We start from the raw sequence: 70999 nt of genomic DNA, 5'->3' as shown, positions 1-70999 counted from the left end.
CAATAATTATACCAAAAAATATTATATTTATTTTATGTAGACTTTCCAATTCAATAATATTAGATTGTATTTCTTATTATTTTCCTTATCTATTTTCATTTTCCAATTTCACTACATACTCATTAAAGCATTTATATATATTTAATAAGAATTAAAAATATGATTAAGATCATGTGACATAAAAATGTATGATATATATGTTGAACACATATTGGTTAGGGAAAACAAAATAAATCCTCTTATGGTTTATGACATAAATCTAAGTCAATCCATTATATTTGTTAAAAAAAAAAAACTATAAATATTTAAATAATTAATCATGTGGTACAAAAAATACAAAAAAAAACATTAAAAAACAATTTTTTTTTTTTGAGAATAAAAACAAATGATTTCTTCATTTTTTTTGCACAGCTAAAATAGAAAAAAAATTAAAAAAAACAAACAAAATAGTTCATAGCATTTTCTTATTGATTAGACATTAATTTTTGAAACTCAAGTTTGATTAAGAAATGTATATTTAGTTAAGATTTATAGAGTGATTAAATCGTTGAAATGACTAAATTTTTTATTTTAAAGATAATTAAGAAATGTATATTTAGTTAAGATTTATAGAGTGATTAAATCTTTGAAATGACTAAATTTTTTTATTTTAAAGATAATAATTTGTTTGCAAATTATATGAGTGAGGTTATTTGAGGAAGTTTAGTGAGGTTTAGTGAGTAAATTTAGTATTTGAAAATTTGGTAAGAGGTGTAAAAAGCATAGAGGTCAAGTGAGTAAATTTGGAGGTTCCAATAGAAAAACTCATATTGAATACACCCAGACTTTTAGGGCCTGTCCGGTAACGTTTTTAAAAATGATTTTTCAAAAACCGATTTTGAAAATGAAAACGAGAAAACAAGATTGGATTTTTGAGATCCGAAAATGTGTCCGGTAGTTTATTCCGAAAACAATTTTCAAAAACAAGAACAGCAAAAACAATGAAAATACAAAAAACAATGAAAATGTATACATATATCTCCGTGTTTTCTAAAATATGAGAATGAAAAGGTGAAAACGTCTATTTGTCGTTTTCCTGTTTTATGAGTAAAATAAAAAATCATTTTCAATTTTTATTTTCTGTATTTTTGAAAACAGACCAACGAACGCATTTTCAAGCCATTTTCATTTTATAAAATGAAAAAGATGACTTGAAAACGTTACTGAACGCCACCTTAAATTCCATAGATTTCTTTAAAACTTCCACTAATTTCATATACAATACACCCCCCTAAGTTTATAAAACATGCAACGATAATCTATTAAGAGAAAAAAAAAACATGAAACGATAAGTTTTGTTTTTCCAAAGAATCCCTAGTACCAACTCAAAATAAAATTTTCAAAAAAAAAAAAAACATTAAACTCCCAAGTCCCAAATTGTTTTGTTCTCTCCCTCTCTCTTAATTTTCTTTAGTTTCCTATCTATTTCATTTTTAGATCTCCATTTCATAATCAGAGTCCTTAATTTGTCTTTTTTTTGAAATATTTATCTTGTTTAATTTTGCACTTTTGCTTGATCATTTTCTTCTTTTTTGAGTTTAGTTCTTTTTTCTTTTCAATTTTTTAAAAATAATTCAATCTCAATCTTGTTCATATTATTGTCTATGGGTTTGGTTTACATCCAGCCCATAGTTTGCAAAAGATATTTCCCCGACCAAAGAAATGAAATTGAACAAAGATAAAAAAAAGAGTGCGGCTATTGCTACCCTACCATTTTCTTAGTTCATCGTACGAACATTTGAATTATTGAAAGACTGTATTACCTAAGTGCAAAATGACTAATAAGTATTTGTATAAAAAAAAAAAAAGACTAATAAGTATATGTTCAAGTAAATCTCTTAGTTGTGTTTGGCCCAAACTCTAGGTTACTTAACCTAGTGGTAATAGGGTTACATTAGAAGGATCTAGATTCCTATTCAATGTATGATTACTTTCCTTGTATGATTCAGACTCTATGCCTTGTAATCCTCTATATAAAGAGGCCCCTATTATCAATGAGAATACACAACGATTTTCTCTCAATTTCTGATTCCCTAAAACACGTTATCAGCACGAGCCCTAACCCTAGCCCTAAACACCAAAACTCTTCTCACTTAATCTGCCGCAAGCCCTAGCCCCGCAACTCCTACGTGCCCCTGCGCTCGCTGCTCCCCGCGTACGCGCCCTGCATCTGCTGCCACCGCAGCCCTACGCTCGCTCGCTGCCCCTGCAGCGCCCACAAGCCCTGCTTGCCTTCTGCCCCCGCAAACGCTCGCGACCCTGTGACCCCCGCGACCTCGCGACCCCCGCGACCTCATGACCCCGCGACTCCGCGACCCCCGCGGAAAGTCTGCTTGCTTGCACTAGGACTGAAGCTCGTCTCCAATCCTACGACAAGGACCAAATACTTTCTGCAATCCTAAGAGGTATGTTTTACTAAAAGTTCCCGTTTTTGAAGTTTTTATTACTTTTCTCTTCTTTTTCTCGGGGACTTCCAACATCCCTTCTTTTACCCCCCTTTTCTTCTTCATAGGGGAGACCAAAAGCCGAACTGTGGGGGTTCGTGCTCACTCCAAGCTTGGAGTTTGTAGAGTCCTCCAAACTTAGAGTTTGTTGAGAAGAAAACGATCGACCACATACATCATTGTTTCGATCTAATCCAAAACCCCTCTTGGAATCAGATTTTCTTGGAAGCGACTACGCTCAGAAATTTTATAGTTTTTCGTGGTAGCTTTTTCACTCCGAAACTAACCCTAATCTTGTGTTGTTTTTCAGGATGAGTAACCTGAACAAGTTGAACTTTGTTCCACTGGAGACAACAGGCGCAGGATACCATAGGCGGGTCTGAGATGTGCGCCAACATCTTAAGGCTGATGGACTTCTGGAAACCATCCAAGAGCCTAGTCAGAACGTGCTCTCCATTGAGCAAGGTACTGCTTTTGAAGCAAATCAAGCTAGAGCCATAATTCTCATGACAAGGCACATGAATGACGCGCTCCAAAGTGAATACCTCAATGAGGAAGACCCCAGAAAACTATGGGTGGAACTTGAGCAGCGATTTGGCAACGTTCGTGACTCCCTGCTTCCTGATTTAGAAGTAAAATGGCATAGCCTCCGCTTTTGTGATTTCAAGTCTGTGCTTGATTATAACTCGGAAGCTCTTCGTATCAAGTCTTTGATGGAGTTTTGTGGCAAAACCATAACTGATACGATGTTGATCGAGAAGACTCTCTCTACCTTCCCCATCTCTGCACTGATGATTTCAAAGAATTATCGGATTGATGTGAATGCAGGACGTATCACGAGGTTTCATGAGCTCATTGGCGCCATGAACGTAGCTGAGAAGCATGACAATATCCTTGTGAAGAACTATAATGCTAGACCCGTGGGAACCAAGTCTATTCCGGAGTCTAACTATAGTCGCGCCCCCAAGGGAGGGCGCAAGGAGCGAAACCGTAAGAGTAGGGACAATCCTGGACGTCCTGGTCCATATTCTCGCCCTAAAGAGGAAGGAAATCGCCAAGAGAGGCGTGCACGGAACCGTGGAGGTCAACGTGTGAAGAGAGAGAGAGGCAGAGCCTCCGGCCATGGTGGTGACGCCACCAAGAACAATGGTCATCCAAAACGCGCACCAAAGGCGCCTCGATCAAGGGAGCCTGACCATAATGATGTTTGTCTTCGATGTGGATCAACTGGACATTGGGCAAAGGAGTGTAAAGCATCCCAGAACGTTGCAAACGCATACAAGATGTATCGTGATGCAAGGGAGGCAAATTACATGGAGTAAGAAGATCAAGATGGCGATCTCGATCTAAGGGTGGAAGACTACAAGGATCAAGACCCAGAAATTGGCGATTTTGATTAAGTCTTTTTCTTTTCCAAGAGATGTAGGCAATTGCCATATTATTTTTGTAGTAGATGCCAATGGTATTAGTCTTTCTTCAAAGTAGGCGTACTCAATGTAAGTGTGATGTCTAGGAAGATTTTGAGATAAATGGTACTTAAGCGAGCCTTGCTCTACCGACATCTCTTTACTGACCTGGTCACATTTGCATTGGAATTACCGAAAGGAGTTAGACGACTCCCATTGTTTTGGCATTAGCTAGTTTATTGGATTAGATTTGGTCAAAGAAACAATGATGTAATTCCGTTTGGCTTATTAATAAAAGTTGAGTTCTTTTCTTTATGACTCATTTTTAATTATGAGCTTTTCTTTTAGGAATAGATGAACTACAATGTCTTGCGGATAGTGCGGCTACGCACACCATTCTACGACATAGGCAATTATTCTTAGAGATGTTTCATACATATTCCTCTGTGACTAAGATGGCTGGGCCATCAGGTTTAGTTCAAGGACATGGAATGACCCAATTCCTATTGCCAAATGGCACCTTGATTAAAGTCACTGAAGCTCTCTACGCTCCTAAGGCAAATAGAACCTTATTGAGCTTTAAAGATATAAGAGCCAACGGATTCCATGCGGAAACGCATAATGAGAACGGAAAAGAGTTCATTTGCATTACCTTTAATGATTGCGGACGAAAGTGCATCTTAGAGAAGCTTATGTGTCAATCTAGTGGACTTTATGTCACTACAATTCGACCAATTGAATCCAACAATGTGATAAGAGAAGATCTCTTGGATTCTGACACATATTGGCTTTGGCATGACCGACTAGGACATCCTGGTCGTGATATGATGCTCCATATACTAAAGACTTCACACAGACATCCATTCTTCAGAGTGAGAAGAAGCAAGAATCGAAAAATTGATTCCTGGACTTAGCAAGACCGCAACAATTGCAGCATCTGGCGCTGTAGCTGTCTTGGGGTGCCATAGGGCTGCCCAAGTCCCATGTGATGACGCCATCAATGGCACCAACCATGAGCATGACGCCATGGTTGTTCCTCCCAATGGCCATGACGCCATACATACTAATTCCCATGGCTCCAACGCCATGTTGGGAGATGTAGTCACACATTTTGCTTCTAATAGCGCTACAAATACGCAGGCCCAACCAAAATCCTCATTGGTTGCTTCTACGGCCCCTCGTTCATTTTGCAAAGCCTGTTCCTTCAGGAAATTAGGACCGAGACCGTCCAACACAAAGGATCCCAAAATACTCATTCCGTTCTTACAGAGAATCCAAGGGGATATCTGTGGACCAATTCAACCATCATGCGGACCTTTTAAATACTTTATGGTATTGGTTGATGCGTCGACACGCTGGTCACATGTCGCGCTATTGTCCACTCGAAATGCTTCTTATGCTAAACTCCTTGCCCAAATTATCCGTCTACGGGCTCACTACCCTGACCACCCTATTAAGTCAATTCGACTTGATAATGTTAGGGAGTTTACATCGAAAACGTTCGATGACTATTGCATGTCACTGGGGATTGATGTAGAGCATCCAGTTCCCCATGTTCACACCCAAAATTGTCTTGCAGAAGCCGCTATCAAACGACTACAAATGATAGCACGAACATTGGCTATGCGCACCAATCTCCATGTTTCTGCTTGGGGATATGCAATATTGCATGCAGCGACGCTAATTTGTCTACGACCCACTGCAACCCAATCTTACTCTGCGTTACAGCTAGTGACTGGGTACGAGCATGATATCTCGCACTTACGCATTTTTGGGTGTGTCATTTATGTGCCTATTACGCCGCCACAGCGTACTAAGATGGGTCTACAACGACGAATGGGCATTTATGTTGGATATGAATCTCCAACCATCGTCCGCTATCTTGAACCCTTGATAGGCGATCTCTTTACCGCTAGATTTGCGGATTGTCACTTTGATGAGACAGTCTTCCCATCGTTAGGGGGAGATAAGAACACAGATGTTCAACAGGAACGACAGGAATTGTCATGGTCTGTCCCCACTATGTCTCATCTCGATCCCCGTACCCCACAGTCTGAACTTGAAGTGCGAAGAATAATCGAGCTCCAGAACGTAGCAAACACTCTGCCTGATGCGTTTTCTGATGTTGCCAAAGTGACGAGATCACACATACCTGCTGCAAACGTGCCTGCAAGGATTGATGTCCCGAATAGTGGGTATAACGCCACTCCTGTAACACCAGGAGATGGCGCCATTGCCCAGAATGGCAATGATGTGGCATCCATGGCCGCAGGTCCCGCAAGGAAGCGCGGTAGACCGATTGGTTCGAAGGATTCTCGCCCTAAAAAGAGAGCGAATGAGGCACAAACAAATCCTTTGATCATCGATATCAAAATCCGTCCCATGAAAATGTTCCGGATTATGGTTATGTCCAAGAGACATCATTGGGGGACGCCTCAATATTAGAACCTATCCGTGAGAACGTAGAGATCTCTGTAAATTACACTAGTGTACATGGGACGTGGGAAAAAAGCTCCATCATCATTGATGATGTATTCGCGTATTCAGTGGCGCGTGAGATTATTGAGACCAATGACATCGAACCACGCTCCGTTGATGAATGCCAACGTAGAGCTGATTGGCCAAAATGGAAAGATGCGATCCAGGCAGAATTTGATTCTCTAGCGAAAAGAAAGGTATTCGGCAAAGTTGTACCAATACTACCCAACACCAAACCAGTTGGTCACAAATGGGTATTCGTTAGAAAGCGTAATGAGAGAAACGAGATTGTAAGGTACAAAGCTAGCCTTGTGGCGTAAGGCTTCTCACAACGCCCTGGAATCGACTACGAGGAGACTTATTCTCCCGTAATGGACGTCATTACGTTCTGCTACCTTGTCAGTTTGGTAGTTTCCGAAAAACTGAACATGCAGCTTATGGATGTGGTTACTCCATATCTATATGGGGATCTAGATACAGAGATATACATGAAGGTTCCTGATGGACTTCAGTTACCCAAATCAAGTGGCTCTAAACCACGGAGTGCATTTGCTATAAGATTGAAACGCTCACTATATGGATTGAAACAATCCGGAAGGATGTGGTATAACCGTCTAAGTGACTACTTGATTGGGAAGGGATATGCCAACAATGAACTATGCCCATGTGTGTTCATAAAAAGGACAAGTTCCGGATTTGCAATAGTAGCTATTTAAGTCGATGACATGAACATAATTGGCACCCTTAAAGAGTTAAGGGAAACCGCTGAACACTTGAAATCCGAGTTTGAGATGAAAAATCTTGGGAAAACACGGTTTTGCCTCGGTTTAGAACTTGAGCACCGTAGAGATGGTATCCTGATTCATCAATCAGCTTATACCCAAAAGATGCTTAGGCGTTTCAACACTGACAAGATTAAGCCTTCAAGCACCCCAATGGTCTTCCGTAGTCTTGATCCAAAGAAGGATCCATTTCGTCCAAAAGATGACGAAGAAGAAGTGCTAGAGGCAGAAGTGCCCTACCTAAGTGCAATAGGCGCATTATTGTACTTAGCACAATGCACCAGACCGGATATCTCATTCGCTGTGAACTTGCTAGCTAGATATTGCTCTGCGCCAACACGACGCCATTGGACTGGTGTTAAAGATATCTTTCGATACCTAAGTGGTACGATTGATATGGGCTTGTTCTATCCCTACAGAGAGAAGATGGATTCGGACCCATCAAGTGCCAGGGACGCCACATATAGTGGATTGCGTTCTCTCTCCCCATCCCAAAACGATATAAGTGTTTTGGAAGGTTTTGCTGATGTTGGGTACCTCTCTGACCCACACAAAGGTCGCTCCCAAACTGGCTATGTATTCACCATGGGAAAAACCGCGATATCTTGGAGGTCTACAAAGCAGACCTTAGTCGCTACCTCTTCAAATCATGCAGAGATTATTGCTCTTCACGAAGCAGTTTGTGAATGTATATGGCTTCGATCCATAGTTACGCATGTTCGAAGCAATTGTGGTCTGAAGTCTACCACAGATGAGCCAACGAGCATTTATGAGGATAATGCTGCTTGCATTGAAAAAATGAAGCAAGGCTACATCAAAGGCGACAACACCAAGCATATATCGCCCAAATTCTTCTACAATCAGCAACAACAGAAGCTCCTCAAGATCAAAGTAAACCAGGTTCGATCTGAGGACAATGTGGCAGACTTGTTTACTAAGTCATTGCCCAAATCTACGTTCGAGAAACATGTAGCAAGAATTGGCTTGCGGAAATTATCTGAACTCCCATGATCGTAGTCATCAGGAGGAGGCGCAGACATCAGGGGGAGATGTCTACATGTTCGTCTCGAAAGCGTGAAGGGTGTGTTGTGCTCTTTTTCCCCTTCGACCGAGGTTATTTTTGTCCCACTGGGTTTTTGTTACTCGGCAAGGTTTTTAGCGAGGCAACGAGAGAAGCACTGCGTTTGGTCAACACAAGGGGGAGTGTTCAAGTAAATCTCTTAGTTGTTTTTGGCCCAAACTCTAGGTTACTTAACCTAGTGGTAATAGGGTTACATTAGAAGGATCTAGATTCCTATTCAATGTATGATTACTTTGCTTGTATGATTCAGACTCTATGCCTTGTAATCCTCTATATACAGAGGTCCCTATTATCAATGAGAATACACAACGATTTTCTCTCAATTTCTGATTCCCTAAAACAGTATACTAATTTTCTAAAATCCAAATCTATAAGGAAAACTAAAAACATAACCAATTAATTAAAGTAATTAAATAATGCTGCTTAATTTCTCATTGGATAGCATTAATCTTCATTTTCTCCACCCAAATATGAATTTATTACTTTTGGTTTTTTTGTCCCTCCTCATCGTTTATTGTTATTCAATTCAAAAAATAAAATGGTAGTTGTAAATATCAAACCGTTAGTATTAACTTCATCAAAATCTTTGCAATATCCTTGTGAACACCAAAATAAAAATTTAAAACACAAAAAAAAAAAATCACTCTCTTCTTCATTGCTCATAGTTTTTTTTTTTTTTGAGTGGAAGACGTCAATAGAACCAACACACACACCCATGCAGTGTATCCCAGCATAGCCAGACTAATCACTGCCGCAGACGCACGAACCATTGGGTGTTTTAACTAACCCAGGTCCCTCAAATCTGCTGGCCACGGGATGGAGCTGAGATTCGAACTCTAGACCTGGGGGTTCCAGACTAGGCAGCTCGACCAACACACAACACCACGTGGTTATTGCTCATAGTTGTTAACTTACTAATCTTTTGACATGATTGAAACTGAAAGAGAAAGAAAAGAAAAAAAAAAGGAAGTAAATCAGATTATGATTTTGTTAGGAAACTTTAATATATTTTAATTTTATTATTGGTATAAATTAAATGAGAGATTTTCATTAATTTTTTTTTTTAATTGAATATGTCATATAAGGATATTTGTGGAAAAAGAAATGGGTTAGGTAAGTAGATTTAATATTGAGATTAAAATGTAGGGTGTAAGAGAACTCCAACAGCTTCCTTATAATTTCTGTATTAGGGGAAGCAAAAGTCAAAGCTTTAGCCTCTTTTTCTTTTCCAACTCCAACAGATTCTCTATTTTACAACGATCTCTAAAATCTCCATATTCTTCCTTAAAATTTTAGAGTTTGCTGTAAATATAGGGAATTTGGTTTTCTCTTTCCTCACTTTCCCTAAAATAGGGATAGTTATAGAGAATCTGTTGGAGCAAAAGATGCTTATTTTTCCCTAAAGTAGAGAAAAATCAAAATATAGGGAATCTGTTGGAGTTGCTCTAATGAGCAAGTTCGGTTAACAAAGAAAATAATAGGGTGCCAATAGCCGCACCCTACAAAAAATAGGAATGGATTTCAGATTGGATGCTAGAGATATAGAAAGAGATAAAGAAAGATTTGATTGAACGAAGATTAAAAATGGAAATAGATTTCAGAATGGATGCTAGAGAAATAGAAAGAGCTAAAGAAAGATTTGAGAGAAAGGGAAGATAGGTGTGGAGAAGTTTGACCTAGATGAATGTAGAAAGAAAAAGACCACAACCCAGATTCTTAAAAAATGCAAAATTAATTAAGAAAAAAGAAATGCAAAATACATTAATCATCATCGAAGTCAAAGTGAAATATAGAAAGAAAGAAAATGTGAGCATTTTTTTTTTTTGAATCAACCCAAATCGGGTGCGAATATATTGCAACACAAGTCAGAATAAGCCATTACCTACCATTCTGCTGTAGACAAGAAGATAGTGGTAGTACCCACAATGGTACATAGATATAGATCCACTCATTAGACAATTAACTACGTAGACCCAGCGATAATCCTCCTTTGGTATTACTCCAGAGGCGCTAGAGGTACCTAGAGTGCACAGAAGTGCATAGCTTCCTAATACAAGGAAATTATTGAAATTAGATAAACTAAAAAACATAGCGTTGGGCCTAGGGCAAAACACCCCAGCCCAAATTAAAATCCCAAGAGGACAGCACTAAGAGAGAGAGAGAGAGTACCCAGCTCAAGGCCCACCAGACAAGGGTGACCCAAGCCTAAAACAACACCATCCAGCCCGCAAGCTGTACTCATAGCCGCCAACCACCACCATCAAGAAACCAGCCGCCGCGCCCTCCCCCAGGAAACCGCCCAGAAACCACCAAGCCACGCTGCCTCCACGATCCGCCCCGACGGTCCGTAGCCACGCTGCCACAACCATCCGCCCAGACCCTAACGCGGTTCCTCAACAAATGATCTGACCAGAATCGGCCATAGCCACCGTCGCCACTAGTCTTGGAAATCTCGGGACGAAGACGCCGCCGTAAGTCCCTGAAGCCTGTCATCCTTGTACAATCCGACTCCGAGTCAGAAGTGCCGCTCGGATTCCACCTGCACCCATTCCGGCAAAAACCTCGAACCAAACCACTCACTCATGAAACCACCCAGGCAATAACATTCAAGTTCCCGTTCGGCAGCAGCCCAAATCGGCATGGTAGCGCCAACGAGCGCCACCGGATGAGAGAAGAATCTTAGTAACCAAGACGCAGTCCGGGTCATTTGGAGCAAACCCTCATCATTTATTAGAAGGAGACATGGAAAAAATAGAATTAGTTATTCAATATAATAAATATCGAATTTAAAGTGGAAGTAGAATCCACATGTCATTTGTTGAGTGAGGAAGGTTGAAAGAAAAAGATAGAAGGGAAAGATAGCTAGCATTCCTCTAACATTATTATTCTCTAAATTAATGTTTTACATCTCCACCCCCTTAAGTTTCAAATCATGGTTCTGCTCTTGTTTCTCTATGTTTTTTTTTGTTGAAAAGTGTTATTTTGCAGGACAAAATGATCGTTTGCTTAAACATAAAGCAAATGTGCTATATTTGATAATTTCCCTATATCTTGTCTTTATGCACATTTCTCGATCATTATATAACACAAGTTTTACAAGCCAAACAACTACATTTATATCCAAACTTACGCACCAAGAAAAAGCACTAGTCTCTCTCTCTCTCTCTCTAAAATGGGAATGTTGGGTTTTTATCTTCGACTTGATTGTCTCTTCGTGTTATTATTCTTGGTGTGTTCTACTCCTCCAGAGGACCACATCAGGTGTTCATCATCAAACAACACAAACTGCACCATCGAAAACGCCTACGGCATTTTCCCCGATCGAACAGTCTGCAAAGCCAGAGGTGTAGCCTACCCTACTACTGAGGAAGAGCTCGTTTCAACAGTGGCCTATGGAACCAAGTACAACATCCCAATGAAGGCGGCAACTCGTTACGCCCACAGCATTCCCAAGCTGGCCTGTCCGCGCGGCGAAGAAGGGTTGATCATCAGCACCAAGAACCTCAACCGCGTGGTGGAGATCAACGTCGAAGAGCTGACGATGACGGTGGAGAGTGGCGCGACGCTTCGGCAGGTGATCAGTGAGGCGGCCAAGGTTGGCTTGGCCTTGCCGTACGCACCGTATTGGTGGGGGCTAACTATTGGTGGGTTGCTAGGAACTGGTGCGCATGGAAGCACATTATGGGGTAAGGGAAGCTCGGTTCATGATTATGTGGTGGGACTTAGGCTTGTGAGTCCAGGAGGGCCTGAAGATGGTCATGTCAAGGTGAGAAGTTTCGGTGAAGGTGATAAAGATATTAATGCAGCTAAGGTTTCACTTGGAGTCTTGGGAGTAATATCACAGGTAATTAAGTACTTTTTCTTTTTCATTTGTTTTGCTGTTTGGGCGCTAATGCATAATTAGAAAGAATAGTTTGTATATATATGCTCGAGGTACTCAATATATTGGCACACTTCACCGTAAGAAAATAATGTATGAGAGCGATCCATTTTCATTGCTACTTTTTTTTTTTTTTTTTAATTTTAAAATAGAGAATTAGGCGATATTAGTACCTCAATAACGGTCTTCATACGAGGCGCTTACCCTCCCCGTAAAGGGGAAGGGACCACTACACCCATAATGCATTTCCATTGCTACATTTTACGTGTGATAGCATTCTATAACTGTTTTTTAATATATATAATAGAGGATTAGGTGATATCAACTTCTCGTTAATTTTTTTTCTTTAACTTAAAAGTTTATCCGATCCATAGAAAATTACAACTAAAAATCTAATATTTTACCCATATGAATAATGAAAAGAAAATATTGTACCTATATGACTAGGCCGGGCATTGATTTCCAAGGTGAAATGCAGAAGTTTATCTTCTTCTTCTTTTTTTTGACGGATTAACGCAGACAACACTTTGGCAGGTTACTCTAAACCTACAACCCATGTTCAAGAGGTCCATCACGTATTTGAGCAAGAACGATTCTGACTTGGGAGATCAGGTGCTTAAGTTTGGCAAACAGCATGAGTTTGCGGACATACTATGGTATCCTAGCCAGCACAAGGCAGTTTATCGAGTAGATGATCGTGTCTCAAACACATCCGGAAATGGTTTATACGATTTCCTTCCTTTTCGAGCAACGACTTCACTTGCACTGGAGGTTATAAGAACGGCAGGTAATTTTTTAAGTTCAGTGATCAGTTGAAGCTAAAGCAACAACAATTAAGTTCAAATTTTAGGCTGCTGAAGATGTTCGTGTTGTCAAATAATCTATTGAGAAATGATCTCTTGGCAAATATAATTCAGCTCATACGTTGTGTGACTTGTGTCATCCGACAGTTTATGTTGCTGAAACTGTGATGATGGTTTCACGTATTAGCTAGTTAGTGGTTTTAGTTTTTAAATCATAATATAACAAGGTAACATATTAGACTAGTCGATCTCATGGATAGAAAATATTTGCGAATGATGCTGATATCTGCATCGTGCCATCATGACAAGTAACATTTTTCATAATCCCATGCCATCTTCTTTCTCTTTCAAATTCTGTTCTTATATTGTAACAGAGGAGAACCAAGAATCCAAAAGTGATGCTGATGGGAAATGCTCTGGTGCAAAGTTGGTCACATCTGGGCTCCTATCCAGTGCTTATGGTTTGACAAACAATGGTATGCGCATTCACATTTGATCTTCTTTCTAGCTAGTATAGCTATTTAAAGTGATTTTCTTTCATGTTCTTGCCAAATCATTTTGAACTTCAGTTCTAGTTTTTTTTTTTCCACCATATAATATATTACTGATTTTTGGGATCATTCAATTCGATTAACAGGTATGATCTTTACTGGATATCCTGTGATTGGATATCAGAACCGGCTTCAAGCATCTGGAACTTGCCTTGATAGTCTTCAAGATTCAAGAATCACGGCATGCGCATGGGACTTAAGGATCAAGGGCGAGTTTTTTCATCAAACAACCTTCAGCATCAGCTTGTCCGTGGCCCAAAGCTTCATTCAAGACGTGCAGAAGCTAGTTGAGATTGAACCCAAATCCCTCTGTGGAGTAGAAATCTACAATGGAATCCTAATGCGCTATGTCACCGCATCAACTGCTTACCTTGGCAAACAAGAAGATGCAATTGACTTCGACATCACTTATTACCGGAGCAAGGACCCCATGACGCCTAGGCTCCATGAAGGCATACTTGAAGAAATAGAGCAATTGGCACTGTTTAAGTACGGGGCACTGCCGCATTGGGGAAAGAATAGGAACATAGCCTTTGCTGGAGTGATGAAGAAGTACAAAAATGGTAAGGAGTTCTTGAGGGTTAAGGAAGTGTATGACCCAGTGGGGCTATTCTCTAGTGAATGGAGTGACCAGGTCCTTGGAATTAAGGGTGAGGTGAACTTAGTCATGGAGGGCTGTGCGCTAGAAGGGCTGTGCATTTGCTCAGAGGACATTCATTGTGCCCCAAGCCAGGCCTATTTCTGTAGACCTGGCAAAGTGTTTAGGGATGCAAGGGTTTGCACACCTTGATTAATTTGACTGATTATGTACCATGTACCATGTACAAGTACCGGTTTAGTGATACCAGTACTCAAATTAATTTTACTCAAATTCCTTGTGTTAGAGTTTTTCACTGTTTTGTTTGGACTATTGAGCCTGGGCTTTCTCTTGAATTTTTCATCTCTCTAGTGTGGACAGCTTGGTTAGTGTGGTGGTTAGATTATTTTGGTCTTTTATGGTTTTGGTCTATTGGGGCTTGTTGCTTGAAGGTGAATTATGTTTATCCACTTAGTTAAATACTATTTAAAAAATATATATAGTTATTTTATTGTATATAATTATTTTTAACTCGTTTTTTGTGATTCAATTCAGATGTACGGACAATTAAGCACAATTAATTAATTTCATAAGTGAACGAGACTGTCCCAAAAGTTATAGGTTTTAAATCAATCCCGTTTCAACATTTATACTATTTGTTTCATGTTTTTATGACGTGACGATCGTCAAACTTGAAATGATTTCGAAAATCTTTTCGTTGTTTTCCGGCGAAAGTTATTATATTGGCAATGTGCGTTAATTCCAATTTAAGAATATGACGTGGCACATTCTTATTGGGGAGAAGGAAACCGGCTCACAAGATTCACATGTAAGCGCACACAGAGGAGCAATACACAGGTTTCTTTCCCAATTAGGGGCATTCACGAAAAGTAAAACCCCCATTTGGGGTTCATTCGCCGGATAACAAAAAAATCACAACCTTGAAGCCTCCTCCTGTTCCAGAGTACGCGAAAACAGAGACACCCAAAAACCAAATCTCTCTGCTTCCAAAACTGGTACGCAAAAGTCTCACTCTTGTCCATTATTCTTTGCTCTGTTTACGCCTTACTTGCCTATCCCCAATATATTCCTGATTCGCTTCTGAGCATTTTCGTGACCCCAAATTATCTCAAACTGGGTATTGCGCTGTGGCCCTGTGCCAAATTGATCTGATTTCTCTCTTCTAATTGGTTCATGGGATTGATTGGTTTTTGGGTATTTTAGTCTGAGGTTGAGGCAAGTGGTTGGTGGTAAACTGTGTTAGGTTTTTGTATCTGGGAGTGGTTAATTTATGGTGTTCTTCTGTTTCATTGGAGTGAAATTTGCTCAACCCTTTTGAAGTTAACTAGGTGGTCAGCCAGAGGAGGGTTGGCCGCCCTAATTACTATTATCTAATGAGGTCAAAAGAAAATATTGTGTTTCATTGTAATCTAATTAGGTTAGATTGTAGGCGAAGCTAAATTCGAAACAGAAAATCAGGCTCGACTTGGTTTTAAGTTACTGTGACACTCATGGGTTAACAAAGATGGTACACTGATTTTGGGTTTGAACCCAGTCTGGTAGCTGGAGCCAGGAGATTTGATAAGGAATTTTGATGAATGGATTGATATATGGTCGGTACTCGGATTGGCAATTATATGGTCCCTAATGTTGTTTTTCAGCAACCATGGGACATCAAGAAACGATTGAAGTCTCCTTTGGCATTGATTTGGTTCTTGCTTTGAATTATTCGGTGTTTTCACTCTTGAAGTTTTCTGAGTGCTGAGGTGCTGAATTTTATTTCTTTTAGTTTTTCGCTGCTGTATGTGTATGCTTGTTATGTTAACTGTCATGGAGTCGGTGCAATCCATAGTTGTCCGATCCTGCAGCTTATTCAGTTGACAATTCGGTTAGTTATTGGGTCATAAAAAGTTGCTATGTGAACCAGACATGGCTGAAGGAGCGGAAGTTGATGAGCGGGTGGATCTAGATGAGGACAATTACATGGAAGAGATGGATGATGATGTGGAGGAACAAGCAGATGAAGATGGAGCTGATGGAGGCAGTGATGAAAATGTGGAGGAACATGCTGAAGAAGCAGAGGAAGATCCTACAACCGGGGCTAGCGAGAAAGAGCATTCTCCAGAACCATATGGAAGCGAAAACGGTGGTGAGTTGGTGGAAGATGAAGAGAAACCTTCTGCTTCTCTCAGTCAGGAGGAGAAAGAGAAGCATGCTCAACTGCTTGCCCTTCCTCCTTATGGGTCTGAAGTTTTCATTGGTGGCCTTCCTAAAGATGCCTCAGAAGAAGAGTTGAGGGAGCTATGCAGTGAAATAGGCGAAATTCTTGAGGTCAGAATTGTGACCTTTTGTTTGCTTTAGCCTTCTTTTTGGATTGACCTGGGTGCTGCTTGGAATGAGAATTTGATTTTTCAATCATTTTGCAGATAAGATTAATGCAAGACAGGGAAACTGGTGAGAGCAAAGGTTATGCATTCATAGGATTCAAGTCTAAAGAGGTTGCACAAACGGCTATTGAAGAATTACATAATAAAGCATTTAAGGTAATGATAGTGTTTCATATAAACAATTTCACCTCTTTTCCTCTTTTAAGATAGGTCCAGCTTGGTTGCCATTTATAATGTGTTTCATCTCTGCAGGGTAAGACTTTAAGATGTTCAATTTCCGAAACAAAACATAGACTGTTCATTGGTAATGTTCCAAAAATCTGGACCGAGGATGAGTTTCGAAAAGTTATTGAAGAGGTTGGTCCTGGAGTTGAGCACATTGAGCTGATAAAGGTTAGATTTTGAGTCCATCTATTTTACTTTTAAGTGGGTTAATAGTGGCAAGGTGTAACATATTTACCGAAATTTTCTTTTATTAATTGCAGGATCCTCAAAATCCAAGTAGAAATCGCGGTTTTGCTTTTGTTTTGTATTACAACAATGCCTGTGCTGATTATTCAAGACAAAAAATGTCAAATTCAAGTTTTAAGCTGGAGGGAAATACCCCAACTGTGACCTGGGCTGATCCAAAAAGTACATCTGATCACTCTGCTGCTGCTCAGGTATATTCAGCTGGAAATGATAGGTTATTCAGGCTTAATCAATTGCTTATGGATTCTTTTTTCTTTTTTTTAAAGAAAAAGAAGGGAATAAAGAAAAGGTTTTAAGGAAGCATATGAGATTATGAGATAGCATGTCTCAAACATTTAAGCTATTGGGAAGTTGCAAGGTGGCATTTAATATAGGAATCTTGTGCAACACATCCTTGCCTTCCGAATTTCTGAATCACTCATAGGATTCTCATTTAAGTTCAACACTTGGCTTTTATAGATCAATACCAGCACTCTTTCTCTATTAAACATGTGATAACTGTTGACTAAGTTTTGTTATATTGGTAACTAACAATGGGGACTTACTCTTTTTTGTGGGGAGAGTGGGGAGGACTGTAATAGTTTGTTCTTTCTTGTGAAATTTTTGTCTTCATGTAAATTATATTCACATTGTTTTTCACCTTTGAAGTACAGTGTGGACTTTTGTTTTAGAAATTAAAGGATAGAATGTCAAAATGGGCTGTTTCCTGTTTGCTTTATATATTAATGAATCTATGTATATGTTCTACTTACATTTTGTAGTTGTTGAATTCATTTGAACCTTTGTTTATTTCAATTCTCTTCTAAAGTTTATTGGTGTATGTAGTGTAAGGCTTGGTATCAACTTTACTGTTGATGCTACATTTATTTTTCTATTAAAACTTTCAGATCATGTTTTCGTTACAGAGCCTGCTTTGCTACTTGTGATTTGCTTACTTATAAGCTCATATACTATTCTCAGGTGAAGGCTCTTTATGTGAAAAACATTCCTGAGAACACTAGCACTGAAACGCTGAAGGAAATATTCCAGCGCCATGGTGAAGTGATAAAAGTAGTTATGCCACCTGGCAAAGGTGGTCAAGGCAAACGGGATTTTGGATTTGTACACTATGCTGAAAGGTCAAGTGCTCTGAAGGCTGTTAAAGATAGTGAGAAATATGAAATTGATGGTATGTTTTACACACCTCCACTTGGGCTTGTTGGGAATTTAAGATCATCAAGATACACATCTCGTTTACATGTTATTTCTAGTTTATATTGTGTAGAAATGACATATGCATATGCACATGCATACATATATGTAGCTGATGCTAAGTTGAGCACATACAATTGCCGGTTAATTCACTGAGCCAATTTTGGAAACCCTCGATTATGACTTGAAATATGCCTCAAAGTCAAGTAGATAAAAAGACAATTTTTTTGAAGATTCTTCTCTTTTGGCAAAATATAGGGGGTTGTAGCCTGTTTTCTGACAGCAATTATGTCGTACAACTAGTATATATCCAAATATGACCCAGAGCTATAATGTTCTTTCATTATGTAGGATGTGGTGCTATACTAATTATGTATGGACATCAAATAAGTATCCATTCTACTGTATTCTTTTCATCATTGTGGTCTACAAATATCAAATTTTGTAAATAATTAAGCGTGTTCTTACTATTGCATGTTTAGTTGATTTTTGTAGAAAATATGGGGAACTTGTTCAGTAGACACTGGTCTTGTGTTCTTTATTTCTTTGTTCAGTTCATAGCGTCTCCAATAACTATATCAAGGGGGATTTGTTTGCAGGCCATCCACTAGAGGTTGTTCTTGCGAAGCCTCAGACTGATAAAAAATCTGATGGGGCTTATCCCTACAATGCTGGGCCTCACACAAATCATGCTCCACACCCAGGGTATGGTGGGTTTGCTGGAAATCCATACGGCTCTGCAGGCGCTGGATTTGGTGTTACCCCAGCATTTCAGCAGGTATCACACTGAAATTTATATTGGTTCTCTCGTCCTCTTGTCTCTATTGGTCCTCAGTCGAGTTTCTTCTAACGCATTCCATACATGAACAGCCAATGATATATGGTAGAGGGCCAATGCCATCAGGAATGCAGATGGTGCCAATGGTTCTACCAGATGGTCGAATAGGCTATGTTCTGTAAGTTGCCATTTTGTCCTCTAAAAGTAAATCTAAACAAAATGTAAAGATTTATTTAAAAATGTCTCATAGAAGTTAATATTTTGCAGTCAGCAGCCTGGGGTACAGATGCCACCTCCTCGGCCTCGAAGAGGGGATCGAAACAATGGTCCGAGTGGACAACCAGGGAGAGGAGGTGGTAGCAGCGATGAAGGCAATCGTGGCAGGAGATACCGGCCTTATTAGTTTCAACAGATGAGGCTCCTTTTCTGGGTTGGGTAAAAGCCTGTTGTGATTGATTGGTATGACATGTTACTTCAAACAAAAATAACAGAACCCCTCTACCTTGTTGCTCTTTGTTCTATGGTAAAGACGGGGGGCGAAAGAAAAAGGTGGCTAGGATTAGGAAAGATGAGTTATTCCTTCATGTTGGTGTCTCAAAGCTTTAGATGTTTGGCCAAAAGGAAAATGCTTGAGAAATTGAGATTCTAGGAATTGTCTCTTGTGCATTAACTTATCTATTTGTTTGGCATTTTGTTTGACACCTACAAGAAATGGAATTTGACCTTTTGCTAGTGCATTTCGTAGAACTAGCCGGGACTCCAGGTTTGAATTTCGTAGTCTCGACTTTTGAGCGACCTTTGAGGATTTTTCGACTGTAAGAAAGAACCCATGAAATGGTTTCCAAAATGAAAGATTCTAGTTCTTTTCTTGATTTCTCTTTTTCATTTGGATCTGTAATCTTGCCGCTATAGAACCCTTTAATGATTGTCCAAGGAGACTCTAATCTCCCTACCCCAATTGTCACTCATTCTTACTTTCTTAGCCAATTCCCCAACCTAAACCCTCACCAAGTAAGCTACAATGTGTCAATGTCCGTTTCATATTGTAATCATCATAAAACATAACTCGAGAAATGGGCCATCCATGTGTGCAATTTTGGTTGGGGAAATAGATTCTTTATCATAAGAAACCAATAACAACAGTCTCGTAGTATCCATTTCATATAGTATCAACTACTTTTTTTTTTTTTTGATTAAAATTATCAGTATCAACTACTTTGTTTCTTCTGTAAATGGCAGATCAAAGAAGTCAAGTAAAGTAAGCTTTTCAATTCAATTATCAAATTGAAGTTCAAAGATAGGAGGCTGTCATAAACTAATATGTAAAGAAGTCCAGATTCACCTCCAAACACAACAAAATGTTTAATCCAGAGGACAACAAATTTAATACACCAAAGAAAGTCAAGGCTGCCCAACAAGAATGAATGAGGAAAGAAAATAATCTTGACAAATGAACTGTATTCAATCACCTATCCCAAAATGTCCATCAATTTTTTTTTTCTTTCTTTTTCCCATTAAACGTGAAGATTCCGATTGATTGTGATGTAAATCTTCTATTTGTAAGCGGAAGATCCTTGTTTGTGAGCACAATAACAATTATTGCAACTTATAGTCTTGTACCAAGCAAGAAGAAGTGTCATGTTGACAAATGAACAATAAATAACCTTACAAAAGAAAGAAAAAAATCTCATAAAATGTAAAGATGATAGAATCTGCGATTGATTGTGACAACGTCTTCTATTTATAAGTAGGAGTTTCTATTCACGAGATGACAAATATAATACCAAACAGAATGAAGTGCCATCAAAGCCAGAATATAACCTAGTAATTACAAACATTGATCAAATAAATGTGTTATACACATTTATTTCTGCGAAAGTTACTGAAAGGTTCAAATGGTCTTGGAAGAAAGCTGCTGAAGACGCATTTCCAACTCATCCAATCTTCTTCCCCAATCACTCTTCAAACACAAGGGCCTCACTTTGCTATAGTCCACTTCATCCTCCTCCTCTTCCCTGTGCCTGCCCGCAGACGATAACCCCTCCGCACTCGTCTTCGTTTTCTTCTTCCGAGTCTCTTTTCGTTTCTTGGCAGCTGCTTTCTGCATAGCGAAAAGCACTTCTGACCCGCTTATCTGGCGACTGCTGTCCTCTTGTTTCTGCTTCTGCTGTTTTGGGACGGCGGTAATATTGGTGGGTTTGGGGTTGGGTTTGAGTTTTGTGAGAAATGAACGGCCTAAGCCTCCCAAGTCTTGGCCTGGTTGTGGCTGAGACTTGGCGGAGACGACGGTGAGGGGAAGAGGGATGAGAGGGTGGAGTGGTGTTGGCGGGGACAGGTAGTGGGATGACCACATGGTGGTGGTGTGTGGTTTGGGTTTTCGGGTTGCTCCGGCCACATACATAAAGGGACGTTGGGTTATCTTCCCCAAGTTCTCTGTCGGATTTGCCCTTCTGGGTTGTCAACGGGTCGTATCAACGGTTTGGCCCGAGAGTTCAGGTCGGTTTAGCCTTGAATAGCGGGTCGGGTCACTATGCGTATGAGTGAAATCCTTTTATTCTCTTTTACATAAGATAAAAAAAAAAAAAAAAAAAAACTATAGGTGAAGAAATTTGAATGGAAAGAAAAAGTAATTATTTCTTAGAATAATTAATGTAGAGATTTTATTGAGTTTGAAGGCATTGAAGACAATATTGCAGAATTAAAAACAAATCAAGCATAATGGCATCTTAATTTCGATGATTATTCTTATTCATTTAATTTAATTGTTCTTTCCTTCTTAAAGCTTATGTTTGTAATTGTATAAATACAACCCTCTATCTCATTGTAAGTGGTCCCCCACCAACACAACTCAATTTCAATACATAAAATTCTAGACAATATCTTTTCATTCTTACTCTAGCCTAGTAAAGATCTTTATCGCTTTCTTACATTCCGCAATTTTTCTTCTCACACTTTACCTTTCAGCCTTTTACATTATTTGTTCTTTAAGATATTTACTTTCTTGCTCATTTACTTCACGCATTTTATTTTTCCACAACATATAAAAAAATCACAAAAAAGAAGAAGCAACAAGGTCGGTGAAAACGCTGAAAGTCCTTGTTAAGGCATACGAACCTAGTGGCTGAGACAGTCCACTCCTCGGCCCACAATCACTTGAAGAAGTCAGATCAAGCACAAATATTAATCAAAATCTCACTTGCTAATTTGCCATGAGTTTGCACGCTCGTGCAATTCAGAAGAACAATTGGACGCAAGTCTCTCGGCCTCTAATTCGGGCCAAGATGATTTTGAGGCAAACAACAACAAAATGAATATAAAAAATCACTATAAGGTATCAATAATAAGAGTTATTAGAATGTGATTCGATCCAGCTGGTTGGACTGCTTCCATTTAGTATCATACAATACTACTCCCAAGTACATGAATTTTGATATTGATAATTTCGGGAGTATTCAACCTTGATTGCAGATGAAATCAAAAGGCAATATTTTCTCTATGAAGTAAAACTAATTGTCGGTTACATATAAAATTTCGGTGTGAATTTTTTATATATGCTATATAAGTGTAGATATTTCAAAAATTAAGAATTTCGAGGAACTGAATGGAAAATTTCGAGAAATTTCTGACAAAAATGATATAGCATATGAATTTTGTCTTGGTATTTCAAAATTACAGAAATTTTGGTAGTTTCGGAGAAATTTCAATCCTTGGGTCAATCTATAATTGTGTTTGCAGATCAAAAGTCAAAAGATAATATGGGTTTCTCTCAACTATGATCGGCTTTCTATTGTGCCTCATAAACTAACCATTTAGAAGTCTGCTCTTTAAATTATTGTGATGTCTATGAATGTGTAAAATGCTTGCTTGATTGAGGGTCATTTGTATGTCTTTCAGATTGTTACTTACTACTATGGGTTTTTGTCCATTTACCCCATTTCTAGAGATTTTTTCTCACTTACCCTATTAAGTTTTTTTAAATTCTTTTTTTACCCAAAACACTCTAAGGAGGTCTTCCCTAATATCCCATTAAGATTTTTTTGTTTTTGTTTTTTATTATTTATTTTTTTAATATCATTTTACCCTTACCCCTTTGTTATTTAGAAAGAGAGAAAGAGAAAATGGAAGAGAGAGAAACCATAGGAGACTTCGCTGGAGCCGGTCACCGGCCGCCGGATTTCGGCCAAAGTTTGCCAGAATCCTGTCACCGACCGCCGCCCACAGGAATTTTCTGAAAACCTCTATTGCCCCCCAATAGAACTTTCGGTTGCCGGAATGGGAACTAATATTCCTAAAAATAGACAAATAAAACTTTGATTAAAGAAAAAAAAATGAAGAGATTATATAAATTCAAAACGTCTATTGCCCCCCAGTATACATTCAAAACTTTTTTTTCTTTCCTTCTGCCCCATTACTTTAAAAAAAAAAAAAAAACTGATTTGGGCACCCACATCTAAAGCTAATCGTGATTTCTCGCCAGTGCTAGTGTAAGAGAGAGATAGGTGATTGTGCCTGCTTGTATTGGAACTCGATTGTAAAAAAAAAAAAAAATGATTTGGGCATTTAGAAAATGCTATGGGCACCTACGTCTAAAGCTGATCGTGATTTCTTGCCGGTGCTAGTGTAAGAGAGAGATAGGTGATTGTGCCTGCTTGTATTGGAACTCGATTGTGTAGGAGAGAAGCATGGGGTTGATATTGCTAGCGTCGGGGCGAGATCGAGACGATGGTGGCGCTGGGCAACTCCTCGAAAATCCTCGGGGGTTGGAACGATAATTGCGACGACGGCGACAACGCGCTGGTCAACTCCTCGAAAATCCTCGGGGGCTGGAAAGACTAGTGCCGGAACGGTAACAGTGACGACGGCGAGGCTGCAGAGGCTCGGGATCACTGATCAATCGAACGGCGACGAGAACGTCGGAGTGGCTGGAGCTCCGACCAGAGCTTCTTCCCCTCGTCTTCAGGCTTCGACTGCATATTCGGCGCGACGATCGCAGAGAGAGAGAGAGACCGGAGGTGGAGATCAAGGGGAGAGAGAGAGAAGAGAGAGAGGGGTTGTTGGCAGCGTGGAGAGAGAGGACAGAGTGGCATATCGATGCAGTTTCTTAATTATGCAAAGGGAAAAATTGTCATTTTCTTTTAAACTGGGTAAGTGGAAATAAAAATCTGTTGCTAGGGTAAGAGCATCTCCAATGGATATTTCCTTTGGCTTGTGTCAAATTCAAATTTGACATGTGACATGGCAACCTTCATTTTTTTGCTAATCTTACTCCAACCAATGTGTCAAAATTGTTTGTTATTTTAATATATTCTATTCTATCTATGGGTAGGAAGAAAGAGAGAGAGAGAAGAGAAGGAAAGAAGGAGAAGGAGAGAGAAACAATAAAAAAATAAAGGGCAAATTATTGGTCACTCCCTCAACTTTTGGGGAGTCGACAATTCAGTCCATCGTATCATAATTTTAACAAATAACTCCCTATACATTCAAATCTCACACAATTTGGTCCAAAATGACCATTTTACCCTCACTTCTTTTTTTTCTTTTCTTTTTTTTCTATCCTCTCTCTCACTTCCTCTTCGACTCAGATCAAATAGCAGAGAAGCAGTGAGTGAGGAAATGACCTGAGAAACAAGCCTGTTGAGATTGGTGTAGGTAGGTCGCTCAATGTCAAGCAATCTGCGGCAGATATCATTGATGGCTTCATTGTCCAGAAGCACAGCCACATCAGTGTGCTCCCAGAGCGAGCGAGTGGACAAAACACTGTTATAAGGCTCAACAACAGAGGTTGAGACCTGAGGAGATGGGTAAACAGTGAATCCAAGCTTAGATTTCTTCCCATAGTCCACAGAGAGCCTCTCCAAGAGCAGAGATCCAAGCCCAGATCCAGTCCCACCTCCGACGGCATGGGACACCAGAAACCCTTGAAGCCCAGTACAGTTGTCCGCAAGCTTCCGGATCCGATCCACAATCTCCTTCCCAATTGTGTAATGGCCTCTGGCAAAGTTATTGGCGGCGTCCTCTTTGCTGCTGATGAGCTGCTCGGGGTGGAACAGCCGATAAGTTCCGGTCCTCCTCGTTGATGACGGTGGGCTCCAGATCCAGGAACACGGCGCGGGGGACGTGCAATCCGGCTCCGGTTTCATTGAAGAAAGTGTTGAAGGCGTCGTCTCCACCGCCGACGGTCTTGTCACTCTGCATTTGGCCAAGCGGAATGCCGTTTTCCTTACGGCGTATCTTCTCGAGCCCGTCCATGATGGCGGAGACGGGGAGCGTGGAATGGAAAACCTCCATTTTCTCCGGAACACTTGAAATTGGCGTTGGAGAAGTTGGATTTGTAGGGTCTGAATCACACTTGAAATTATGGCAGATGTGATTCACACTTGATTAATGTAGATGTGATTTCAACTTGATTAATGCAGATGTGATTTCAACTTACGGCAGATGTGATTCACACTTGATTAATGACCTGAGTCGAAGAGGAAGTGAGAGAGAGGATAGAAAAAAAAGAAAAGAAAAAAAAGAAGTGAGGGTAAAATGGTCATTTTGGACCAAATTGTGTGAGATTTGAATGTATAGGGAGTTATTTGTTAAAATTATGATACGAGGGACTGAACTGTCGACTCCCCAAAAGTTGAGGGAGTGACCAGTAATTTGCCCAAAAATAAAAGACATATGAGGGTCTCTGTCAAATTTGACAGACCAAATGAATATGTTATTTCCACGTCAGATTTGACATAAGGGTTGGAGGAAAATAACATGTCAAAAGTAGTTGTTGGAGTGTCCATTTGGCAAATGACATAACCATTGAAGATGGTCTAAGTGAGTAAGTGGGATAATTTTGACCAATTTTGGTACTTTGAGTCAAGGACCCTACTACTATTTATGAAACGAACCCTAAAAGTCACGTTTATAGAAGGGGCATCCAAATTATGTGTCTCGTTAAGGGAGCACAATATAAAATCAATCAAAGTTTTAAGGTAGAACGGATCCAATATCAAGATGACTATTTTTTAAAGGCAAAATATTTGAGAAATATCGCTGAAAGACTCCCAAAATGACCATAGCACAGTACACACTCTTGGCCATTTAGCCTTTTACCTATGGGAGAGGATCCTCTCCCTCTACCTATAGGGCTTATACGCAGTTGAGTTATTTTACTCAACTTTGACACTCTTTACTCTGCCGAAATCATTACTCGATTGATTTCTACGTCGGAGATTCATGGGTTCTCTCTCCTGAATGTGATCCTCAAGACAAGACAGGATCATATGTCCTGACCTATGCGAGTTCACCGGATCCCCGGAAAACAGTAGAAACAACTAATAACATCAAAGCTGATCTCGTAATCAGAGTTCTAATTCTCCTCCCTTGTTTATCTGTAGTCAACCTAACTTTGTTAGACACTAAGCCAAATTTTAACAACAATTAAACCAAATCCTACCCAATATAAATGCTGTCCCAAACAAAGTATTGAATGTGAATTAATTCTGATCGGCAGTTCTAATTCTTGGAGAAGTCAGTGTCGAGTAAATGCTAGGGAAAGCGTTGCAAACTTGCAACTTACAAACCTAATGAACGCTCGTTTTTCTTTCATTCTTAAAATATAAAATGGAAATTGACTCATCAAAATGGTCATGTTTGTGTTGAAGCCTATTAAATTATGGACATATCCAGAATTTTGGGTCGCTTACTTGCTACCAACTACCAACCTCTGTTATATGTCCCAATCATATTGCTCATCAACAAAGAAGAAAAATTCTCAATCAAATCCAATAATGCATCATTGGCCTAACCAAGCTTTTCTACTGGCTGCTTTGGCCACCCGGCGGCCGCCGGGGATTTTCTAAATATATATGCATATTTATTTTTACAGTGTAATGGCGGTACATACAAGCACCTATAGCTATTAGCTCGTAGTCTACATTTCAAAGTAGAACTTTAGTTCCTCTGCTCACATCGTTTGTATCAGTAGTAGTTATATCAAAAATTACATCCTGTTAGATTTGCTTAAGTTAATTTTTAATAAAACTTCTGAAAATTAAGTCTTAGAAAGTCATCAATTGTGTTTCCAAATTTCAATGGGATTATTTAAAAGTAGTTAGAGTTTTATTTATCTGTTCCTTTTAATTATTTTCAGTAGAATAATGTCTGATCAACGAAATTACACGGATAAGTGGGGCTTTTAAAAGAGGATTAAATACTTGTTACTCCTCAAACTTTTGCCTGAAAAACAGTTTAGTCCCTCCCCTTCTAAATTAAACTGGATAGTCCTTATTCTCTCTAATTCTCACACAACAGGTCCAAAACAGGCCTAAAATGAGTATTATACCCTCACTTCATTTTTTTTTTCAATTTTTCTCTCTTTTTATTTTTATTTTTTGGGGGGAGGAGGAGAGTTTTTGGGACTCCAGTTGGCTCCATTGAGCCCAGATCCAAATTTTTCGAAGTCTGCCTTGCCGCTGTGGTCACGGGTCACCTCCGACAAACCTGCCGCCACCGTCAAAACACCAGAAGTCCGACCCCACTCCACGGTCATCTCCATTCGATTCCAGGCCTCCAAAGCGAACGATGTCGCTCCAGTAGACGTCATCCTTCGACCCCATCGCCCAGACAACATCAACTACCCGAACCTGCAGAAGGAAACCACCATGTCCACAAAAAAGAGAAACTACTGCATCTGCGGCAAATTGTCGCCCCAAACCCGATCTCGACTCCAGAACTCGGATCCTGCCACAATCTAGAAGATCCTCAACGGATTTGAAAGGAGCACCAACAACCACCAACGCATCACCAAAGCAAAAAGAAAGCAGAAGAAGAAGAATTAGGGAAGCACCATGGAGAAGATCTCCGCCGCCGCTTCCCACAATCCAACCAGAGAAGCGAGAGAAACAAAACCCCGTCCTCCTAGAAACGAAACCCCAACTGGAGTCTCAATTTTATTCCTTTCTCAATCTCTAGCTTCAAAGTCTCAATTTCGTCTCTAATGGCTTCGATTTGCTTAGACTCGTCGGAGTGAGCCCTTTCAATCTCTCCTTGGATCGTCTTCAACTCGGTCGCAAGCTCTATCCGCGACGTGCTCAAGTCCTCGATGTCGTTCCGGACCAGAGTCAACTCGGCGTTCATGGCGTCCAGGTCGCGGAGCTCGTCGTCCAACTTCAATGACCTGTCGTAGACCTCGCGCACGTCGGCGTACGTCGGCGTTCCTCTGGGATTTGATTTGGCCGGCGATGGCCTTCAGGTTGCGGAGGTCGCTCTGAGCGGTGGTGAAAAACTAGCCGTGAAAAAAAGCTCTGGAATTCCTTCAAGCTCGTGGGAGGGGCTTTGTAGGTAGTAGATTGGACGACAGGGACGTACCGGATATTTTTGGGGGGGGGGGGGGCAGAGTTTTAGGGGTTTCGTTTTAGGAGGATAGAGAGAAAGAGCTGAGAGAGAGAAGTAGAAAAAATAAAATAAATAAATAAAAAGAGAGAAAAATTGAAAAAAAGATGAAGTGAGGGTATACTAGTCATTTTAGGCCTGTTTTAGACCTGTTGTGTGAGAATTAGAGAGAATAAGGACTATCCAATTTAATTTAGAAGGCGAGGGACTAAACTGTTTTTCAGGCAAAAGTTTGAGGAGTAACAAGTATTTAATCCTTTAAAAGATCTATTATAAGTAATTCAATCTTTTTAATGGAACTCATGAAAAAATTCAAAGAGACAAGAAATGCGGATATTCTTAGCCAGTGGCCACATATCTCAAACATAAAATACTTTTTATGGAGAATGAGTCCTCAACATTTCAGTCTCCCTAAGCAATCTGAAAATCTAAAATTAAAAAGAAATCTACAAGCCCAAACCTAAACCCTAGACTAGAGCCCAAAACCGCATCAAGGAAATCAAGGCTTATCCTAAGAGCCAAAACAGTAGAGAATTTTGCAGCCACCTTCAAACCACTGCACTCAATAATGTTGGTATCGTCAGCACTGCTGGATATCCTCGCCGGAAGTATGTCGTTGATGACAACACAAAGCGAAACTTGCCAATGATCACGACTAGAGCAATTGATCACTACCGTCGGCCATAATGCCTATGTCTTCTCCATGGCCGCCAACAACACATCGTCCACACCACCGATCATTGCAAAATTTTATCCATCACAAAACCCACCCTAACCTCCATGAAGAAAGATCACCAAGGCTCATCACAGATACCCAACCACTGCTCCTGCCACCAGGATTATCTAGTAGCAACCAATCAAAACCTATGCCTTAAATGAAACCAACACCAAGGACACAACCCAAAGTTGATCTCATCGCAAATCTATCACCACCAAGAACTGCAAAGAAGAAGAAAAAGTACACCAATACCTACAAAATTTTCATGACAAAGCGACATAAATGATGTCAGAAAATACTTTTTCATAAATGAAGTTTAGTTTTGTGATTGCTAGACTTTTTGGTCGAGTTAGGTTATTTTCGATTTCAGTTCGTTCGATTTTCGATCAGTGAGGATCCGACCGTTGGATCATCCTTTCGTTTATGCGATTTGATCGTAGAAGTTTTTCAGAGACCTTGTGGTGTTTTGATCGTAGAAGTTTTTCAGAGACCTTGTGGTGTCTTGGGAGAAGTTTTGTCTCGATTGACGTAAACTTCAGTTTTTAGTTCGAATGTGTGTTTTGGACTTTAAACTTTTTTGTGCGTTGTGTTGACCTTGATGTGATTAGGTGCTTGACGAAGTCGTTTGATCAGAGTTTGATGGTTATGTGCTTTATCTCGTGTGGTGTGTGAAGACACAGCGGGATTTCTAGGTGAGTAAATCTCACGTTGTTCTGAGTCATGACAGAGTTTATTGTTTTGTTATTTAAATTGTAATTGTTTTGTTATTTAAACTGTAAACTATAGTTGATGTTAGTGACATTCCTGAGAGGATGACTACGTGTGTGTGTGTGTGTGTGTGTTGACATGAAATATATATATATATATATATATGTTGTTGAAATTATCTTTTGGTGTAAACAATTTTAGTGATGTTGATCATATTATTATTTTGAGATTTGATTCTTTGAAGAAAACAATATATATATTGTGAGAAAGATGATTTATATTGTTTTAAAAGTGTTTCGAGTTGTGGAAACGATAATTGTACGTAAAGTGTACAATTGTGATATCATTTTATCTGGGTTTTGTGAAACATTTTCGGTCTAGTGTGACCTGTTTAATTTTTTTTGGTCTTGTGTGACCATGGGTCTAGTGTGACATGTTTATATATTTTTGGTCTTGTGTGACCATGGGTCTAGTGTGACCTTCTTAAATGTTTTCGGTCTAGTGTGACCTATTTGAATATTTTCGGTCTAGTGTGACCATGGCGAGGAAATCGGGAACCATGTCTTTGGGTGAATGGTTATGAAATCGGGATATCATGCTCTTGGGTGAATGGTTACGATCTAGTTAAAGCTCTAGTTTGTCTCCCAATGTATTCATGGGGGTAACTGCGCGGTTATTGGGACACATGAATAGCTTTTTAAAAGAATGTTGATTTTGGTGTAAAGGATGTCGGTTGTTGTGGAGTTTATAATCATTGTGTTGATTTGTCTTCCTAGAGTTGGAAAGGTGATTTTGTGGTGTTATGTGAAGTTGCTACATTTGATTTTAACATAATCTCCTTAACTAAAATATATGTAGAGATTACTGTTTTTTCTGAATTGATTGATTGTAATGTAATCTCCTGAACTAAACTATGTGCAAGGATTATTATGATTTTGGATTGTGTGATTAAGTGATCTCCTGAACTAATTTCTATGTAGGGATTACTAGTTACTTGATTTAATGTGAGTGCTTTACTTTCTTCGCGAAGTTGTTGTTGAGATTTCAAATGATTTAAAAGGTCACAGTGGTGATGAGTGTTCTCTGTGAAGAGAAATGAAAGTATTTATGTGCAATTGTGGTTGCATTTTAAAATGATTTAACGTGTACGATGATTACATAGATTTTGTTAACCGAATGCTGAGTTTAGAGTCAAAGCATGTGGGTTTTAGTCATGAGTTGACTTACGTGAGCATGATATTGAAGGATGTGAAATTGATGATTGTTGTTGTGATATGTGCATATCTACTTGTTATGTTGAGATTACTTAAGCATGTGTTGTCTGTTATATTGGTTTGAGTTTACTCACACGAGCTTCATAAGCTTATCAAGTTTGTTGTTGCAACTCGGTGCACTATTCGATGGTGTAAGGTTTATCCTGCAAGTTAAGGTGAACGTGGTTCGAGTTGAGCTGCATGGCTGGTCCAGACCTCGAAAATCAACTGAGCTATGTCTAAACCAATGAGTTGAACCAGAACTAACCCTAAAAGAGATGCGATTAGAAAAAACATGAGATACTTGAGCTTCATAGACTGCAAGAAAGTCTGCAGTCTTTGTCGAATTTTGATGATAGTGTCCTTGTTGAGTCTCTCCTTATCCATGTCAATATTATTATTATACATTGAGAATTGTGTCACTATGTGTCTGTGAAAATGCCAGAAACACAACAGTACTACTTGTCTTCAATCTATAGCTATCTTCAATATATATAGGGCCCTTCCACTAAGAGATTTTTTTTTTTTGCCATTTTAAGGGATTCTTTATGGGACTCACTTTTCAATCACAGCGAGGACGTCCGTGAATTTATAAAAGTGCAGACGAAACAATCTCAGCCCTTTATTGCTTTAATTAATAATCAATGGTTCCAAACGAATCTAGACTTTAATTGTTAGCCGACCCGTGTCCACCGCTTCACCCAACGCAATGAACGCATCATTTCTAAGATTTGGGATTCACCTATTCAGAATGAGGATGGGAGAGGTTGATATGCGCCGAACCATCAACCAATTCATCCATCTCAGATGCAAATTGGGTAGTGGGAATCAACTTTAGGATGAGCTCGGTATCTTCTGTTTTTGTTTCTTTTCCTTCAAATCTGGTTGGCTATCTCAAGTCATCAAACTCAAAAGCAAATCCCACTTCTTCTCAATCCTTATCTGCTAAATTGAAATGGAGTATGTAATGATTTTTCTTTTCTGAAAAATAGATTTGGTATACACAGCTACTCTTCTTGAATGGTGAGATAGATGATAAGCTAATAAGGCTTTTAGTGTGAGGAGATGTATTTCCAAGAAGAAAATTCCTCAATATGTAGTTTTTGGTTATTTTTTTGAGTTAAAAGGGAGATTTCATTAAGCAGTACCCAAAGTGGGGTTGATTACTGTAACGCCCCAAGCTGCACCTCACCAGCTTAAGCACGTCACAGTGCCGCTAGTCTCTAAAACATAAACCGAACGCTCGATTTACATCCTAGACATCCGCTAGGCATTTTGTTTGAAAACTTTTTGTATAAACACAGCGGAAGCTACAAATAGTTTTGAGGTGGAAACTTGAGTTGCTAAAATCTATTTCGTTCATCCAGAACTTGGGTAAAGGCTCACACGAGGTATGAATTTCAATGAAAGAGAATTCAACTGTTTTTGACACGAGGCTAGAAAGCAACAAGCTCCGAAACACGAAGTTCGAGAAAAAGGATTTAGATCAAACTCCAGACAAGGGTTTACCGAACTTGTTCTGCACACCCAGCTCCATCCGCCACTGTCCCGTCACTAGTGCACAGTACATGCATCCATACTGTTGTAGGGGTGAGCTTTCGTCCTCGCTGCTCAACAGAAACTCTAACTCGACTAGCTTTGAAAATCACAGATAAATCTTTGGAGCGCTCCAGTATGAAAACATGCTTAAACCACGTAGTTAAAACAACGACAAACTTTATAAAAATGCTTTCTGACTCAAAAATCGATGCAAGGTACTCAAGTAGACATGCGCGCTGAATCTTACCCGATGGCCGGTCCTATAGACCCACTACACGACCTTACCTAAACTAATTTGTAAACCAGGTAAGCGTAGCGAGAGAGTCCACTACCTAGCTACACACACGGAATCAGGTCATCTTTGCGATCGCTCACTGTTCGACCGGTGTAACTAACCCTCCGGAGGTTTAGGGGATCGAACCCAGGGAAGTCAGTGCCCCATTCGCTCTCAAGCCATCACATTCCTCATACCGTTTGGTTAGTATTCTTCGCATTTTAACTTAACCAAGCCACATCACTTTACATGCATCATTTTAATAACAAAATATAAGAAAATCACTAACCGAGAAGAGTCATGAATCCCTACCTGGATTCCGATGCTTTCTCTTATGTACTCCGAGAGTCGCGAACCTTCCGTTCCTCGGGTAACTGAAGTCATAAGTTCCGACATTTCAATAGTTAATATCTCTTGAACAATTATACAAATCTCGACGATTAATAAATCGTCCAAACCAACTTTTCCTGGTTTGACTAGGAGTTGACCATTTGACTATGTTGACCGGCACTTCTTAGTTTGACCAATATTGACCAGTTTGACCAACGAGATAAGTTCACTTTACTTAACGATTGTATCGCATAGTAATTCGACGGAATTACTATGGACACCCAATATTTTTTTAACATATTTTCAACTCAATATAGGTGTATCTAATTTACTCTGGACACCCATACATTACTTTAGGCCACTTCCACCATATAATTCAATTCAACACTAATACCAAAACTAGTCTTGAACAAAAGTCATCAAAAACACCGAACAACCAACAACCATAATAGTACGATCAAAACATCAAACTTGATGACCACAAGTTATTCAACTCAAGGCAAATAACCCGTTCAACACAACCCTACCAATTTCTCAATTCACAACTCAACCAATTCAAACTAAAACATGAACACACACTCTGTACATGCAAAGTACATCGTATTGCCAACACAACATAATCTCCCAAACTCAACTAAACCCAACCGGCAACAGTAACCATAATACCCAAGCAGAAATAATTCAAGAGCTCTTCAGTCCACAATTTCGAATTCATCACCAGAGCAATCTTTCAATTCAAAGTTTGGAATTATACCTTCGGTAATCGACTGCAACCGAGCCAAACTCACTGTCGGAACTCGACTAGTGAGGAGCTGATGGTTTCGATGAAATGCAACCCAACAATTCTTGATTAGTCTTCTTCTACAGATGAAATGAAGCCTGGACGAAGCCAAGAAGAGCCGGAAAGGTTGCCTGTAACGATGAACACGGTAGAGCCGTAGCTACCCAGAAACGCAAACCATCAAAACCCAATCCAAACTGAAAACTAATTACGCAGACATGTAAAGGAAGACGAGGGGAGGAGATTCCATACCACAGGTAGTCTAAACGGTGGTCGAAACCGCCAGGAATTGCAGAGCTCACCGGAGAAGTCTCGGAGCTTCCAATCGTTGCCTCTCCGTTCACCGTCGATGCATGGACGATCTGAGGATGTAGGGAGGTAGGCGACGCAAAGATGAAGACGTGGGTGCCCGCGTGCCGTCATGGGGTGGCCGGACATGGAAGTTCCGGTCGAGTCTCTCTCTCGGGTCGTGCTGCGTCTCGGGTCAGAGAGCACCGAGCTCTCCCTCTCTCTCGATTCTTCTGGTTCTTCCCACTGTTCACAGCCTTATATAGACTTGTCCAATTAATAATGGACGGCTAGGATCAAGCAGTGGGGGAAATGGGAGGCTAGGATTGCTCCACTTATTTTCCATTTCTTTAATTAATTTCCAAAATCCTAAAACTTCGGAAAGTCAAGATAAATAGCTCGAGTATCTGAAAACTTCTCTGAAAATTTTGACGAACTCGTCGTGACGTGTACTTTATTATCCAACTCCTAAATTGAGGATTTCACTTTATGAAAAGAAAAAAAATATTCTCGAGTACTTTAACGTTTATCGAGATCGATAAGTAAATTATCGAACTACTTCACTTAAGCTTGATAAACTTTTCCGGGGGCTCACAATTACATCATAGTTTAATACATCGAGAATACATTCTAGGACTTGGTCAAACCAGAACATACTGGTGTTGGCTTCATACACGATTCCAGCCAATCGATGGGCCACTGCGTTGCCTGTCCTTGACCCATAACTAATAGAGACATTATGTAAAGCATCTACAGCAACCTTGATGTCGTCAATAAGAGCCCCATTAGCAATAGCTTCATGATTCAGGTTTGCAATATCCCAGGTAGCCTGGAGATAGTCAGTCTCGACAATTGTGTTGCCAACTTGAAGAGTTTGAAGCAGTTGTAATCCTTGTTTGATAGCCTGCAGCTCGACTTGCTTCGGGGAAGCCATGTTTAATACAGGTATAGCAAAGCCAGCTTTGAATTGTCCTGTGTTATCACGAAGGATGCCACCTACACCACTTTTGACACAGTTGGGCAAATAGCTGCCATCAACGTTCAATTTCCACTGGCCATTTTCCGCAAGCTTCCACTTCATTTTCCTTTGTTGCTTTGGTCGGCGATCCACATTTCTAGCTTTATGAAATTCCTCAAGCCAAGCAAGAGAGCTGCAAATTATGCTAGCTGCATTTTGTCCCTTGTTCTACCCAGACGACTGTTTCTATTCGTCCACATTGCCCAGAGAACCATCATCAACTGTTCAAAAGTTCCTTTGTTCAAAGACAAAGCTCTTTCAAGCATCCATTCTCTGAAATTGAGATTCGGCAGTAGACTATTGCCAAGGCTGAAAGGGGGCGATGATAGGACAGCAGTAGCCAACAGACATTTGCATAACACATGTGCATTATCTTCAAATTGGTGGTTACAGAGAAGGCACCGTAGATCACCATCATAGCCTTTAGTTTGTAACCTAGCCCTGGTGGGGAGCAAATCTTGGCATGCACGCCACACACATATTTGCACTTTGTCCGGCACTTTAGCTTGCCATAGGCTCTGCCATAAGACTTTGTACGTATGGGTTTCCCCGTGAAGAAGAGGTTAAAGCATTCTCAAGAACCTTTGATCGAGCAATCCAATAGGCTGATTTTACCGAATACATTCCATTGCGTTCTGGGCTCCAACATAGTCTGTCATTTAAGTACCTTTGGCCAAGTGGAATGCACAAAATCTTTTGTGCTACTTCAGAAAAGAAAAGCATGTTGACCAATGTTGGGTTCCATTGCCGAGAACGGTGATCAATAAGGTCAGAGACTTGTTCAAAAGGACAATTATTTGGCCTTTGTATCATGAACTGTTGACAGTCAGGAACCCATCGATCCTTCCACATGTTGATGTGCATGCCAATGTACACTGGCCTGCAGAATTGGTCTTCCTTGTAATATGCTTCTCCAAGAGAAGGATGGAGAATTTCGTAACGTGTTAAAATAACGCAGATGTGGTTTTTGGTTATTGATTCTCATAAATCTGAAGCAATTTGATTCGTGAGAGGGCTGCAACTTTGCAATGCATTTCTAAGGCAAGGAAGGAATAACAAGACAAATTGAACAGCAGCTATTAAAATTCGTTTAATCCCATATATATATATATATATATATATATATATATATATATATATATATATATATATATATATATATATATACACATATAGTCCTTCTCTGCTAAGAAGATCCTTAGATATGCCCATTTTTCGATCGCATATCTAGATCCCGACCATTCAGTTTTTAGGTATATATGAGTATATTATTTTTGCAATTTTTTCCACCAAATTGATAATCATTAAGGTATTCAAAACTGCGATTTACAATTATGAACACGAACGGTTCAAGTTGGAGAGATTCGGTTTGTTCGTTGATTTAATCTAGTTCGGTACCTTAATGATCATCAATTTGGCTGAAAATTTGCATAAGTGATCTATACATTAGGACTTAAAAACTGAACGGTCGAGATGTGGATATGCGATCGAAAAGTGGGTCTATCAAGAAAATCTTTAGATATTAATATCTAAGGACCTCCTTAGCAGAGATAAGTTACACACACACACATACTCTGGGAAGTAGTTGAGCAAGAAAATAAGGCCAATGTGGCTAGCCAACTAGAGTGGGGTGTGACCCTGAAGAATGGCAATATGGAAGGGGCAGGAAGCAAATGGCGGTGTAAGGAATTTGTAGGCTACTGACTAGCCAATAGCCATCAAGAACAATAAATTGAAATCCAGTTTTTGACTTTACTTCCACACCAAACTATCAAGAAAATTACCATTTATCCTTTACTGTTTGTTCTCGTAGCAATTTAAATCCTCAAAAAATATATCGTCGGGTTTTCGAAATTTTAAAATGAAATTAGTCGATCTAGTTACGGATGCTTGCTTGTCACATCCAACAAATTTTGATTTGTTGGTGTGACATGTTACTGATCGATTCTATCATGGTTTATGTTTTTGGGGTCCATAGTTAAAAAGTGCTGAGGACGGAATGACATGTTGCTTTGAAACAATAAAATTGTGGGATAAAGATTGATCTGGTAAGGAAAAATTTTAAGAACTATACATGACATATGGGTGTTGAGTCACAAATTACTTATGCAATTGTGCCCCATAATTATGAAAATCGATTTGTCTTCCATGCAATTTTACCCTTTTTAATCCATTTCCTTTTATTTGTAGGAAACCTTGCATTGAGAATAAAATGATTATTTGAGGATTGAAATGCGAAGATTTGAAGCTAAGGGAAGAAGACACGGAGATTGGAAGAAAATTACAAATCGACTTTTCCGGTGATTTTTTTGGCGACTTTTCCAGCGAGCCGCCACTCATAGAGGGTCCTTTCTCCAGCAAAGGAGGACCATGGTTGTGAGAATCTCCCATCACTTGAAATTTAAATATCTCCCTACACCTTGTCCTTTTGTCACCTTGCCAATTTGGGACCATTTGGGAGACAATGGTGTAAGAGCATCTCTTGCACACTTTGGGACCAAGGAGGACATACAAGCTGATCAAAGAGAGGCCAAAGACTAATTCTTCAGCATTCTTGACTCCATTCAATCATCTTCATCCTATCCAAGATCCATTTTTTTCTCTAGAGAAGACACCACCATTTCCACCACTAAAACCACCATCTCCACCACTAAAACCACCATTTCCACCACTACCCTCTCCATTTCCTCCACCACTCAACACCACAACTCACCTTAGAGATTCCAAATTTCGCTATTCTTACCAATATCAAGAGCTTGGAGCAAGGAGAATGAGGTGACTACCACCACATCATGTTCTTGGAGACCCATCTCCACCACCTCTTCCGGCATCATCAATAGTCACCCTTTACTCCCTATCTCTTTATGTATTTGATGTTTAATAGAATGTTGAAGCTTGTGTATCTAGCTATGTGTGAGTAGTGAATTAGTTAGGGCTAGGGTTGAAAGCCCTAGCCAAACTTGCTTGTATTGATGCTTTTGTTTATAAATTGATGCAAATTCATGTTGTCATTCTCACATGCTAAGTCAATAGTTGAATGCATTACTTAGACCTAATCAATTTGAGTTATGTGTTTGCCATGACATGAAGTTTTTCCTAGAGATTGAGTACCTTTAGGCAAAAAGGGAGCATTCACACCATGTGTGCATGTGAGGGTAGTGAGCTAAAATCACCTAGAGATAGGATTGGTTTGCTTACTTGGTTACCTAAACTCTAAGCTTTATGCATTTAGGGGCAAAGGATTGAGACCTATCTGGTAATTGAATTTGTCTCTAGGTAGTTAGTTCTAGACTTATCCGGTTAGAGTTAATAAAATGAAAGGAGTTTAAGCCTTAGTAGTCCTATCTGGATGCTAAGAGGGTAGTTGGACAATTAGCTTTGCATCATTCATATTCAATTGCTTTAATGCTTGCAAGGGAGGCAAAAGGTGAAACCCGATGCCCTAACTCCCATCCATTTGATAACAACTTGTTTAGTTTAGCTTAGTTTATATTACTTGCTTTCATTGTTTCAATTTGAATACAAACCAATCTCAAAATCAAAATCAAATATCTACACACCATCTTGCACATACTCACCATGAATTTTGGTTCACTTGTGAGCCTTTGTTTGTGATTGTACATTTGCATATTCTTCTAGTTTTTCCTTAGATTTTCCCTAGCTAGGAAAGGATTTACCAATTCTCGTGGGTTCGACATCCTTACTTAATCCCCTATTCTATAACTTGTACCTCTTGCACTTGAGGGTGGCTTCAATGCTAACACTTGTCTCTCTGTAGGGAAAGAACAGTCCCAAGTCAATGGTTCCTTTTAGGTATCGAACAATTTTCTTGATACCGTTCCAGTGACGTTGCGTTGGAACTGAGCTAAATCTAGCTAACAAGTTCACTGAGAACGCAATGTCTGGTCGAGTGCATTGGGTTAAGTACAATAATGCGCTTATTGCACTTAAATAGGAAATTTCAGCTCTCAACACCTCTTCGTCATCTTCCTTTGGACGAAATTGATCTTTCTTTGCATCCAAACTTCAACCGATCATGGGAGTGCTAGCAAGGTACGCTTTGTCCATGTTAAATCGCCTAAGCATCTTTCGGACATACGCAGACTGGTGGATTAGTATTCCACAAACTCAGTGTTCTAGTTCAAGGCCCAGACAGAATCGAGTTTTCCCAAGATCCTTCATCTCAAATTTGGATTTCGAGTAGCTCGCGGTTTCTCTTATTTCATCAAGAGTACCCATTATGTTCATATCATCGACATATACAACTACAATTGAAAATCCGGAACTTGTTTTCTTTATGAATATGCAGGGGCATAATTCATCGTTCTTATATCCCTTCGCAATCAAGTAGTCACTTAGACGGGTATGCCACATCCGCCCGGATTGTTTCAATCCGTAAAGTGAGCGTTTCAACCTAATTGCAAATGCACTCTGTGATTTAGAGTCACTTGACTTAGGTAATGCAAGGCCATCAGGCACTTTCATATATATCTCTGAATCAAGATCCCCATAGAAATATGAAGTAACCACATCCATGAGCTGCATTTCCAGTCATTCGGAAACTATCAAGCTAACTAAGTAGTGGAACGTTATAACGTCCATTACGGGAGAGTATGTCTCCTCATAGTCAATTCCAGGGTGTTATGAGAAACCTTGCGCCACAAGCTAGGCGAGCCTTGTACCTTAGGACTTTATTCTTCTCATTACGCTTTCTGAAAAAGACCCATTTTTGTCCTACAGGCTTTACACTTGGTGGGGTTAGCACTACTGGACCAAATACCTGTCTCTTTGCTAGAGAATCTAGTTCTGCCTGGATTGCTTCTTTCCATTTAGGCCAATCTGCTCTTTGTTGACATTCTGCAACAGAGCGTGGTCCAATATCATCTTGCTCTATGATTTCTTGAGCAACAGTGCATGCAAATACATCATCAATGTGTATGGAAGATTTTTCCATCAATTCATACACACTCTCATAATCCATTGAGATTTCTTTGTTCTCTGGAATCATTTCAAACATCGGAGCGTCCTCCAGTATTGATTCATGGACATAACTATAATCAGAGACAATCTCATGAGAGGGTTTCTCTACATTGATGATTAATGGATCAGTTTGTGCCTTACTCACCCTCTTCTTCCTTGGGTGAGTGTCGGTCGAACCAAGTGGCCTCCCCTTCTTCCTTCGGGGAGCCACGGCCTCAACTAAGTGTGGTTGTAGGGCCTCTAACTGCGGCGCCATGCCCTTGTTGGGGACTTCTAACTTTGCAAGCACATTTGCAGCTGGTATATATGATCTCGTCACTTTTACGATATCAGTAAACGCATCAGGCATCGAATCTGCTACGTTCTAAAGATCGATTATTCTTTTCACTTCACTTTCACATTGTGAAATACGGAGATCAAAATGAGACAGAGTAGGGACAAACCACGACAATTCCTGTTGTTCCCTTGGAAAATCCTTTTTCATATCTCTCCCTAATGACGGGAAGACTGTCTCATCAAAGTGATAATCCGCAAATCTAGTGGTAAAAAGATCGTCTGTCAAGGGTTTCAAATAGCGGATAATTGTTGGAGATTTGTATCCAACATAAATACCTAATCGTCTTTGAGGACCCATTTTTATGCGCTGTGGGGGCGCAATAGACACATATATTGCGCAACCAAATATGTGTAAGTGTGAAATGTCAGGCTCATATCCAGTTACCAACTGGTATGCATAAAATGGTTGGCTAGCAGTGGGTCTGAAACGAATAAGTAAAGTTGCGTGCAATATTGCATAACCCCAGGCAGATATAGGCAGGTTGGTGCGAATAACCAGTGCCCTAGCCACCATCTGTAGCCTTTTAATGGTGGCTTCTGCGAGACCATTTTCTGTATGCACATGGGGTACATGATGCTCTACATCAATCCCAATAGATATGCAATAATCATCAAATGTTTTTGATGTAAACTCTCCAGCGTTATCAAGCCTTATAGACTTAATAGGGTGATCAGGGTGGTGAGCCCTTAAACGTATAATCTGTGCTAGGAGTTTTGCAAATGCAGCATTTCCTGTAGACAATAATGGGACATGTGACCAGCGTGTCGAAGCATCCACCAGAACCATAAAGTACTTGAATGGTCCGCATTCTGGATGGATAGGTCCACAAATATCTCCTTATATCCTTTGTAAGAATGGAATGTTTTGTTTTGTATCTTTAGCATATATAGAAAGGTCTCGATCCTGTTTTTGCTAAAGAGCAAGCTTTGCAAAACGAGTGATGTGCCTTTGAAATAGTCAATGAGGCATAATAGGAGGGGGTAGTGCTTCTGGTACTTCAGAAGGCAACGACTGCATTTGAGCAGTACTAGGACCGACACCTTACAGTGTGGTGGATTTTTGTCTCATGTTATTTTTCACCCGAAAGAAGGGATGTCCGTGTGAGTTCTTTAAAATACGGATCATCATGTCACGACCAGGATGCCCTAGGCGGTCATGCCAAAGCTTGTATGAGTCAGTGTCCCACATTTCATTGTTGGTGACGGCATAGGATTCAATTATCCGAATAGTAGTGAGGTACAATCCACTAGATTGACTCATTAGTTTCTCTAAAATGTCTTTCCTTCCACATTCAATAGAGGTAATATAAATTCGGTTCCATTCTCACAGTGGGTTTTTATATGATAACCGTTGACACGAATATCTTTGAAACTTAACAAGGTTCGATTAGCTCTTGGTGCATACAGAGCGTCTGTGACTTTAAACATTGTGCCGTTAGGCAGCAAAAATTTGGCAGTTTCTCGCCCTTTTAGTACTTGTGATGATCCAATCATCGTAGTCAAAGAGGAATTATAGGCTATTAATTCAATGAATAATTTCATATTTCATAATATGGTGTGGGTAGTCCCACTATCAACTAAGCACTCAAGTTCTCCTCGATTCATTCCTACAAGTAAATGGGAGGAATTATTAAATAATTCAAAAAATATATCTCATATTCTTTAGAGTATTTCTATTTGGGAGAATTTTTCGAACAGTACCTGAATTAAAGGTCACTGTGAATTAACGTGCCTCACTTTACACTAACTACATTTTGGTACCTGAACTATAAAACCCGACTACATTTAAATACACGCCGTTAATAACACTATTAACCTTTTGTTATTATTGAATTTTTTAGAGGGTAGTTTGGTATTCTCTCTCCCTCTCTCTATCTCTCTCTCTCTCTCTCTCTGAAGTTTCAAGTTAAACGACTAGTGGTGGCGCCATTAATCTGGTGCCAATATCAAATTGGAAGCCTCGGATCTCTTCCTTCACATTCATCAGAACCCCAACCAAGTCCAACATTAGCACAGCCATATTTCCAAGCATTAACATCACAAAACCATATGATTCATGCTCCATTACCAGAACAAAATGCCACAACCACGCTTTTGCTATAAACACTACTCCAACCCGCCGCTGCAGAAAAGCTGCAGCTATTGAAGATGTTTCCGGTGCTATAACGGATCCAAGACCGGTCGTCCTCACCTGGCAACCAGCAACCAGAAAAACAAATCTCCAGAAAACACTACCAATTCAATCTATATTTCTCACCAACCAATCACATAATACACTACCAATTCAAAAACACCATAACACCCAACGTAGAGAGAGAGAGACCCCAAAGCTCAGATCTTTTCTAAAGCTCAGATCAAACCCATGGACCATGAGAGAAACACACAGAGAGAGAGAGAGACCAAAAATCCAAGATGGGTTCTTTTATGAAGTCACCAACCTACTGTTCGGAAAGATCAAGGCTTTGGCGCCTGAAAATGCCATCAAAATCATGGGACATCTTTTGATACAAGATCTTGGTGAGAACGATTTGATGCAATTGGCTAGCTTATGGCCCAGAACCCTTTCGCACTATCTGATTCTCAGGGCCAAAATCCAAATGGGACTTTGCTCCAACAGTTCCTCATATGCTTCTTCCACCCCCCTTCTCCTTCCCCTCTAAACCCCATAGCCAGACCCACCAGCGCCAGCAATCCATTTTTACAGTCCTCCCTTAGATCCCAAACGGTGCTTTTCACTTCGGCAAAAACCCATCTTCTCCTTCCTCCAATTCCTGGCCGCTTTCTGCCTTCCCCAACAACTCCATTAGCCCCAAGTCTATTCCTTTGCTTTCTTACAACAATATCTGGGCCGACGCTGACGCCGAAGCCGAATCTGTTCCAGTTCCCTTGCATTCCAAACACGCCGACAAGGATGGTGATGTTTGGTTCGATTCGTGCGGTGGAACAACCCCAAGAAATCTTCTTTTTTTTAAAAAAAAATTCAAGGTGGATCTACGGTCATGATCGCACCACCTATTTTTTTTTTTATCATTTTTATTAAAAAATATTGACTTTTTAAAGGTGGATAGTTAAAAAAATAAGGTGAATAGTCAAGAGACAATTTTACCCTTAAAAATATGTCAGGTGACATGCCAACTAACGGTGTTATTAACGGCGTGTATTTAAATGTAGTCGGGTTTTATAGTCCAAGTACCAAAGTGTAGTTAGTATAAAGTGAGACACGTTAATTCACAGTGACCTTTAGTTCATGTACTGTTCGAATTAAAAAAATGAGGCATTATGCCTTCACAACTGTCTTTGGAAAACAAAATAAAGCAGATCAGTCAAAATCTAGAGCATCCATTGACTGAGCAAGTTCCTTATTGCCATTGAAGTCTGCAATTGTGAGGTTGACATCTGGGTCATGGTCTTCTTCTTCCATATAGTGAGCCTCTTGTTCTTTAGACTCCCTATACCTCTTGTAAGTGGCTGCTACTCTGTTGCTTGCTTGGCAGTTCTTGTACCAATGCCCAATAACTCCACACCTATAGCATGGTTCATTGCACTATTTCCTTTTTGACTGAAGGGTTCTTAGGTGCTTTTTGCACCTTGTTTTCATGACCACTAGGGCCAGCACCACCATTTTTGCGCCATACATTGGGAGGGCCGCCACGACCCCCATGTCCCTTTCCACGTGGTGCATTGTTGCCACGTGGGTAGGGATCAGCATGTCCTACCCCCTTTGCATTGGGGTTCTTTCCACCTTTCACTTTGCCATAATTAGCCTCGAAAATTTTCTTTATCCCAACGGGCCTGGCATTGTTGTTCAAAAGAACCTCATTATGCCTCTCAACCACTTGCAGTAGGTTGATCAGCTTATTGAAGGTTGTGATTCTTTTGTTGTCATACTCCAGCCTATACTGGTTCGCTAGTATAAGTGCTGAAGTAGAAAAAGTGGAAAGAGTCTTCTGGATCATATCATCTTCTGTGAGTTCCCTTCCACATAAATTGAGACGTGTCTTTAGGCGCAACATGTCCTTATTGAAGTCATTGACCCTTTTGTAGTCAAGCAAGCATATTTCATTCCACTGAACGGTCAGTTCTGGGAGCAAAGTGTCATGAATGTTCCCAAAACGTCCCTTAAGGGCATCCCACAGTTCTTTGGGTGTCTTTAACTGAAGGTACTCCTAGCGCAGGCTAGGATCAATATGTCGCCTTAGAAACATTAAGGCACTTGCTTTCACCTTGTTAGACAGTACATCGTATTTGGGGTCGGTGATGGTGGCAGTGTTGTCTTTTGCCACAAAGGCAGTTTCCACATCAGAAACCCAATGATGGTTCTGAAGACCTTCTGAGTCCAAAATATCAAATTCAAGTCGAGTTGGATCAGCCATCTACATAAACAAGAGAGAAGATATATAAATTACGCAGTCATAGAGACATCCACGTGAATTATTTTCCAAGAATATGAATTAGATTTCAAGACCAAGATTCGTAATGGTCACATTTTTTTTTTCAATGCTATGTGAAAATACTTTATCACTGTAATTATGTATTTATAATGCGCATGAATTTTCATTATCAGTGCAAAACTCAATTTATATATAACATGCTAAATAAAACAATTATAGAAGGTAGTAACATAAATTACAGGACATGCTCAAAATTCACAAATAATATATAACCAAATATATGCTACACATAATAACATCAATAATATATCATGCGCAAAATAAAATATAAACAATAGTATAATATAAAGGCATGCGTAGGCATAATTATATAAGCGTAAATAAAATTCACAAAACATGCTCAAAATTTCATAATAAATAAAGCATGCTTAAACATAATTATGTAAAATTCACTATGCATGCTGATTCCACATTTTACCAGAGTATGAAGTTAAATAAGTAAAAGAGAACATACTTGGTTTCGAGAAAACAGAACGATTCTAGCGCACACGCGTGTTGATGCAGGCGTGCGTAGCAATATTTTTGGGCTTGAGAAAAACTGGGGCTTCTGTTAGCCAAATAGCCACCCTCAAGTATAAGGGGTACAAGTAATAGTATAGGGATTTAAGAATGGTTGTCGAACCCACGAGGATTGGATTCCTTTCACTAGCTAGGGTGTTAACCTAAGGAGAGCTAGAATATGCAAATGTACAATCACAAACCTAAATTCACAAGGAAATCTAGGCTTATGGTGAGTATGTGCATTGTGGTGATAGTGAAATTGTTTGTTGGATAGAGTGGTGAACCAAATTAAAATAAATGCTCAAATGTAAACTAAACTACTCTAAACTAAACTAGTAATATAATGGATGAAGTTAGGGGTTGGATTGTCCACCACTAACCTCCCTTGCAAGTATTGAAGTTCAAATACAAGTGATGCTATTCTAATTTCCCAATTACCCTCTTTGCATCCGGATAAGACTACAAAGGCTTAAACTCCTTTAATGGTATCAATTCCAACCGGATAAGTCTACAATTAACTACCTAAGAACAAATCCTATTACCGGTTAAGTCTCAATTCATTGTTCCTAAATGCATAAAGCTTTGAGTTTAGATAATCATGCAAGCAAACCAATCCTAGATCTAGGTGATTTTAACTCACAACCTTCACATGCTCATAGAGGATGCTATCATGCTATCAATGCTCAAGGTTAACTACTCCCTAAACACTTTTTCATGAGATGACAAACACAACACATCTAAAGTAGTTAAGTTTGAATGAATGCATTCACTTCTTGAATTAGCATATGAAGATTAAAATCACAAATAACATCAAATGTCAATTAAAACATCAATTCATACAAGTTTGGCTAGGGCTTTCAACCCTAGCCCTAACAAAGTAACTACTCACTCATAATCATACAAATTAGCATTAAATCTATAAAGTACATCAAGGTAAATCAAAGAGTTAAGGAAAGAATGAACTAGTTGAAGCTTGACAAATCAATGGCTAGCTCCTCATTTGTTTTCCTCCTTCAATGCTCCTTGAATCCTCCTTGATGGTGGAATGGATGGATGATAAGCTTCTTGATGGTAATGGTGAATGGAATGGTGATGAAGATATGATGCTCATTTGACCAACTTTGAGTGGTAGTGATGGAGTAATGGTGGTGGTGATGGAGGTTGAGGAGTATGGATATTATGGGTTTGGATTTTGGAAGGTGGAGATGGAGGTTTTGTTGTGGAGATAGAGAGAAAAAAGATGTAATGGGGTGGAATGGGTGATACCTCAAGAGTGTGATGAAGGGATGCTTATATAGAGAAGAGAGAGAGAGGAGTAAAATGATGAATGGAAGCAAAAGGGAGCAGCTCAAGCATTGTACGAAGCATGGAGGTGGAGTATGAGAGTGGTAATAGATCCTAAAAACAAGGGAAAATAGTATGGAAGAGATGGAGTGAAAAGAGGGAAGTAATGATGAGCTATTAGAGTGTAGAGTAGAAAAATATGGCTAAAGGAGAAGAGAGGAGCAACTGCTCTCTTTGTTGTCCATGAGAAACATGGAAATGAAGAGTGTTGGAGTGGTTTTGGCTCACCAAAGTCAAGGTGACAAACATGGGAGAGAAAGTGTGCAAGCAATGCCTATTATCCACAAGATAATATGATGGATTAATCTTGCCATTGTCTTGTAGGATTCTTCTAGGGATCTCCTTGATAATTTCAGCATCATAAACCTTCCGAAAATGCACAAGAAATCCGGCCAAAGAAGGTTCTAGGCCAAACTGCCATGTTTTGACTTTGTTTTCTACTTCTGAAGCTTCCTTCAATTGAATCTCCACTGAGACTTCGGATTTTTCCTTTAACTTCTTCATACCAAATGTTCCTTGATAAGTACAAATCATCCTGGTAAAATTTCAGAGTTTAGTTCACCGTGGTTTGGCCGGAAATGCTGCCGGAATCCGTATAGGTCCTGCTTTGCCGTTTTCAACTTTTAGTCAGAAATTTGGACCGATCTTTTGAAGGCCTTCCACTCCGAACTAGCTCTTACACTATTCATAAGAAATGATCCTTAGGATGTCTAGAATGGATCTGGAAAGTTTCAACTCATTTGGAGTTCGTTTGATTAGGCTGCCGTCCTCCTTTCTTGTCTAGCTCGCTTTCTCCTAGCCATAGTGGAAAATGTGCTAAGGTTGACTTTTTGGTGCTTTTCCATACTTCTCCATCACTTCCTAGCATGATAAGGAAAACATAATAAATATATATAAATAAACACAAAGGTTAAGTAAAAGTACAAGATTAGGAAAATAATGGAATTGGATTAGTCAACATTAAATTGGACTTTAGAACAAGTAATTTCCATGTTTTAGGGCACAAATATGTATATGAATTATGATCCAACAACTTCTCCCTTTTTTCTTCTTTTCTTTTCTTTTCTGCAGTGGACCGCAGGGCCTACTGTCTCTCTCTCTTTTCTTGTTGGGCCGCCTTTTTCTTTTTTTTTCTTTTCTGGGTCGGGTCACGCAAACTGCAACGTCTCCGTTCTAGATCGCTGGCTCGTCGATGACGAAGAGGTCTGTACGGGGAGACGCAAGATTCTCGACCGGCGTCTGAATGCAGTGGCTGATGGATCGATTGAATTCGATCGAACGTCGGAGTTTGATGGAGCGACTAAAGGTCCGATCTGGTAGTCTGGGTCTGATGGAGGTGTTGTAGCGATGTTAAGAACAATTTGGGTGGATGACCTAGATGAGTTTTGGGTTCTGGGTTCGTGTAAGGCGGAGGCTGGATCGGAGGCGTGCGTGTTGGGCAAGAGGCCGGGTGTGCGCTGGGTGAGGGAGCAGCGCCGTTGCAGGTGGGTTGGACTGGAGGCTGGCAGGTGCTACGTCTGCAACCACACCTCCACTCGTGTGGGCTGGCGGCATGAAGAAAAAAAAAATTCTTCTATGGTTTTGGTTTTTTTTTTTTTTTGAAGCTAGGGCTAGAGACTTGTGCTGATAACGTGTAAATGTAAAATGGGAATTGGTCTACTCATTTCATTAGATAGTCCCTTAAAATAGGGAGAAAATTACAATGGAAATATCAATTACAATAATAGCAGTAAATGATGATTGAGCTGTAATCGCTAATTCTTTAATTCCTTCTTCGTCAGTTATTTTGACGAAGGCACATAATGTGTTTTTCTTTTAACAGATCTTTTATTTTAAAAAAAAAAAATTTATTTAACAAAAAAGTCCAGTATAATGTCAGTGTCCCCCTCACAGACTTTTTTCGTTTGTTTTGTTTTTTCTGGTCTGACCCGAAAGAGAAAAAAAAATAGTAATGTAAAAAATAATACTAAAAAAAGCAGAATAAAACCCCCGCCACATATAATTCCACATGGCAATCAGAGATTGGCTATCGCCACGTGGACATCCGCTATAGTTCAACCGGAACCTTGACCGGGTACCTATCTATCGAGTCCATCCACGGGTTCCCCAGCGCGTCCCCCTCCGCGACTGGCCTCAGCGCCCGCCAAACCGCGCTGTTGCACTTGAAACCCGACCCGAACGCGATCTGCCAGATCCGATCTCCCCGCCCGACCCGCCCCTTCGCTTCCGAGTACGCCAGCTCGTACCACAGCGAGCTACTCGACGTGTTCCCGAACCGGTGCAGAGTCATCCTCGACGGCTCCATATGCCTCTCCGTCAGCTGCAGGTTCTTCTGAATCTCATCCAGCACCGCCCTCCCGCCGGCGTGGATGCAGAAGTGCTCGAACGCCAGCTTGAAGTCGGGTATGTACGGCTTCACCTTCGCCTTGGAGAACTTCTTCCTGATCAGCGTCACGAAGAAGAAGAATTGCTCCGAGAACGGCAGCACCAGCGGCCCCAGCGTCGTTATATTCGTCTTCAGCGCGTCTCCGGCCACCGCCATCAGCTCCCGCGCGAGGGAGACGCCGACCTTTCCCTTGTCGTCCTCCCGCTGGTAGACGCACCGGTAGGACCGCTCGTCGGCGCCCTTGTGGGTCCGGACGGTGTGGACGAGCTCGTACTTGGACCGGGCGCGGTCCTTGCGCTTGTTGGAGAGGAGGATCGCGGCGCCGCCGGACCGGAAAATACAGTTGGGGAGCAGCATCGACTTGTCGTTGCCGAAGTACCAGTTCAAGGTGATGCTCTCGGTGCTGACTACGACGGCGTAGGAGTTGGGGATGGCTTTCAAGAGGTCCTTGGCGAGGTCGATGGAGATTAGGCCGGCGCTGCAGCCCATTCCGCCGAGGCTGAAGCTCTTGATGTCTGTTTTGAGCTTGTAGTGGTTGACGATCATGGCGGACAGCGACGGCGTTGGGTTGAACAAGCTGCAGTTCACGATGAGGATGTCAATGTCTTTCGGCTTGACTCCGGTTTTTTTGAAGAGGGAGTCGAGTGCGCCGACCATGGCGGTCTCGGCCTCCAAACGGGCTTCTTCTATGGAGAGTTTGGGTGGTTTTGACATAATCCCTGGGGTTAGGTATGTTTCGTCGCCTAAACCGGACCGGTTCGATATTCGTCTCTGAAACTCGTATGAGTCAGGGCTGAACTCGCCGGTCTCTTCCGTCATCTTGAGAAAATCCTCCATCGACATTTTTCTTTCCTCGTCGGGTTTGTAGCAGGAGAAGTTCACCAGGTAAACAGGTGTGGACCGCTTGGACCAGTAGAGGGCTAAGAAGAAGAGAACCAGGCCGGAACCGGCGAGTCGCGTGGCGGCGTCCATGCTTTCCAGCCGGACGGCCTGGTTGGTCCAGACCTCGGAGACGAACCGGGTTATGTCGACACCCGTCAGCTGTACCAGAACCGACGCCAACAAAGGCGCGATGAGAAGGAACATGAGAATGGTAGCTGGGTTGCATGAGTAGCCATACCCAAGCTTCACATACTTGAGCTTCACGGACTGCAGGAAATCCGGCAACCGCTGCCGGATTCTGATGACGGCGGAGGAGGAGTCCTTGTTGAAATCCATCTCCGCAGTAAGTCTCTCCTTATCCATCTCTATGCTGTTACTCTCCATTAATGATTTGCTTTCTCTTTCTCTACGTGTGTCTGCCAAAATGTCAAAACACCCGAAACAAAACTAGTTATTGGTCTTCAAGCTGTTTGAGCTGGGAAACCATGAAGAGGTATATATATGGTGCCGGGAATTTGATTGAGCTGGAGAAGCCCAACACGGCTAGCCAAGCTAGAGTGAGGTGTGAACCTGAAGAATAGGGGAAGTTATATATAGAGAGAATAGAGCAGTAGTACCCACATGGCCAGGGCATACGATAAATAGAGAATTATTAAGTAGCAAGCTACTGCAAGAAAGCTGGAATGATGGTGTTGAATTAATGGAGGAGTAGTTTCTCTAACAAGGGGGATGATTGGATGATGTTGGATAGGAAGATAGCTCAACCACCAGAGGTTTTAGTATAAGACTAAATTAATGCTAGGGATTTTGGGTCCAAGTTTTTCCAAGGTTCTGGTTTTGGAAATGTCTCTCAATTTTTTTTTTTTTTTTTTTTTTTGTTTGGGGGTTTATGTTGTGGTGGGGGGGAAGAGGAATTTGACTATGGAATCTGGGGTCTTCTTCTTTTGGGTCTTCTTCTTTTTGGGGTATTCATGGAGTTGCACATTCTTGACATTTCCACATATGCAAGGGTGAAATGGGTAAAAAGAGGAGAAAGGCTCCACTCTACTGGTTATTGGTCAATAACATTTGGAGGGTAACCTAATAAGGGCAATGTGGAAGAGGAAGGAAGCGAGGGGCGGTTTAGGGAAGGAAGTTGTACTACTTTGTGGTGGCTTTGGTGGGTGTGTGTGAGCTGACCAGCCATCAAGGAACAATAAATTGGAAGAACATGGTTGAAGTCGTGTTTTTTTTTAACATTACTTTCCCACCAAACTAAACAAAAACATTACCATTTTATCCTTTATGGTTCGTTCTCGTTGCGATTTAATCCACTGTGTCATTTTCTTAAGTCGAGATTTTAGACTTGAAGACGAAGCTCGTCGATCTGATTGTGCGTGTGCTCTTTTATCACGTCCGAGAAATTTAGTTTTATTTATTTGACGTATGCTACTGATTGATTCTTTGGTTTAAGCTTTTCGGATACGAAGGACTCAGTTACTTGAAACAATAAAATTTTGGTAATGACTTTCTGCATCTTGTTGTCATCTTTAATGAATCGGCAACAGTAGTAGCCTTGTAGGGAAGGGGAAAGCTACGCTTCATTGTTTTTGTCGATTTTCTCACTTGGAAACTTGGAAACTTGAAGGGTTTAGAAGTTTGACTTTCCCACCATATTAACCATTTCCAAAAACTAAAAAAAAAAATCTCGATTCGTTTAAACTAGTGATTATAACCAAAGGCACTTAATCCCGATGAATGAATGAATTCCCATGGATCTATCTTTATATAAACAACTAAAACCTAATATCACACCTTTAATGTATACAACTAGAACTCTTTCAATTATAGCAACAAAGAAAGGCAAGACCTGAAAGTACACGTCCTACTCTAAACGAGTAACCGGTCCTTTTTCTCTGGAAATGAGGGTGGACCTTGTTCTCTACAATGACTATTATTGTCAAAGCAATCTCGCATTTTTTCTAACAAGATTATTTGACAAACCCGTTTTATTGAGCCTTATTTCACAAAAAAGACGCGTGTCCGCTCTTATGTGCCAAGTTCTAGGTACATGAATTGTATGTGAGACACAAAATCTGGGTTTGGTTTCTGGTGCTCCTAGCTGTCATCTTCAACAATTCTCCATCACATGTCCATTACGATTGGTCTTAATTAACTGGTAATTGATCAGAGAATTAATGTTTAACCAAGCAAGAGTGACCCATGACCAATAGCTACTGTAGCTTCTAACAAGAACCTAATTCAATAAATGATATCAAGTTGCACCATACAAATGGTCCAATATCAATGTTATAATACCTGTTGTTAACCATCACCTAACAATAGGGCATTTGCAAATTAATTGCAACAGCAATCTAATAAATAAGAGAAGCTTGGATAGGGACTTCTGTCCACCAAGCAAAGCAGAGTGGGGTTATGAGTACTCTAGTTATGTCTATTAAGGATCTCTAATCTAACATTATTTTTCATTTTTAATGTTTGAGATTATATGCGGGTAGTTGGTTGCTAATGAAAACCCTACAACAGTACAACGTTATAGCGACCGATCGAATGAGTATCTTCAACAATGCAAATGTAAGGATCAAATCATTCTTGAGTACCCCCGGGCGTAGCCCCATCAGGGAGTGAAATAGAACATGAAACCGTAAGCTTCCAAGCAGTGGGAGGAGCGTTGGGCTCTAACTGATATAGCACGTTCATGAAAATTTTCATTTTTAATGTTTGAGATTTTGTCCGTGGGTAGTTGGGTGTTGATGAAAACCCTAGAACACCATGGCAACTTTAGGTGTTGAGTATTTTTCAGCAATACAAATGATCTTTTCTTTTGTTAAAAAAAAATACAAAAGTTCGGTCCAGTACAATTTGGTCTAGTGATATAATCTCCCTCATACAGAAGTTCGTGGTTCCTGCTCTTTTTTTCTTTAGAGAAGAGTGTCAAGCCATTAATAACCGAGATAGTAGGTAGCAACATAACACGACCTACCCGTAAGGACCAAGTCAATTTCAAGCCATGCTTAAAAGGATATAATGTGTGAGAAGAGAATTTATACTTTAACCAAGCAAAGTATCGCATAATTGACTTAAAATCCGAGAAGATAGATATGGAATGTTCATTCCTCAATTACAGAATATGAAGAATTTCTGACTTCACTATAATGAACTGCAATCATGTTCTCGAAAAAGTTGATTGATTTGGTTCATATAATTAGTTAACATGGTAAGCATCCGACCTCAATTTTGAGGATTCCCATCTGGTTACTGCAGACTACACTAAATACCACATGCTCCCAGTTTCCCATGCCTTCCATGTACCATCATTATACATTGTATATATGGCTCAGCATTATACGCCAAAATTGGTCAGAAGAATCAATCGGACCCGGAAAAGATAAGACTTTATTATGACCTGCACAGACGAGTAATTAAAGTGTCAGTTTTGCCTGCATTCCAGAACAACTCTCAGAGATTAAGACAGAGAGGATTTATCACCTTGATTCTTCAGTAGTAGTTTCTTCAGATTTCCACACTATGTCTTTCAACCCCGATGAGAAATTTTTATAGAACTGAAGTAACAAAGATTAAAAAGAATCAGCAATAACAACTCGGCCCTTGACAATCCTCTTGTTTGATTTGTGAGAAAGGGAAGGAAAAATGATGGACAAAAGTTAATGCATTTCATGATTTGTATGTAAGTCGATCATGATATTTGATTCCTTTCCTTTTTCCTACAATTTCTCAGAAACGTAAAAACTCAAAGTGAAATTTAGTGTTGACTTGCCTTGTGAAACTCTAGTGTGTCACCACCAGTTTTCCTGAGTTCTACCATGTGCACGGAGGGAGCCACCTCGAACACCTTATGTAACAAGATGAAATTAGACCGATTATAACAAAGTTTACATCTTACTTTATCTAGTTGCTCCCGTCCTACATGAGAGTTTCATTTTCTTTTCCCAAATATACAAGTACTCAAACAAGTCTAACATATCACATATGCCAAGTCTGTACCTCAGTGGCTACAGAGAGGTGACCCTTCCTTCCATGCTTATCACCTTGCAACTTCATCTGAAAAATGGCTTTTGATTAGCAAAGATTTGTACCATTTTTTATTTTTATAAGATTGCTTGCAACAAGTCATATCCAGTGTAACATCAGAATGAGTAAAACTCATTACCTTGTAGTTTTTCTTGTGAACATTAAAGCCCAAAGGCTTTGCAGTCGCCTCAATCTTACTCATGATTTCATTTGCAGGGCGTTGAGAAGTGAAACGGGTTTCTCGTTTCACATGACCCTATAATGGAATTCCAAATGACCAGAAAGCAGCAATTATTATCAGAATAATTCTGGGCGCTACAAAGAAATTAGGGACATTGTATGCTACATACCATCTGCTTCTCAAATAAATTTTCTAGATTGAAACTCTGTGACCTCGAAATAAGCTCAAAAGCATTCATTGATGTAGGTTTCTCTTTCCTCTCTGTTACAAGATTTTCCTGCAACCAAAGAAAAAACTGATTTAGCAAGCGAGAAATTTCAAAAGATAATCAAATTTGCTCACGCAATCTTCTGAATAAAGAGAAGCACAGACTTCACGGTTGGGAGAAATATATTGACTTCTGAGATGTGACTAAAAGTCTTACCTTTGATTTGTTGAAAACAGCATCCACATCATCAAGATTTACATTGTCTTCTTCTTGAAACTGTGCTGGCTTGTAATCTTTCTTAAACCATTCATTTTCTAATATCTCGGGAATTGTCATCCTCTGCATAAAGTGAAGAAAGAGCATCTATTCAGGCTATTCTTCAATAAAATAGGATGAAAGTTGACATGAGATATATGCACCATAATACAGAATTTGTATGCCCACAGCTTATATAACAATGATATTAAATTTTTCAAGAACATATGTGAAGATAGCTAGGATTCAAGAAATATTTTTGGCACAGAAACAGGGTTTTGGAGCTCACCGTAGCAGGGTTTGGATCAAGTATACGGTGTATCAGTTTCTTTGCACTGGATGAAAACCATGATGGACATGAAAATTCAGCTTTGCATATCTGAAATTCACAGTAGCATTCTCTGTTATGTTATATGAAATTCCTTTCTTTCAAACAGCAGAAGCTAAAGCTTGATTATACATACTTTTCGGTACAGAGCTATGAGATTTGGTTCATCAAAAGGCAGGTAACCACCCATAAGTACAAAGAGGATCACCCCGCAAGACCAAACATCAGATGATGTACCCTCGTATCCTTTATTATTGAGAACCTAATACATACACACCAAAGTTGAGAAATAATTAGATAAAAACCCCAATGCAATTACCTAGTTTCATGAAGTCAGAAGTACATACCTCAGGAGCAACATAATTTGGAGTCCCACAGGCAGTATGAAGCAGCCCATCTTCCTGCAACGAGAAAGTATGCAGTGTCTGCTTGAGCATTTCATATGACTCATGGTCTTATAGGAATTGGATAAAATCAAAGGCAAGTATTGAAGAAGATAACATAACAAGCTCATAATTAAAATTTCTGATCAACAACAACATCACAAACACTCCTCATAGGAAGAGGGAAGTTCTTGTGCTCTAATGTGACTAACCTACATCTCACAACAGGATATGACTTAAATATAGAGTCAACAAAAGAAATTACTCACCCGCACTTGTTGTTCAAATGTACTCAATCCAAAATCTGATATTTTAAGGACACCGTATGAATCTAAGAGAAGATTTTCTGGCTGCAAAAGATGTAGTCTGAGTTAGTCAAATTAATACCCTAGACACCAAAATTTCATCCCTGCACACACCCAGTAACTAATGAATTCAGGGACAGAGTTAGTAAGTCTGTCAAACCTTTAAATCCCTATGGTACACGCCTCGACTATGACAGTAATCCACGGCATTAATGAGCTGCTGGAAGTATCTCCTGGCATCGTCCTCTTTCAGTCTCCCATTTTTGGCCTAGGCAAACAAAAAGGCGATAAGGGGAATGCTTTCTATATCGAACATAAGACTTGTGTCCTAAGAAAAGAAAGAAAGAGTTTTGTGCAACCCAATCACGTAGGTTCAAACAGCAATTGCTTACTATTTCGTCAAAGAGCTCACCCCCATCAACAAACTCGAGAACAATGTAGATCTTAGTTTTGCTTGCCATAACCTATGCAGAAACACAAACACAAAAAAGAATCCTCAGAAATCCATCAGGAATAATTTCCTGCAATCTATTGCATATCATTTCATATGGTACCTCAAACATTTGCGTGACATTCGGGTGCTTGATCAGCTTCATTGTCGATATCTCTCTTTTTATCTACCAATTCAAGCACCAAAACAAAAATCAGATACCAATCTCTACATTCTCGTCCTGCTTACAAACCTACAACCAACTCAAACACTATTCATATATTCCCAGCAAAAAAAAAAAAAAACAGTATCAACACATATGCTGGCCCACCTATAGTAAATCAAACATTAATTATTGATTAAAAACACACTTTGCCTCCAATTTCTACGAGTAAAAACTATAAACAATACCAAAGCCAGAGAATTCTGTTTCCATGATTCACGATGATCACCAGCTCAATCAATAATCCAATATTCATAATGACGATGATAATGAAGAGGCTATACAAACATAATTATATATATATATATATAAAGCAAACAAAAGATAGTTACATACATGTTCAACCATCTTGTGCTTGAGTACTTGCTCACGATCAAGGATTTTGATGGCGACGCACTGCCCGGTTTCGGTGTTCTTGGCGAACTTGACCTTGGCAAAGGTGCCCTCCCCGAGAGTCTTGCCCAGCTCGTACTTCCCGACCCGGGTCCTCATCCTCGGCGACTTTGCTGTACTCATCCTCAACCGATGATCAAGGCTCAAATTTTCCCAACTGGGTCCGAGCTCCGGCGGTTCAAGATGAGATCTTTGCTCTACTGGGTCGGTGTTTCAGCACGGTTTGGGCAATTGGGTGGCACAGAGAGAGAGAGAGAGAGAGAAAGAGCAGAGTGGCAATTAAGGAGGAGGAGGAAGAAGAAGAAGGAGAATATAGAAGAAGAGGCTGATGATGATTAACGTGTTGAGGACGTGTGGGGCCCATAAAAGGAGGATGAGGATGCGAATCCATTTTGTACTGCTCTCATCCGAAGCCAATCACCCACATGCAGTAGCTCCACTTCTTCCATGGCTGCCTGCATTGCTATTTTGTCGTTATTTCATCAATTATTTCATTCCTTCTTTTCCCAAAATACCCACCTGCTGAAAAAGATTGGGACTCCCCCTATTGACCATAAACAAGGTGATGATGGTGACTCTGCTTTCACTCATTTTTGACCCTATATTAGCACGCATCAGTAATTCGCTCTCCGCACATTACCGCATTAAGACAATAATGTGCGGAGCGCGAATAATCATCATACGTGTGTTATAGCTATATTTAGAATCATAATCATAACTATATTTTTTTTTATTTAAATAATATGAATTTGAAACTCCATCGATCCGCCCTTGTATATAGAATCAAGTTAACTGAGTTGGTTTTCTTGCACTCACTGGAAATTTACGGTAGAAAATGGCAAATAGCCAATTCGGTAGCTAATCCATTTTCATCGATAGCATTGGTATGTAACTCCTTTGTTTTCTTGTCCAAGACTACTGACATTGTTGATAATAAGCCAAACAGACGAGGATGATAATGTAATTGTGAGGTTGTTAATTATGGAGGGAAGACAAAGCACGACGTATCTCACTCACAGATAAGGCTGCAAATATAAATAGGGGATATTTGGATATTCAGAAGTTGATTTGGGTCATTAGGCGGGGGCCCTTCCGGGTAACTTCTCCTATATGAATGGAGTGTGTTGCTCCACATGAATAGAGCTCACTCATCATGTAACTTTCAAATACGTGGGATGATAGAATTGTGCCCACAGACCATTTGGGTGGTCATGGAATGAAGTTTGCACTTTGCAGTGTGGTTCTAAACGAGTCCGGCAATCGAATATTCATAGGGGGCAATGAAATTCATATTTTATATTTTACAATTCACGATGTTTTTTATTTTAATATTTTAACATTACATTTTTACAATTTACACTATATGAAGATAAAATTTAATATATTAAAAAAAAAATACATAAAGTGTGGATTTTAAAACGGAAAGTAAAAACGGAAAATGTGAATTTCACTCCCCTATTTATATTAGTTTACAAATAATGCAGTCCATTCCAATCTGAGGCCAATAACATAAAAGGTATTGGGGTGAACTTTCCAACACCGATTAATCGAAATTACACTAAATTGTATTGTCAGTTTTGATTCGATTCAATAGGCGGTTATGATGACAAGAATTGGTTAGCCAGCCTAACTAACATTGTGGAGGTCACGGATTCAAATCTCACTGACATCAGGGATGGGGTGGGGTGAGGAGTTACATTGTCGTCCAGAGTCAAAAAAAGAGAAAAAAGAATTGATCAGATACAACCAGATTTCGATGTTGGATCTAGCTTAAATCTGGTCATATTTGTTGGATTTTTCATCGTTTTGCACCGCGGATGGCTAATTAACACTGTTGATTTCAGTTTGAAAATGAAGAAATTATAGTGGGCAGCCCCGTTCCTCCCATAAAAACGTTGTCAAACCATCTAAACTTAGGGTGCCCTTCTAATGAGGACCGCTAAAATAAGCAGTAGTTGAGGACTTTTGTGTTACCCAATTTTCGATCACATTTCCACAAATTAACCGTTAGATGTTTAGATATTTATGTATAGATCATTTATGCAATTTTTCAACCAAATTAAAAATCATTAAAACATTCATAATTGTGATTTATCAGTTATGAACATGAACGTTCATGTTTGACAGATTTGGTTCGTCCATTGATTTAATCTAGTTCGGTACCTTAACGATTAGCAATTCGGAATAAAAATTTTAGAAGTGATCTACTCATGCATACATAAACATCCAACGGTTGATTTGCCGTAATGTAATCGAAAAGTGGATCTCCTAAACCGTTGATTAGAAAATCCTCAACTAATTCTCAATTTAGTGGTCTTCATTGGAAGGGCTCCCTCTAAACTTAATGTACATTTAAATAATTAACTACTCAGGGCCCTTCCACTAAGGGATCCATTTTTTTGGCCACTTTAAGGGATCCCTTGTGAGACCCACTTTTCAATCGTATTTCGACCGTTCAGTTTTTAGGTCCTAATGTATATATCACTTTTGTAAATTTTCAGCCAAATTGATGATCGTTAAGGTATCAAACTAGAATAAATCAATGGACGAACCGAATCTGTCCAACCTGAACCGTTCATGTTTATATTTGTAAATCGCAGTTATGAAAGCCTTAATGGTTATCAATTTGACTAAAAATTTTCAGAGGTGATCTACTCATATATACCTAAAAACTGAACGTTTGAGATGTGAATATGTGATTGAAAAATGTGTCTAATAAGCGATCCCTCAAATTGGCCAATAAAAGGGATCCCTAGTTGGAAGGCCCCTGATTAACTATTAACATAAGGTTTTTTTTTTTTTTTTTTTTTTTTAAAGATCTAACTTAAGTTCTTTCTTTTATACACAATTTCCATCTTTGAGGTTTTTGAATATAAGTCCAATTTCATTCCGTCATAATAGATGCAGTCCATAGGTAATTTTATTATCAATCTAGGTCCATTGACTTTTGTCATTATATTTTCATGCGCATTTTGCCCCTTCAGATAAATATAAAAATAAATTAATTGCTTTTAGGCATTTTTTTTTTCAATTTGAATTTTGAACCCATGATAAACCTGCAATAATTCAAAATATAATTAGTATTATAAAATTAGCAGATAGAGATAGGAAATCAACCTATCTGGAAGGTACAAAAAAAAAAGTTCATCAAAACATTCTGGGAAAATTTCAAGAAGAGTACATGAAGAATCGGTCATTCTATATAACCTTTCGTGAATCAAGTTTTGTTAAAATCAAGACGGTACTTCAAGTTCAAATTTCTACCCAATTTGAGTACATGCCGTTACAGACTCCGTTAACTTTATGTAATTATTTATTTATTAAAGGGTAATATAGTATTTGTACAGTTTCCTCTCTCTCTCTCTCTCTCTCTCTCTCTCTCTCTCTCTCTCTCTCTCTCTCTCTCTCTCTCTCTCTCTCTCTCTCTCTCTCTATCTCCCTCCCTCCCTCCCTCCCTCCCTCCCTCTTCCCTCTCTCTCCCACATACCCAACTCTTCCTCCATGCCGCGACCACCGCATCTCATCCACTTCCAAATCCACACCCACCAAACCAAACTCCCCTGTATTGTTCTTCGCTGCTCTATTGAGCAAGTATCAGAAAGGAAAACACAAAATACCCATTGTAGTGGAACACGCTTTCACGCGCCTGAGAGAACAGAGAGTGAGTTTTATTCCCTGTAGGGTGGCGAGCCCTTCCACAATCGTCAGACGGGCCTTTATCGACCCCGTGTAGGTCTGGTGCGAGACTGGGCTCCTTGATAGATCGGATTGGGGAGATCGTGGTGGCTGCTGGTAAGGTAAGGGAGAGGGAGATCGCAGAGGTTGGCTGGGATTGGTTCGCTAATTGCAGGCCCGGCCGGCGAGGTGGTGTACTGTTGCAGATTCGGAGGCGGTCTGATGGGGACAAGGTCAGGGCGGTGTGGCGTGGCTCGGATTTAATTGTTCCAATCTGGGTTGACTTGTTTGCCTACGATCTAGGTATGGATCCGATTTATAGGGTTGCTGCCTCCTCGATCGAGGAGTGATGTGGTTGGCAGAAAGTTGATGGTGGCGGTCCGGCCAAAGTGGTGTGGTGGCTGCGGTCAGTACAAGAAAGAGAGAGACGGGTGCTCAGTTTAGTTGGTTTTTTTTTTTTTTTCATCATCCTTGAAAAGACTGATTTACCCTTAAAATTTTGACAAAAAACACATTAATTAACGGAGCATGTAACGGCATACACCAAAATTAGGTCGAGATTTGAAATTCATGTACCACTTTGATAGTTTCAAAAGTTGATTCACAAAAAGTTAGAATGGCCAATACTTCATGTACTGTTCTTGAAATTTTTCCAAACATTCTAGCTAAAAGATATGTATAACCTAAGTAAGAGGTATAAATTTAAGGATTTCTTCTATTATAGGTATACCATAAGTAAGAGATATACGTTTACGGATTAATATTCTTTGATTACTATAATCGAGACATGTACCTAAGTAAGAGATATAAATTTATTGTAGGTATAAATAATCGAGATATAAGCAAAGTAAGATATATACATATTAACTTTCTTCTATTCTAGGCATACCATAAGTAAGAGATACGTACCTAAGTAAGAGATACGTACCTAAGTAAGAGATATATGTTTACTAATTAATATTCTTCAATTACTATAATTGAGATATGTACCTAAGTAAAAAATATCAATTTATGGATTAGTTTTCTTCTATTATAGGTATAAATAATCGATATACATATGGTGAGAAAAACTATCTATATATGAGGTAAATTGAAATGCTGAATTTTTGAGCTCTTAATATATCTATTACAAAAATTGAGTAATATTTACCTTAGAATAAGGTTACAATAGAGATTTGTCAACATACAATATATATAGGACTAAATTCAGTTTGCCCCCTCAAACTTTGGGCAAACATCAGTTTGGTCCCTGACCTTTTTTTTTAATCATGATGGTCCTTGCACTTCTATTTTTCATCACGCGAGTCCAAAATTCAAATTTAGCTCGAATAGTGACGTCATATGCTGAGCTGGACCAGACATCTGGGCCCACTTTCCAGACTTCGAAGGGCATAATGGACATTTAAACCCAATAATCTCAAAAAATAAAATTAATAAATAATAAACCCCACCCAAAAAAAAAAACCCATAATATATGGGGCTTGGCTCAGATCGAAGTTTTCTGTCCCTTGGATCAAATCCACTTCCTCTGTCCCTGCTTCTCTTCTCCTCCATCCGACGACGCCTCTTCTCTTCTCTTCTACACTTGAAAATTGCAGAAATCTTGTTCACTTATCTGGGAGAAGGACCGTCCGATCTGGGTGGTTGGAGTCGCTGCCGATGGAGACGACGGAGCAGAGCTAGGTTTTGGCGAGTTAGGCCTGGGCCAAGCCCTGTTCGATGAGTGGAATTTTGTTGTCCGGGGTGGTGGTGTAGGCGGCCATGGTTGTAAAGAACAAGAAGACGAAGATGAAGAATATGAAGATGAACAATCTCGTCGACTTCGTCATCCTCAAAAAACTCAAATTCGAGTAGCTCCAATTGACACCCACCGACGATGACACCCGCCTCAAAAATCTCAAAAACTCCACTAATCGATTTCCCAAGGTAACCCATTTCTAAAGCTTTCATCTTTCTCTTCTAGGTTTCTTTCATTTTGGCTAAAGTTTCAATCTTTGGTTCTGGTTTTTTTTTTTTTTTTTTTTGTGCAGGTTAGCTCAGTTATGGAATCTGGGTTCTGGACCTTTGTGGACTTTGCCAGTGGCTGAGTTGACTTGCCGGCATGTTACTTCTTGGAGGTAGAGGAGAAATCTGGTTTTAATGGTGAAGACGAATTGAATTTTGGTTTTGATGATTTGGGTGGCGTAGCTGAAGTGAAATTTGGTTTTGATGGTTTGGATGGTGGTGGGGATGCCTCTGGAAAGTGCAGAGAGAGTGGGTTTGGGGAGATTCGGAGATGAGGGAGAGGAGAGAGAGTGTGTAGTCGGAATTGCTGAACTCGGCCTCCTCCGCTTCACCAGAATTGTTGTGCATACTTCTCCATCGAACTGGGTTTTTGTTTTGGACTCTTGTTGTTCAGTTTGCTGTAATGGGGGACGAGCTTCAAGAACGACTCATTCTCTTCTTGGATTACTTACACAAACCTTGATGAAGATGAATATGCGAAGATGAAGATACAAAGATGAAGATGATGTCGGCACGAGAGGTGAGGCCGGATCTGTGCAAGATGAAAGGCGGTGGATGAGGGCGTGCGGTGGCTGGAATCTCGGGCTTAACGGAGGAGGATAGAGAAGATTAAGAAGTTTGGGCTCTGGAGATATGAGAGAGAGGCAAAGTGAAGCTAAAGGGAGAAAAAATAGAGAGAGAAAATAAAAATAAAATTAGAAATTAGATGTCTGGTCCAGCTCAGCATATGACGTCACTATTCGAGCTAAATTTGAATTTTAGACTCGTGTGATGAAAAATAGAAGTGCAAGGACCATCATGATTAAAAAAAAAGATCAGGGACCAAACTGATGTTTGCCCCAAAGTTTGAGGGGGCAAACTGAATTTAGTCCATATATATAAATACAGATATATAGATATATATATATATATATATATATGTGTGTGTGTGTGTGTGTGTGTGTGTGTGTGTGTTCGTTTCTAGGTTAAAGGTAACTTAAGAAGGAAATGTAAACAAAAAAAAAAAATGAAGAAGAAAAAGAAGAAGAATAGCTACCATCCATGGATAGAAGGAAAATAAAATTGAACACCAAAAGAATCACAATCGTATAGGGCCGACAAGAAAATACCTTGACCATAAAAAGCTTAATGTTAAAGAAGGGGAACAACGTTCATAAAAAACTTGACATTACATACAAGAGCCATAACCATAGAAGCTTTGGTGTTGAAGAAGAAAAACATTATAAAAAAATTGTTTTAGAAAGATTCCTAACTTATAGAAAACATTTTTTAAATTAAATTAATTTTAGGAATGATTTACATTAAATATGGTATCCAATGTCATATCAATTCCATAATTTTATGCCGGATCAATAAGAGTAATTTAAGAAAGATATACATCAAATATGATATTAAGTTACTAATCAGATTGCTAATTATAATCCTATTAATTCTTGCCTTTTTTTGTGCAATGACATTCAATAAGGGCATATTAGTCATGTAAAAAAGAAAAATTAATGAGAGTTGAGTCAGCAAGATGGAAAAGGAAATAAATCTGAGGTGGCAACTGAGTCATTAGACCGCAATTAACAAGAAAAATTTATGCGAACTTCTATATTGTGTCTAGCTTTTGGACTTTAAGCAAATTAATTCAAATTAATAAGACTCGACTTTTGAGTCTTAGTCTATTGCGTTATAAACTATTTTGTCAAGTCTAATTAAAATCAACTATATTAAATTAGAATTGACTTTCACTGAAAACTCATCAATTAATTCATTCATGAATCATGATTGAAACTAATTGCCAATTAGTAATTAATTTAATAATGATACAATTTTCTCTAACAAAATGTTTTTTTTTTTTTTTTTGAGAAGGGAAAGACTTTTATTCCTTAATTGACAAGATTACAACCATAGGAATGAACATATGTACTCCCAAGAGCCTCCCTAACAGGAGGAGAAGTACTAGATTCCCTAATAGAAACACCGGCTAAAGGCATATCGCTACCGATAATGGACATGAGCCAATGAGGCCCATCCTCTAACCAAATAAAACGCCCCCACTCTCGGGCTACATGATTCGCTACTGCATGAGCAGCCTTGTTACCTTCACGACAAACATGGTGGATGGCTGGGATGTTAAGTAGAGCCATAAGACTTTGGGTGTCCTCAATGATTCCACCCTCAGCACCCAAGCATCTTTCTTTAGAATTAAGCAATTGAATTGCCTCCAAACAATCAGACTCAACCACCACATTTCTCATCCTCCTTTCCACAACTACTTCCATACCCAACTTAATTGCAAGTAGCTCAGTAACCAAAGGTGAGCATTGGTACTGATAGTTCTCCCCTGCTGCCGCAAGTAACGTACCAAATTCATCTCTAATAGTCAACCCACCACCATAACATCTCACACCATCAATTGCTGCCCCATCACAATTAACCTTCAAAAAACCCCAGTCTGGAGGAATCCACCTCCTAGCCAGACCCACTTCCATGTCATCCTGTACAACCTCCACTCTCCTACGTTGACATAGGCCATCCTTATACCTCTTTAAAAGCTCAACTCCATTCGCAAATATAATCTCAGAAGGCACAACAGTCCCCTTATGATAACAATTATTCCGTTCATGCCAATTCAACCATAGTAGCACAGCCAAGAGTTGTATCTCCTCCTCTGCCAAAGTTGTAAACGCATGATGAAACAATTGAATAAAAGAAAGGAACTGACCAGATGACAATTTTGAGTAAAAACCCGCCCTTTTGAACACCGCAACACAACTCGTACAACCCCATGTTGCGTGTACAGGCGACTCCCGACTCCGATTGCATCTGAAGCAAGTATCCGAATGAGTGATTCGTTTCCAATAAAGAGCCTCCATACTGTTTGAACCCAAAATAAATATTTTTCCCGATAAGGAGGACTCGAGAGAAACCGGGTCAATATCCGTGGCCCAAGCTATATATTTTCGATAAACTCGGAATATATTGTTTAGAGGCTAAATAAATCCTACTTGGAGATCAAGCAATCGTGAGGCAAATCGTGATATTCATGAATTTACTAGTAATTATCAAGAGATTTGATGATTAATGGTGATTTGCTTGGTTATCAAGACTGTGCAAAACGGGAGGATAAAATATACAGGCTATATATATGGCCGAGATTACGCGAGCGCGAGCAAGATGGGTTGATATATAATTGCCCATGCAATTAAGGTGGACGTGGAATAAGGGGAGCCATGCAATTAATCATGCTTGATAGCAATCCTCAAGGAGTCTAGTTATATATATATATATAACTATATATATTGCATGGATGGCTGGACGTACAACATAGAAGGACATAATCATATATCCTTATTAGTTGTAACCATATATATATATATAGAAGTGCGCGGAGGATCTTATATGTATATATGATGGGTATATGCAATTAAACATGGCAGACAAGTTGTCCTCTTCTACTTCGAGATAGTCCACGCAATTAAGTCCTATAGTGGACCAATTAAGCAGAAAATCAAGGGCGCTCCCACATACGTGGCAATCAGGAAATGAAGTTGGATGTACGTCAAATGGAAGAGACACCATCACCTCTTAATTGCAATAATATATATATCCTTTCTGATTTGCATGCCGCCGCGAGCTACGAAAGTCCTCGCGAGGATATATATATATCAATATAAGATACGTACATATCCTACCACTGCATCCAAGAGGAAGATTACGTCTGAGACTCTAAGAGGCAATTAATCTTTGCCTATATTCTAGCGGTGACAGAGGCTAATAATATTAATTATCGCCTACGATAATATCAAAACTGTTAAGAGTTTTGATTTAATTCAAAGGCCAATAACTGTGGCCTAAAATATAGTATTTCATTCATTTAAGGAAAGTGAATCTGCAGCAGCCTATATATAGAGGCTAAAGACGATACAGAAAGACCTCTCTCATATCAATCAATCCTAGCGATTACAAAGCCTCCCCGGAGCAAACCTTCAACCTCGTTGAAACCCGGTGACCGCCCGCCAGTCCTAGTCTCTCTAAGAGCCGACTGTCAGCATCACCAGATCAACCCGGCGACCGTACTTCCAGTCCCAGTCTCCCTAGGAGCCAACTGCGAGCGCAACCGCCACCGTTACTACCAGCGAAGCAAGGGTAACGCCCTCGCAACCCAGCGAAGCTAAAGTCACGCTTTAGCGCAACCTGTGCTTTCTCCAAACTTCCCAGTGATTGCTCTGCTTAGTCTACAACACTAAGTATCGATTCGGTGACGCGAAGAGATCACACCCAAAGTCCTTATCCGTAAGGCAAAAAGTCCTTTCCCGGAAGGCTAGAGAAGAACCTTGTGGCGAGGTTGGTGCTCTCCTCGTCCACAACGCTTGAAGAAGAAGTCAGGTCAAGGGACTACCCCGACGACTGCACCCCACGGTGCTGGCACGCCTGTGCGCACGCTCAAAAGAGACAGTTTGCAAGCCAACTGGTTTTTGCGCCAAAACACATACAAGGAATAAACCCCATAGCACACCTCCATAAAAAATGAATAAGTTTTTGAGGTAGCTTAAGCTTGCAAAGATGTTTCCAGAAGTTTCTAGGAGCTTGAATAATCTCCACCGCCTCATCCCTTGTTTCCTGACATGCCAACCAGTACCCACTCTTCACTATATATCTGCCATTCTTACAATAATTCCAAAGGTACACATCAGGTCTACGTGATGCACTAACAGGGATACTACAAATGGCTTCCCGTTCCTCCAACGTAAACCATTGATTAATCATTCTAACATTCCATCCCCCATTATCCAATAAAAGGTCAGAGACTTTCAAAAACATGGGGGCACCAGGACGTAATATAGGACGAAAGCTAGGTAAACCTGGTACCCATGGGTCAACAAACGCACGAACCTTCTGTCCATCCCCAATCCTCCACCTAATTCCTTTCCTGAGCAACTCCCGTCCCCACAAAAAAGATCTCCATAGATAAGAGGGACTCGAACCAACCTCCGCCTCCGTAAAGTCACAGCTCGGGAAATATTTAGCTTTGAGCATACGAGCAACTAAGGAGTCAGGAAATAACAACAAACGCCAACCTTGCTTACTAAGTAAGGCCTGATTAAATAGGGATAGCTCCCTGAAACCTAAACCTCCATCATTCTTATTGAAACAAAGATTATCCCACCTCCTCCAATGGATGCCCTTATCACCATGCTTCCCCTACCAAAACCTTGCCAGACTTTTATTAATATCATCACAAGTACCAGCTGGCAGTTGGAAAACACTCATTGTATAGTTAGGAATTGCCTGAGCAACCGCTTTGATCAACACTTCTTTCCCCGCCTTAGACAACAACTTTCCTTCCCAACCATGTACCCGCTTCCAAACTCTATCCGGCAAGGACTGAAATAGCTTCTTCTTGTCTTTACCCGTCACCGTTGGAAGGCCCAAGTAGCGCTCATGGCATGGCACAATAGGAATATCCAAAACTGCACTACATTCCTCCTTCACAGTCAATAGAGTTTTCGGACTAAAACATATAGTCGATTTATCCCGGTTAATCTTTTGCCCCGAAGCCTCTTCATAAGTAGAAAAGATGTGTTTCAACGCTAAACAATCTTGCACCGTAGCATCATAGAATAATAAACTGTCATCCGCAAAAAATAGGTGTGAAACCGAAGGTGTGCCTCTAGCAATAGCAACCCCATGAATGACCTGCTCCTGTTCAGCTCGCCTAATCAATGTCTAGAAACCTTCAGCTACCAACAACAAAAGATAAGGGGAAATAGGGTCCCCTTGTCTCAACCCTCGTGAAGGCCTAATTTTTCCAAAAGGAGCACCATGCAGCAATATTGAATAGGTCACTGATTTCACACATTCCATAATAAGGAGAACAAACCTACTAGGAAAACCCATCACCTCCATCATTCGCTGCAGAAAGCCCCATTCCACCCGATCATATGCTTTTGCCATATCCAGCTTCAATGCAATCTTCTGACGACTGTCCTTCCCACGTCTCTTCAGACAATGAATAATTTCGAAAGCTGCTATAACATTATCATGAATAAGCCTTTGTGACATAAAGGCACTTTATTTTTCCTCAATCACCTCCGGAAGAACAATCTTCAATCTGTTGGCTAGTATTTTCGAAATGAGCTTATACACCACATTGCACAAACTGACCGGCCGATACTCTGTAACTTTCTTAGGATTTTTGACCTTGGGAATGAGAGCAATTAGAGAATGATTAAAATCTGCCACAGAACCATCCCCATTCAGAAATCGCAGACAAGCCTCTACCACATAATTTCCCACCACACCCCAGAATCGCTGAAAAAACCTTACCGACATACCATTTGGGCCTGGAGACTTAGAAGGATGCATACCCTTCAGAGCTACCTGTACCTCATCCCTACTATACGTCTGATCAAGAAAGCTCTTGAACTGATCATTCACCCTGCTAGTTATGGTTTTGAAGATAGACTCATCCATAGTGCCTTGACCCGAGGTAAAAAGATTACGAAAATAAGAGACAAAGACACACCCAATGTCATTCAGATCTGTTCTCCAACGATTGTCTTCACTTTACTTTGCCTCGGTGCTTAGCAAACTGATGGAAGTAGCGAGTATTACGATCACCACATTGCATCCAATTAGCTCTAGACCTTTGTTTCCACATCAATTCTTCTTGCTCCAACACACCATCAAGTAAGCCCTCAACTTCTCTTCTCTTGATCATAATATTATTACTAGGACTTTGGCGCTGCAATTTGTCAAGATCATCACGAAGTGACTTAACTGTCTTCTTCACAGACCCAAAGGTCTCCACATTCCACCTCTTGAGCTCATCAGTAACCCGCCATATCTTACTCCCCACCGAACCAGTCCCAACCCCCCAACTCCGTTCCACCACACTATTACAACCCTCATGCGTTAACCACATGTCCTCGAACATAAATCGTCTCTTTCTCCTCCAATTACCACCATAAGAAAAAGGTGGATCATCCTAAAAAAGAAGAGGACAATGATCAGATGACATAGTAACTAAGTGGTGACAAGTAATACCACCGCACTGTTGAATCAAAGCAAGGTTACCAAAGCCCCAATCCAACCTCTCTTTGACATTGTGCTCTCCTACTCTTCTATTGTCCCAGGTGAACTCAAATCCCGTGAAAGCAAATTCATAGAGGCCACAATCCTCCACAGCATGTCTGAACCCATCTATCTGCCTTTGAGATCTCATAACAGCTCCAGTTTTTTCATTAAAATCAAGCAGCTCATTAAAATCTCCACAACATAACCACGGTTCTGAAAACTCCCCTCTCAAAGATCGCAATAAGTCCCAAGATAAATGTCTCTGAGAAGTTTCAGGATGACCATAAAAACCAGTAACCCGACACTTCTTTTGATTCTCCCAAGTCACCATTACATTAATAAAGAAGAAACTGGAAGAAATATAAGAAACTGAAATATTATTTTTCCACATCATACACAAGCACACCCCCCCCCCCCCCCAATTATCCTCATCCCTCCCTACACAAAGGACACCATCCATTCTCAGCCTTGTTTTCAACTTCCCCATTTGAGCTTCAGTCATCTTGGTCTCAATAAGAAAAATTAAATCCGGCTTATGAACAGACAGAAGGTCCTTCAAATCACGGAACGTCCGGGCCCTTCCCATTTCCCGGACGTTCCAACATAAAAGCCTCATTGTTCGTGGTGGGGCGGCCCAGCTGCACCCACCACTTCAGAAGTACTCTCAACAAGTAACATCTTCTTCGTCATTACATTATCATTTTCTACTACCGCAACTCCTTTATTCTCCTCAAGAATAAGTTTCAGTTTCCGCCTTGCAGAAACCCTCAAGTGCTTCCTGCCATTCTCCTTAACAGGAGACTTAAGTGAACTCTGTTGACTCCCCACCTTGAACTCAAACAGATCATCCTCAGAACATCCATAGGATCAGCTTTCAAGTTCAGTCCTGGAATATTCTCAATCATCAACGGCTCACACTGAGTTCCATTCCTCAAAAGAGTCTTGAAACAAAGTCTCCAATCTCCTCATGGCATCCTTAGAGGCATGTTCCCTTGATGTTCTCCAACCCAACTCACATCTAACCTTCAACAACTGCCTTACTGACCACCCCAGACATATAATTTTCTCCCTGTACCTTACGAGGGCAGTCCAACTCTCTTCGATAAGCCATATGTTTTGCACCATCGCTATCACACACCAACTCTCTTGACCTACTTGTCTTCACAAGGGAGGAGGCAGTATCCTATAGAGGCCCCTCTAGTAGGAGAGGTCCCTCAATATTCACCCACTCCCTTTCACGTCTACCTGTAGCATCACCTCTATGCTGTGAGTGGACCCAAGAATCAGAACCACTACCACCTTCACTAGCCCCACCTCCACCATAATTTCCACAACGAGACCTCATTCGCTTACCTTGCAAGTCCCACTCTGCTCTTAAAGATGAAGGAAAGGGACGATCAGCTTCTAACTTTCCAGCAATTCATAGCTTCTTATCACATATCCTCGTGGGATGCCCAATCAGGCCACATTCTTGACAAAATTCTA

General features: G+C 40.0%; 6 protein-coding genes and 1 pseudogene across 8 annotated transcripts; 2 read left to right on the top strand and 5 right to left on the bottom strand.

The window, feature by feature from the left end:
- Positions 1–11364: 11364 nt before the first annotated feature.
- Positions 11365–14488, top strand: LOC133717752 (probable L-gulonolactone oxidase 6). The gene is made up of 4 exons (XM_062144474.1): positions 11365–12074; positions 12645–12897; positions 13288–13389; positions 13551–14488. The coding sequence occupies exons 1-4, from the start codon at positions 11403–11405 to the stop codon at positions 14252–14254; spliced, it is 1731 nt and encodes a 576-aa protein (XP_062000458.1). The 5' UTR covers positions 11365–11402; the 3' UTR covers positions 14255–14488.
- Positions 14489–14902: 414 nt separating this feature from the next.
- LOC133715551 (heterogeneous nuclear ribonucleoprotein Q) lies at positions 14903–19740 on the top strand. 2 transcript variants are annotated; one of them, XM_062142085.1, is made up of 9 exons: positions 14903–15057; positions 15969–16372; positions 16468–16584; positions 16681–16821; positions 16914–17090; positions 17860–18067; positions 18690–18868; positions 18961–19046; positions 19136–19740. In XM_062142085.1, exons 2-9 carry the CDS (start codon positions 15971–15973, stop codon positions 19269–19271), a joined length of 1446 nt encoding a protein of 481 aa, XP_061998069.1. In that variant the 5' UTR covers positions 14903–15057; positions 15969–15970; the 3' UTR covers positions 19272–19740. The 2 variants fall into 2 exon arrangements, with proteins under 2 accessions (XP_061998069.1, XP_061998070.1); XM_062142086.1 differs by lacking the exon at positions 14903–15057 and adding an exon at positions 15101–15807.
- Positions 19741–20533: 793 nt separating this feature from the next.
- On the bottom strand, positions 20534–21359 carry LOC133717390 (uncharacterized). The gene has a single exon (XM_062144094.1). It carries the CDS (start codon positions 21267–21269, stop codon positions 20760–20762), a length of 510 nt encoding a protein of 169 aa, XP_062000078.1. The 5' UTR covers positions 21270–21359; the 3' UTR covers positions 20534–20759.
- Positions 21360–22580: 1221 nt separating this feature from the next.
- Positions 22581–25293, bottom strand: LOC133716786 (tubulin alpha-1 chain-like; annotated as a pseudogene).
- Positions 25294–34681: 9388 nt separating this feature from the next.
- LOC133716785 (uncharacterized) lies at positions 34682–35215 on the bottom strand. Its single transcript, XM_062143443.1, has one exon. It carries the CDS (start codon positions 35213–35215, stop codon positions 34682–34684), a length of 534 nt encoding a protein of 177 aa, XP_061999427.1.
- Positions 35216–48404: 13189 nt separating this feature from the next.
- On the bottom strand, positions 48405–50808 carry LOC133715249 (3-ketoacyl-CoA synthase 1). The gene has a single exon (XM_062141672.1). It carries the CDS (start codon positions 50414–50416, stop codon positions 48812–48814), a length of 1605 nt encoding a protein of 534 aa, XP_061997656.1. The 5' UTR covers positions 50417–50808; the 3' UTR covers positions 48405–48811.
- Positions 50809–53062: 2254 nt separating this feature from the next.
- Positions 53063–57223, bottom strand: LOC133715250 (CBL-interacting serine/threonine-protein kinase 9). Of its 2 annotated transcripts, none has more exons than XM_062141673.1 (15): positions 56714–57223; positions 56279–56341; positions 56117–56188; positions 55885–55992; positions 55689–55769; positions 55384–55437; positions 55173–55298; positions 54998–55087; positions 54670–54792; positions 54415–54522; positions 54204–54320; positions 54038–54094; positions 53811–53885; positions 53522–53595; positions 53063–53438 (listed from the first exon to the last, which is right to left on the bottom strand). In XM_062141673.1, the coding sequence occupies exons 1-15, from the start codon at positions 56891–56893 to the stop codon at positions 53432–53434; spliced, it is 1335 nt and encodes a 444-aa protein (XP_061997657.1). In that variant the 5' UTR covers positions 56894–57223; the 3' UTR covers positions 53063–53431. The 2 variants fall into 2 exon arrangements, with proteins under 2 accessions (XP_061997657.1, XP_061997658.1); XM_062141674.1 differs by having other exon boundaries at positions 56137–56188; positions 56714–56854.
- Between the last annotated feature and the right edge of the window lie 13776 nt (positions 57224–70999).

The sequence above is a fragment of the Rosa rugosa genome, chromosome 6, assembly GCF_958449725.1.
Source record: "Rosa rugosa chromosome 6, drRosRugo1.1, whole genome shotgun sequence".
Lineage (NCBI taxonomy): Eukaryota > Viridiplantae > Streptophyta > Magnoliopsida > Rosales > Rosaceae > Rosa > Rosa rugosa.
This window is presented reverse-complemented; position numbering and strand designations above follow the sequence as displayed.

What these genes read in the sequence shown, in the direction of transcription:
- LOC133717752 (XM_062144474.1), top strand. Translation starts at nt 11,403, where the DNA reads ATGGGAATGTTGGGTTTTTATCTTCGACTTGATTGTCTCTTCGTGTTA. An exon ending in TCTTGGGAGTAATATCACAG is followed by an intron (nt 12,075 to 12,644) that starts GTAATTAAGTAC and finishes ACACTTTGGCAG; the next exon opens with GTTACTCTAAACCTACAACC. An exon ending in GGAGGTTATAAGAACGGCAG is followed by an intron (nt 12,898 to 13,287) that starts GTAATTTTTTAA and finishes ATATTGTAACAG; the next exon opens with AGGAGAACCAAGAATCCAAA.
- LOC133715551 (XM_062142085.1), top strand. Translation starts at nt 15,971, where the DNA reads ATGGCTGAAGGAGCGGAAGTTGATGAGCGGGTGGATCTAGATGAGGAC. An exon ending in TACATAATAAAGCATTTAAG is followed by an intron (nt 16,585 to 16,680) that starts GTAATGATAGTG and finishes TCATCTCTGCAG; the next exon opens with GGTAAGACTTTAAGATGTTC. An exon ending in ATCACTCTGCTGCTGCTCAG is followed by an intron (nt 17,091 to 17,859) that starts GTATATTCAGCT and finishes TACTATTCTCAG; the next exon opens with GTGAAGGCTCTTTATGTGAA.
- LOC133717390 (XM_062144094.1), bottom strand. Translation starts at nt 21,269, where the DNA reads ATGTATGTGGCCGGAGCAACCCGAAAACCCAAACCACACACCACCACC.
- LOC133716785 (XM_062143443.1), bottom strand. Translation starts at nt 35,215, where the DNA reads ATGAAGTGGAAGCTTGCGGAAAATGGCCAGTGGAAATTGAACGTTGAT.
- LOC133715249 (XM_062141672.1), bottom strand. Translation starts at nt 50,416, where the DNA reads ATGGAGAGTAACAGCATAGAGATGGATAAGGAGAGACTTACTGCGGAG.
- LOC133715250 (XM_062141673.1), bottom strand. Translation starts at nt 56,893, where the DNA reads ATGAGTACAGCAAAGTCGCCGAGGATGAGGACCCGGGTCGGGAAGTAC. An exon ending in TGTACCATAGGGATTTAAAG is followed by an intron (nt 55,770 to 55,884) that starts GTTTGACAGACT and finishes CATCTTTTGCAG; the next exon opens with CCAGAAAATCTTCTCTTAGA. An exon ending in TTCACAAGAAAAACTACAAG is followed by an intron (nt 54,095 to 54,203) that starts GTAATGAGTTTT and finishes GCCATTTTTCAG; the next exon opens with ATGAAGTTGCAAGGTGATAA.